We start from the raw sequence: 63,196 nt of genomic DNA, 5'->3' as shown, positions 1-63,196 counted from the left end.
TTCCCTTGTGATTGGAAGAGAAGTGAAGTGAAAGTTGCTCAGTCGTGTCCAACTCTTGGCAACCCTATGGAGTATATAGTCCATGGACTTCTCCAGGCCACAATACTGGAGTGGGTAGCTGTTCCCTTCTCCAGGGGATCTTCCCATCCCAGGGATCGAACCCAGATCTCCTGCATTGTAGGCTGATTCTATACCAGCTGAGCCTCGAAGGAAATTCCTGCCCAGGCCTCAGGAGTTAAAGGATATTGATTAATGCTTGGAAGAAGTTTACCAGGATCAATTTGAATTTGAATTGGGGGAGCTGGATGAATCCACGCAATGTCAGTTGTGGATTTTGCCCAGCATTTCTCAGGGACTTCTTTGAGGAGTTTTAACTTTCGGTTCTTTCAAGCTTGTCCTAATGGCAAAAACTGCTAATAATAGAACTGAGGAGCTGGAATGCCATGAGTTGTCCAGGGAGCTGAATCAATCTCGAGAATAATTTCCCATTTTGAGAAAAAGAGATGAGAGCGTGATACTGTTGCAGTAAAAAGAAAAAAGAGGAATGAGGCTTTTTTCTTTCCCTTTCCTGAGAACAAAGAAGATAAAGAGAACAGTGAGCAGGCCTGAACACTCCTAGTTTTTTGTTTCTTTTTTTACTTTAACTGCTCCTAACTGCATGTCTGTAACTAAGTTTGCTTTGCCCTCTAACTCGGCAGGATCTACACTTGGCACCTATTTCCCTTTGATTCTAGGCTAAATACATCTTGTATCTGGTGTTTACCCTTACAACACCCTTAGCCTTGCAGTTACATATCAAAAAGAAGGCCGCAGAACTACTGAACTGCCAGACTCACAGGATTACTTATGCCAGTCTATGACTGTCTTGTAAAGGGCAGGAGGAAGAAATCAAGATCCAAACACTTTTGTTCCTCATCACCGACTCCTGACTGCGAGCCCTCGTCTTATATAAGCCCCCAGACTCCTTGTGGAGGCGGGAGAGGGGGACGAACAGTCCTTGCGGCACGAGCCTACTGTGCTTCCCCTCTCCACCAGCTGGGAAATAAAGCCACCTTTCTATTCCCTCCAGACGCTGCTTCTGCACTTTTTATTCGGCTTCAGTGAGCAGAAAAAGCCAAGATGTTGGCCAGCAACAATATTTCTCTAAAACGGTCTCTTTCTGGGAAGTTGACAGGAGCAGAACTGACCAGAGGTAAGGAATGATTGTCCTGGAGGGAGCCCAGCTGGAAAGGGAAGGGAGCGGACTTGTAAAACTATGGAGGGTTTTCAGGATATTCTCACCATTTGAATTCTCGGAGGAAAGGGTTGTTTGAAATTGGTGGGGTTGAGCACAGAAAGTGTGTCTCCAGTGTCAGGGAACACAAGAAGGAGCTCACTTCCAATCATAAGTGAATTGTTACCCAGTTTGTTCTTGGAGCAAGCACAGTCCATAAGAAGAACTAAAGGCTTAACTTGAGACAATTGTTTAAAGTGTTTTAGTTTAAGGTAATCCTTTTTCCAATGGCCAGTCTTCTTATTCAAATGGCTGACATTTTTAGAGTTTGAAGGCTTTTGATTTAGTTTGTTGAAGCCTCTGGGAAGAGTCTGATAGCTGTTGAACCAGTAAATTAATGATTTTAGTGGTCTTTAGTTTATTTGAATTGTGAATGAAAAGAGTGAAAACGTTAGTTGCTTAGTCGTGTCCAACGCTTTGCGACCCCATGGAGCCCGCCAGGCTCCTCGGTCTATGGAATTCTCCAGGCAAGAATACTGGAATGTGTAGCCATTTCCTTCTCCAAGGCATCTTCCTGACCCAAGAATAGAATCTTAGTCTCCCACATTGCAGGCAGAGTCCAATAGGTTTGCCAAATTAACCAAATCAGGAGTTGCCATGATTTGTCAGTTAAGTCAGGCTCACTCTGCCCAAACTGAGATCTTCACCTGGGCCATGTATGAACAGGGAGTTAAAGACTCTATTATCTAAACAGAGTCCAGCGTTTTCCTTAGAAACAGTTTCAAGTCTGTTGTAATATCATGCACAGGTTTGCTAGTCCCTGAGTGGATGCTTTGATTTTATTCCAATCAACAGGTGTTAGGAGGGCCTGAGAAATGGCTTCATATAAAATTTTGCTATTTCTTGGGCTTTAGGGCTATCAGCTGTCAGTATACATTGCAGATCCTTTAAAGGAGGATTCCAGCCAGCTTCAGCCATCCAGTGTTGGGCCTGACCCCTCAACAAAACTGATAAAAGATCAGGAAACAAAGGCTCATAGGTTTGAATGACAATGTTAAATTCCTTTGTAAAATGTTGAGGGTCTGCAGTTACCCGGGAAAGTTCTTTGACTATAGCTAGCAACTCTTAGTCCAAAGTATATAACGTACATTTTAAAAGGTGCCCTCATCACTAGGTTTTGATTTAAATGTATGGGTTTTCTATTTATTTTTCAGCTGTACTACACAGCTTGCGGGATCTTAGTTCTCTGCCCAGGGATGCAACCTGTGCCCCCTGCAATGGAAGCGGAAATTCCCTAAACGTTGAGTTTGAATTGGTTGAATGAAAGAGATTGGGGGTGAAGCTGAAGAAGGGGGCCTCAAGGTTTGGGGGGTAAAGTGGGAGATCAGCAAGGGAAGAAGAAAAGGAGGGAGATGGGGGTAGATGCAGAGGACAGACTCGAGGAGGAAGGGTGACAGAATTATGTCTTTTGTAATTGAGAAATCTTTTCAGAAAGTTTAGAATTTGTATCTTGGAAGGAAGTTGTTTTGCTGTATCTCACTGTTCATTGAACCCAGGGTAGGCAAGGCACGAGCCGGGAAGCAGGAAAAAAACTCAAGGAGCTGTAGACCCTTATTCTCTTCTGACTGCTAGAGCAGCCATTGCCGCAGAACGTTGTCTCTCCTCTCGTGGTTGACCCAGCAGACGCAGCCATAATGCACCCTCAAGGGCGTTTCAGGTGGAGCTTATATAAGTACGCAGAACAAAAGCGCCCCGTGGCCAAGCGGGTTCATTGTGATACGCATGCGCAGTGCTACCAATGATCTCAGCCATTACATAATCATTATTTACCAAACGTGGGGCCAGAGCGAGAGGCTGTGGGGTGAGAGTCTGACCACCACCATCTTGGCTATCTTAGTCTTTCCCTACGGATTGGGATTTCCCTGATAGCTCAGTTGGTAAAGAATCTGCCTGCAATGCAGGAGACCCCTTTTCGATTCCTGGGTTGGGAAGACCTCCTGGAGAAAAGATAGGCTACCCACTCCAGTATTCTGGCCTGGAGAACTCCATGGACTGTATAGTCCACGGGCCACGAAGAGTCAGACACGACTGAGGGACCCGAGGGACTCTCACTTCACAGAATTGATTGGGGATCAAAGAATTGCAATTAAGGTCACATAGATTCTGGTAGCAACCCAGTGTCCTGCTAGGAAGTGAAAGTCAGGAGCTTTTAAAGGCAGAGAAAGGAGGTTCATATTACAAAGAATTTTAAGTGGAATTGGAGGTAGAAGCTAGGCTAAACAGGTTTGGGTGCAGAGGCTAACACTAGAGGGAGGGGAAAGCTTAGCTCATGATTGTGATAGGTTTCAGGTGTTCTTGCAGAGTCCTGTGAATATTTGTGGTTTGGCCCAGTTCAAAAGGTCAGAGTTCCATCTCTGTGTAAGATTCACCTTGTTAATGGCCTCCAGGCTCCATTTTAAAACACCTTGCTATCAGTGAATTCATTTTCTTTCACATGAGAAATGGAATATTTCCTGCCATATCAGTAAACAAGGATGTCACAGTCATCAGCAATTGCAGTCCTCCACGGTGAGCTAGTCATCCCGGAAGAAACTCAGGAAGGAGAGTAATACCTGCCATCCAGCAGCCATTAGCGGAGAAGGCAATGGCACCCCACTCCAGTACTCTTGCCTGGAAAATCCCATGGACAGAGGAGCCTGGTAGGCTGCAGTCCATGGGGTCGCTAAGAGTTGGACACGACTGAGGGACTTCCCTTTCACTTTTCACTTTCATGCATTGGAGAAGGAAATGGCAACCCACTCCAGTGTTCTTGCCTGGAGAATCCCAGGGACGGGGGAGCCTGGTGGGCTGCCGTCCATGGGGTCGCACAGAGTTGGACACGACTGAAGCGACTTAGCAGCAGCAGCAGCAGCCATTAGACTGCAGCCATTCCCTACAGTGGGCCCTGAGGAACTCAGGATGTGAAAAACACTAGATAGTGGTCCCAAATAGCTGAGGTGCATGTCAAAAGAATGGTTTCAATGAGCCCAGACTCTTGCATTCCCATACACAGAAATGCACTAAATTCCTCAACCTGGGTTATCTGGTTTTTTTTAATTTACAAAAAAATCTGCCCTTTGTTGCAAAACATCTATATAACCTGGCTCTACCCCAACACACACACACCTCCCTCCCCCCTCTCCTCCCCTTACCCCCCCCCAACTCTCAGAGTCACTCTCTCAGGATCACTGAAGATGCTACCTCTAAAAATTTCCACCAAATAAAACATAACTGTCAGGTTGCAGTATTTTTTCAGTTGATACACATTTCACAAAACCTTACTAAGGTCATTCCCACTCTAAGGTTATAGGATACAGTACTAGGCATGTGGCCAACTATGTAAAATTAAACTGTTTTAGTTACATTTCAGAAGGGGGAGAGGACATGATTTATCATGTAATACAGATTAAATTTTGAAATCGAAGTTCACATGACCCCCTCCTTGGTTTTGATTAACTTGCTGGAGCAGCTCGTGGTACTCAGACACACAGTCTACTTACTATTTACTGGTTTCCTACAAAAGAATGAGATTAAGGATACGGATGAACATCAGGATGGAATGGATGCACAGGGCAGGGTATGTGGGGAAGGATGTGGATTTTCCATGCTTTCTCAGGAGCACCACTCTTCCACACCTTCAGGTGTTTGCCTGGTGTTAAAGAAACTCTCCTAATCCAGTACTTTTGGGATTTTGTACAAGGGCTCCAAAATCACTGCAGATAGTGACTGCAGCCATGAAATTAAAAGACGCTTACTCCTTGGAAGGAAAGTTATGATCAACCTAGACAGCATATTCAAACGCAGAGACATTACTTTGCCAACAAAGGTCCATCTAGTCAAGGCTATGGTTTTTCCAGTGGTCGTGTATGGATGTGAGAGTTGGACTATAAAGAAGGCTGAGCACCAAAGAATTGATGCTTTTGAACTGTGGTGTTGGAGAAGACTCTTGAGAATCCCTTGGACTGCAAGGAGATCCAACCAGCCCATTCTAAAGGAGATCAGTCCTGGGTGTTCATCAGAAGGACTGATGTTGAAGCTGAAACTCTAATACTTTGGCCACCTGATGCAAAGAGCTGACCCTGATGCTGGGAAAAATTGAGGGCAGGAGGAGAAGGAGACGACAGAGGATAAGATGATTGGATGGCATCACTGACTCAATGGACATGGGTTCGGGTGGACTCGGGAGTTGGTGATGGACAGGGAGGCCTGGTGTGCTGCAGTTCATGGAGTCACAAAGAGTCGAACACGACTGAATGACTGAACTGAACTGAACTGATGGAGGCTTTCTCATATAGGCATGATTGATCATTCATTTCATTTCTAGCCCCTCTCTTCTATCTGGAGAATAGGAGGTGAGGCTGAAAAGTCCATGCTTCTAATCATGGCTTGGTCTTTCTGGTGATCAGCCCTGTGAGGGGCCCACCAAGGGTTGCCTCATTAGAACCAACTATCGACACTGCTGTTACCCAGGAAATTCCAAGGGATTTATCAACTCTGTGTTAGGAACCAGGGTCAAGAACTGAATATTAAAACAAAAATGCTCCTAGTGCTCTTACCACTTAGGAAATTATAAGAATTTTAGGACATCTGTGTCAAGAACAGTGTGTGGGGCAGGGTGGTGAAAGAGAATGATATGTATTTTATGATCCCACAGCTATAAAAAAGTTTCTTTGTAAGCAGTATTTTACTGTTTAAGGAAATTTGTTTTAACCAAAAGTTTCGGACTTACTAAGTTTGTAAGTAGTGTTTAAAATGCTTTGAATGATCTGTCTTGTTAGACTTTTAGCATTGGTGCATGGGTAGATGCAGCATTTGCCACTTTCATTGTGTGGATACTCCCATTATGGTCAATTTCAAGCTACCTACATATGTCACTGAAGCTGAAGTAGAAATCTGATATTAGCAACTTTAACAAATTATGTATTGATTTAAACACAAGTAACCACGTTTTGTTTTCCTGAGCACAAAATCCTCCCTTACCATTAAAAAACAAACAAAATAAATTCAAATGAACACAGCTGGAGTAGAGGAGCAGTCAGTCAGAGATAAATGTGTGAATGGAGACCTTTAAAGTTGTTTTTCTGAATCTCACCATCTTTAAAACCAACATGCCAACCAGAAATCTGATAAATCCATTCAGGTAAAGGAAATAGGAACAAGATGTAACATGGACAATTTACTGTGATTTGACATTGATTATATTTAAATCACTCAATGGGCAAGCTTTAAGCAAGATAGGAAATGCAGGACCAAATTTAGCAAATCTGTGGGAGGTTTTAGGGCAGGATGTTCTTCCCACTGCAGCACTGAATTCCTAGCACACCTACACAAAAAGGTACACATAGTTTCCACCATCCTTCTATGCCTCTACAATGGTATGCATGAATTACTTGGCTGATGCTCTCAAGAGCATCAACAATGTCACAAAGAGACCCAAATGCCAAATTCTTAGGCATTGCTTCAAAGTCATTGCCTGGTTTCTAACTGATGCTGAAGTATGGTTACATTGGTCAATTTGAAGTCATTGATGATCACAAAAGCTGGGAAAACTGTGAACCTTATGGGTGGTTAAACAAATGTGGAGTGATCAGTCCTAGATTTGGTGTGCAACTCAAAGATCTAGAAATATGGCAGAATAATGTGCTCTATCTTGTCTGTTTGGTTTCATTGTACACTAAGTCCCCTACATACAAACAAGTTCCATTTTGAGAGCACGTTCATAAGTCTAATTTGTTTATAAGTCAAACAAATCAGCCTAAGTACCCAGTTAACACAGTCAGCTATATAGTACTGTACTGTAACAGATTTATAATTCTTTTCATACCAATAATGCATAAAAACAAACACAAAAAATGAAGAAAACATTTTTAATCTTATGGTACTGTACCTTGAAAAATACAGTAGTACAGTTAGCATTCAGGGGCTGGCACTGAGCAAGAAGAGTTACTGATTGGAGGAGGGAGTGGAGATGGGAGAAGGTAAAATTGAGGGATTATCAGCAATAGGAGGTGGAGAGCAAGCTGCAATTTCATTCATGCCTGATGCTGATGGAACATCCGCTTGCCTCTTTGAAAGTTCACAGCTTGATGTTTCGTATGTAGGGGACCTACAGTACTGATGGATTCAACTAGCATTGTGGATGAAGAAGAAGAAAGATGAAAACACACAGAAGGGAAATCCTAGGATTCTTTTTCTAGGAATGTAGTATATACATACAGATAAATCACTTCAGTGGCGGGGAGGCAGCGGGGAAGGGATACATTTCAATGGGGAAAAGTACATCTAGGAGGATTCTAATTTCCAGCTTTCTCCACTTCTCTATTCCCAACTTAACCTTTCCACAGAGTAGAACAGCATTGCCTTGGCTGCTCAGGGAAATAGACATGGTAATACTGGTGCCAACTGAAAACAATGCTGCTAAAATCTACCCCCGCTCCATGACATGTGGATTTGTTCTGGTTTGTAACATACTCTCTTAGTCTTCAGGAAACCTTTGCTCAGGAACAGCCACATCACTCTTGATAGTATCTTGGACCTTGGCTCCTGAGTATCATTCAGATCTCACATGGCTGAACTATTACGTATTCAGATCTGTCTCAGACTTGCCATTCCACACCCATAAAGTGGCTCAGTCTCCTCTTGACTCCCAACAAAGTGATGGTCTCAGTACTGTCCTCTCTGGCAGAGATAAAGTTTCGTGTTATGTTATATATCCAAACATGTGATATTGTATAAAGTATGAGTCATACCTAAACTGGTTAATAAGTACCTACCAATGAAGCCTCGAGATAGGGGGCAGGGGTTAAGACATTAGAATGATAATACAGAGAGACACTACTGAGTTTTCTCCTTTCTGTACTTCATTCATTACTTTCTGGAACTTTGTTGAAAGAGCATATGAATTTTGTCAAATCCTTTCATAGGAAATACCTTACTTTTCATAAATCAAAGAAATTTAAAGTCAGAAGAAATCTTAAATCTCACACAGCTCACTTTTCCTTGGAGTTTGGGCATTCTATCCACGACATACCTAGTCCAACACCCATTGCCTCTTGCTCTTGTCTAGACATGTCACATGTTGTCTAGACAGGTCAACTCTTGTCTAGATGTGGCAACTGCTGGCTCCCTCTTATGGTAAGTGTAAGTAGTATATGCCACTGCGTGCTACCCTTTAGGGACATCCTCAGATCATCTTCCAGGGAGGAGGTCTACCACCATAAATTCGGTCTAAAGATCCTGTTATACAGAGTGAAGTAAGTCAGAAAGAGAAAACAAATATTGTATATTAACGCATATAGACGGAATCTAGAAAAATGGTATTGATGAACCAGTACCAATGATACTGATGAATATTTGCAGGGCAGACACAGAGAACGGACTTGTAGACACAGCAGGGGAAGGTGAGAGTGGGATGAATTGCAAGAGGAGCATTGAAACATATGTATTACCATACAAAAAACAGCTAGCTAGTGGGAAGTTGCTGTATAACATAAGGAGCTCAAAACACTTCTCTGTAACAACCTAGAGGGGTAAGATGGCATGGTGGGGGGTGGGAGGTTCAACAGGGAGGGCACGTATGTATACTTTTGGCTGATTCACGTTGTGTGGCAGAAACCAATATAACATTCTAAAGCAATTATCCTCCAAGTATAAAAACAATAATAATTTTTTAAAAAGACTTCACCTTCTAATACAAGGGGTATGGGTTTGACCCCTGATTGGGGCGCTAATATCCCACATGCCTCACCACCAAAAAACAAAACGTAAAGCAGAAGTAATACTGTAACTAATTCAATAAAGACTTTTAAAATGGTCCACCTTAAAAAAAAAAAACCAAGATGGGATGAAATCTAAGAATACATGAACATGAGATATGACTTTGAGGAGATACGAGTTGATAATAATGGCTCTGGACAACATTTTACTGAGTATTACTATATATCAGGGGTCAAGACACACTGAAGTTCTTTATATTTATTAGGCATTTATTTCTCACAACAATCTTATGAAGAATATTGTCCCCCCCCCCCTTTCCCTGTGGAAACTGAGGCGCAGAGTAACTAATCCAGTCATGCAACTAGTAAGTCAAACAGCTAGGGTTTGAGTCAAGCTCATTTGGCTCTGGAGCCTGGGCCCTTAAGTGTGTGCCCATGTTAAGTTGCTTCAGTCATGTCCGATTCTTTGCAACCCTATGGACTGTAGCCCTCCAGGCTCCTCTGTCCATGGGGTTCTCCAAGCAAGAATATCAGAGTAGGTTGCCATGCCTTCCTCCAGGGGATCCTCCTGACCCAGGGATCGAACCCACGTCTCTCACGTCTCCTGCATTGGCAGGCAGGTTCTTTACCCCTAGCACCACCTGGGAAACCTATACTAGACTGTCTCAATAACTAAGAATACCTAAATCATGTGCCAGGTGTTCTTTACTCACTTAATCCTCATGTTAACGGTCTTATAAGGCATGTGCTATTACAGATCAGCTCAGTAACTTGTCCAAGATCACACAGTTACTGCTAAGTCTACTGCTAAGTCGCTTCAGTCATCTCCGACTCTGTGCGACCCCAAAGACGGCAGCCCACCAGGCTCCCCTGTCCCTGGGATTTCCAGGCAAGAACACTGGAGTGGGTTGCCATTTCCTTCTCCAGTGCATGAAAGTGAAAAGTGAAAGTGAAGCCGCTCAGTCGTGTCCAACTCTTTGCGACCCCATGGACTGCAGCCTACCAGGCTCCTCTGTCCATGGGATTTTCCAGGCAAGAGTACTGGAGTGGGGTGCCATTGGCTTCTCCAAGTGAGTACTAAAGTTGGAATTCAACTCCAGGTAGCCAGGCTCGAGGTCGGATACTCTTCTCGACTATTCTAAATCCTCTTGATGCTATGCTCCATGATGATTACAGGGTCAGATACAGAACTTCATTAAGTGCAGGGAAGGCAAAAGATAAAGTGGGCAAGAATAAGACAGGCTTGAGCTGGTGATAATGTGCAGGGCAATTTTTTATTTTGTTGGCAAGGTTGCATGGCATGTAGAATCTTAGTTCCCCAGCCAGGGATCAAACCTGTGCTCCCTGCAGTGGAACCGTGGTGTCTTAACCACTGGATTGCCAGGGAATTCCACCATGGAAGGAAATTAGATACCATGCTAACTGGTGTCCAGGACACTCAGAGGACTCCCAATCCCATTTCTTCTTGCTAAGGACCACAGAAAAGACAAGTTATTTTTAAACAGATGGAGCCTCAACAATCAGAGAGAAGGGCCTCCCTGCAGGGCATTCAGGAAGCTCTTCTGTGCTGAAAGAAAGAAAGAAAGTGAAGTCGCTCAGTCATGTCCAACTCTTTGCAACCCCATAGACACCAGGCTCCTCTGTCCATGGGATTTTCTAGGCAAGAGTACTGGAGTGGGTTGCCATTTCCTTCTCCAGGGAACTTCCCAACCCAGGGCTCGAACCCCGGTCGAGCTTTGTAGACAGAAGCTTTACCGTCTGAGCTACCAAGGAAAGGAGAAGTTATCTTTCCAATCTGGCAGAAGACAATCTCCAACCTTCACTGAATAATGGGGAAATGGGGCCTTCATTGGATAATGGGGAAATGGGGCCCTAATGTACTTTGCTACTTTTTGGTTTCAGGAAGGGGATGCCTGAATGTTTACTGTAAACATGTGGATTGGAGGTACTACTGGGGGAAGTAAAGAAAGGTCCATTTAAAATTCTACCCATTCCTGGTGATCATTTTGAAATGTATAGAAATACAGAAACACTATATTGTGCACCTGGAATTAACATGTTGTAGGTCATTATACTTAAAAAAAAAAGAGGGGATCAAAAATTAAATTCTATGCACAGATTCACTTTCTGAACAGTTGGTTTTTTGTTTTTTTTGGTGAACTATGTAGAAGGTTTCCTAGTATATGAAGGTATTTTAAAAGCCTCAGAATAATGAATAGTAAGTTGTGCTGAATATCATGCAATGCAATTAGTTCATTTCTCAGAAATCCATACAGACTTCTTAACAGAATGAAGTCCTTTGGATTTAGTTATTTGTTTGTTCACTCGGGGACATTACTAAGTTATCACTAAATCAATGTTTATAAAATCATGTTTGTAGAAGAAATTTGCAAGTTTTTTTAAAAAAAGAAATAGATTCACTTACAAAGTAAGCAATTATTTAAAATATACAAAGCTTGTTAGTTGCAATCATTCAGTAAATATTTATTGAAAACCTACTGCTAGGTACTGTTTCAAGTTCTCAGTATACAGCAACAGCAGCAATGCAACAAAACTTTCATCCCTGCCTTCAAGGAACTTACATTTTAGTGGGGAAGGAGGAAATAACCAAAAAAAGAAAAGAAAAGTAAAATATAGGACATTTTAGAGTGTGCTAAGCATTAAGGAGAAAAATAAAGCAGGGGAAGTGGTTAGGGTGACATGTGCAATTTACATAGGATGACTAAGGAAGACATTAAAATTCCTTAAGGTTTAGGATTATGTAGTTTTCACCTTCACTGAGAAGTATCTGACAATAGGTTTATACGCCACCAAAATAATGATATTCTGTTCAGTTCAGTCGCTCAGTTGTGTCCGACTCTTTACGACCCCATGAATCGCAGCACACCAGGCCTCCCTGTCCATCACCAACTCCCAGAGTTCACTCAAACTCATGTCCATCGAGTCGGTGATGCCATCCAGCCATCTCATCCTCTGTCGTCCCCTTCTCCTCCTGCCCACAATCCCTCCCAGCATCAGGGTCTTTTCCAATGAGTCAACTCTTTGCATGAGGTGGCCAAAGTATTGGAGTTTCGGCTTCAGCATCAGACCTTCCAATGAACACCCAAGACTGATCTCCTTCAGGTTCAATAGTGTATCGGCTTTTAGCATTCTAGGTAGCAACACTGTTTAATATTAAGTCCATTGTGAAATACCCCTAGTTTCAATTTCACTTTAGTAATGAATACGTGTCTAGAAAAATGGTCCATAGATAGCCAGGGGGAAGCTGCTGTATGGCACAGGGAGCTCAGCTTGGCGCTCTGTGATGACCTAGAGGGGTGAGATGGGGAGCTGCCGGGTAGGCTCAAAACAAAGGGGATATACACATATATATAGCTGCTACATATATACACATATATATTGCTGCTATATATATTCGTCCATGGGGTTGAAAAGGGCCAGACACAACTGAGTGAATGAACAACAACAAATATACATTGTTGTATAGCAGAAACAAACACATTGTAAAGCAATCCTACTCCAATTAAAATACATAAATAAACAATGTGAAAGTGAAAGTCATTCAGTCCACTTCGACTCTTTCTGATCCCATGGATTGTAGCCCGCCAAGCTCCTCTGTCCAGGGAATTCTCTGGGCAAGAATACTGGAGTTGATAAGCCATTCCCTTCCTCAGGGACTCTTCCTGACCCCAGGTCTCCCTCATCCCAGGGAGATTTTTTACCAGGGAAGCCACTTGGAGTCTTTTCTTTTTTTCTTCAAATTTAGTTTCCCAAGAAGTAGCAGGGCTGAGATTTTCTGTTGTCCAAAAAGACTTACAAGGCCACGTGCACTCTTGAGAGCAGGGAATATGTCTGCCTTTTACTTTTTTATTCCCCAGGGTCCATGACGGTGTGAGGCACATTCCTTTCAAAGTAAGTCTGGTGCCTGGAAGCCAAAGAATGAGTTCAGTTGACTACTAACTTCAAGCGTGGGTGCACGGGAGACGGTTAAGCAACTGGGCCTGCTCAGACACAACACATACCCAGGAAATCCCTATTTCACAAGGGCAGATTTCTGAAGAAATCTCTTTACTTGGAACAGAATGCTTTCTTGCGTTTTTCCAATGTCGAGATAGCACGAATTCATGAAACCTGGTCCAGTCTGCTCTACAGGCAGGGTCTGATATCGACAGACAGCTGCACTGGGCCAGGAGGCCAAGTTCGTCCTCTGCCAGTATCAGACTTGGCTCTAGGGGAGCCCCTGTAAGCGGAAAGACTGATGACCGCTTCTTCGTCTCTGGTCTGTTTCTCCTATCCCCTCGCTCCCCTCCCAAGCTACTCGATCCAAGGGTCACCTCTCGCCCGCCTGTCCGCCCATCCCCGAGTCTGAGGACTTCTGCCCACGGCATCCTTCCAAAGGGCGATCACCCAGCCGCGCGACCTGCAGCGTGGCCTTCCTCCTCCGCCACCCGGCAAAACGTGCCTCGCCCCGCCCCTCCGGACGCGCCCTGATTGGCTCTCGCAGGCGAGGGCGCCCGCTGATTGGCTCGCGGGCCACCGTGAGGTGACGCTGCGTTCACCTTCCCGGCCTGGTACCCGTGGGGACGCCTGCCAGGGCCGCGCGTGGGGACCAGGACCTCGCCTGCTGACTGAGGCGGCGCGGCTTTGCGGCTCTCGGTTCACACCCAGGCTCCCCCAGCTGGGGAGACCGTCGCAGGAGCGCCGGGCCGAGGGGTAGGGGTTTTTGGGGGGTGGCGCCGGGAGGGCCTTGGGGCGCAAGCTGGGGGAGGGGTGTAGGGCTGGGAGGAGAGCGGGGGCGCCCGGCGCCTCCGGGTAGCCCGGGGACATGGCGCGGCCGGACGATGAGGAGGGGACCGCGGTGGCGAACGGACACCCGCCCGCGAATGGATACCTGCCGGTGCCGGGGGAGGCGCCGGCCGGAAAGGTGAGCGCGGAGACGCAGAACGGGCCCACGGCCGGCTGTCTGGCCTTGAACGGGGTTTCTCGGGACAGCCCCAAGGCCACCGCCTCGGGAACCCCGGATGGGCCGAAGACTCCGCTGGCCCCGGAGGAGGAGACTCAGGCCCGGCTGCTGCCCAAGGACCCGGGCGAGGAGACCCCGGGGGGCGAGGGCATGCTGGTGCCCCGGATCGCGCTCTCGCCGAGGCGCTTTGTGGTGCTGCTGACTTTCAGCGCCTACTCCCTGGTGAACGCCTTCCAGTGGATCCAGTACAGCATCATCACCAACGTCTTCGAGGGCTTCTACAGCGTCTCCTCGCTGCACATAGACTGGCTGTCCATGGTGTACATGCTGGCCTACGTGCCCCTCATCTTCCCGGCCACCTGGCTGCTGGATACCAGAGGCCTGCGGCTCACCGCCCTGCTGGGCTCCGGCCTCAACTGCCTGGGCGCCTGGATCAAGTGCGGCAGCGTGCAGCAGCATCTCTTCTGGGTCACCATGCTGGGCCAGTGTCTGTGCTCCGTGGCCCAGGTGTTCATCCTCGGCTTGCCCTCCCACATCGCTTCAGTGTGGTTTGGGCCCAAGGAGGTGTCCACAGCTTGCGCCACCGCTGTGCTAGGGAATCAGGTAAGGACTGGGTGATAGGTGAAAATCGAATCCTGAAGGACCAGATAAAACGGTTTAGGCCGCGGGGTCTAGGAATATGGATGAACCCTTGGGAGGCATCCTATAAAGGAAGGAGAGATGAGTAGTCACAAAATAGGAAGCAGTCTTGGATGAAAGAGGAGTTTTGGTTTATTTGTGGAAACAGAACTTTCAAACCCAGTTTTAAATGACTACCTTGTCATCTCTGAGAATTACCTATAAAGTAATTAATGGTATATGCCCATAAATGCATAACACTTGTGAGTGTAGCAGTGAATGAGACTAAGGTAGGTATTATTTTTGTCACCAGTGTATTCTTTGCAAAAGGAAGGTATTGGATTCAAAGAAGTTTGTTCTTAGTTTGAGTGATCAATGTGAACAACTTCTGTTTAATTTTATGTATTAGGAGTCAGTGGAGTGCCTGGTACATAGCAGACGTTTATAAACAGTTGCCAAATGTTCTAGTGATAAGGACCTCACAGCATTACTGTGTCCAGTTTCCAACTTTTAATGGTGAGAAAATGCAAGACAAATCGCAGATCATGAAATCCATTGTAAAAAGGTGGCTTATTTTGCCCAGTCTCCATTAAGGTGTTTCCTAGACTTTACCAACACCATAGTTTCAAATTCCATTAGCATTCCAGTTCCATTATTAGGTAAAATGTGTGTGTGTGTGTGTGTGTGTGCACGCGCGCGCGCACATGTGTGTGTGTGTTATTTGCAAAATGGTCCTTTTAATATAATTTAAATTTTGCATATGGAGTTCTGTGATAGTTTATGTAAATTACATTGAGTGTTCAGCTTGAGAAGAATCAAGTTAAAAAAGTATAACAAAAACATCACCTCTCTCTATTCATATATCACTTCATGTAGCTCTGTAACCCACTGCAGTACTCTTGCCTGGAGAATCCCACGGACAGAGGAGCCTGGCAGGCTACAGTCTGTAGGGTTGCACGGAGTTGGGCACGACTGAAGTGACTAAGCAGCAGTAGCAGCTATGCAGCCAAAGAATGTTACTCTCTTCTGATCTGACACTTGCTTCAAGATCAGAGTAAAATCTATTTAAAATCCATGTAAAGAGAAACTCTACATGTGGGCCTACTGCTTTTATTTATTTCCTTTAAAAGTAGAAAAGAAAGGATAGTTTGAAATATAGTTGTCTATTCAAAATAATTTGTGACATATTTTAGTTGGTTGCTTCTGCATGTTTGGATAGGAACTGTTCTTTAAAATATTTTTCATTTACAAAATCATGTTCAAGATTAATACTTCATTGAGCATGATAGAAATATCAACTCCTTACCTATGGATTATCTATTTCATGAATAGTAAATAGAAATGTTTTCTTATAGATAGATTTCCCTCTGACACTTAGCATCGCTCTGGGCCTTCCTCCTACATTCTCCCTAAGTGTTCTCATCCTTTCTTGTCTCTAGTAGCGGTGCACTTGCTCACGACCCCCAGCTATGCGTCTTTAGCCTGTTTTATAGAGTGATCATTCATAATAATATTCAACATTATTGAACATTCACAAAGCCTGGTACCATGCGAAGTACATTACACACACTGTATCATTTAATTTAATTTAATAAGATAGGAACTATTAGTCTTCTCCTTTTATGTATACAGAAGCAGAGACTTCAAGGGATAAAATTATTTTCCAGAAGCCACATACCTCATTAGCGGCAGCATTCACACTCAGGTCTGTCTGATTCCTGAATCCTGTTTTTTTCTATCCATCTACGGTACCAAGTCTCTAACCTGAGAGAAACCTGTTTTAAGAAAAAAATTTTTTTTTAATTTTTAATGTTTCAGCCAAATTGCACAGCTCATGGGATCATAGTTCCCCAACCAGAGATTGCCCCAGCAGTGAAAGCATGGAGACATAACACTGGGCCATCAGGGAATTCCCAAGAGAACCTTATTTATTTATTTATTTGGCTAGTCTTAGCTCTGACATTTGGGATCTAGTTCCCTGACCAGGGATGGAACCTGCACCCTCTGTGTTGGAAGCTTGGAATCAACCACTGAACCACCAGGGACTTTGTAAAACATAGATCGGATCATGTCATAACTGTGCTTTGAATTCTCCAGTGATTTTCCATAGTAATTAAAATCTAAATTCTTTACTCTGACAGTACTTTACTGATATGTTTTTGGTTGCTTAAACAACACTAAGCTTGCATTTTGCATAAGGGCCTTTGCAAAAACATTCTTTCTGCCTGGACGGTTCTTCCTCATAGGATCACATTGTTACAACCTTATTATCACTCTGCTCTCAGTTTAAATTCATTTTAAATATCATTCAGTGGCATTTCTGGAGGATCCCATTTAAAGTTGCCCAGTCAATCTATTATTAAACCATTGTTCTTTAATCCTGTGTAGTGCTTATCAGTGTCTGATATGTTTATGAAAGTGTTAGTCGCTCGGTCACGTCCAACTCTTTGTGACTCTATGGACTGTAGCGCGCCAGGCTCCTCTGTCCATGGAATTCTCCAGGTGAGAATACTGAAGTGGGTTGCCATTTCCTTCTCCATGGTATCTTCCTGACCCAGGGATCAAACCCAGATCTCCCACACTGCAGGCAGATTCTTTACCATCTGGGCCATAGTAATTGTTAATTATTGCTCATCTCCCATCCCCACCATTAGAAGCTCGGTTTCATTAAGTAGGCACATAGTCTGAATGTACAGCATTTACTATAGTGCCTGGCACATTGTAGTTTCCCCATAAGAATTTATTCAGTAAATTAATGAGCTTCAGACTCATGTAGATACTGGTCAGCCAGATATTTCCACTTGACTCTCCCACATGACCCCACCAATCAAAATTTGCTTTGTCTTCTAGCTCATTGCTTTCCATTTCTATGGCCTCAGCTTAGCCTTGGCCACCTGCAGCTCTTGCCTAGAGCTTTGCTAACGGATTTTCCTATCTGCGCTCTTGCTTTCTTCCCTCTAATTCTCCACATGCATCCAGTGTGGTCTTTCTTATGTGCAAATCTGTCCTGGGCACTCGCTCCCCCCCCCCCCCCCCCCCCCCGCCTTCATTGTCTTGCATTGCCCTTAGGGGAAGAAAGTCAAACTCTCTTAAGGACAAAGTGAGACTTTCTGTTCTGCCTTCTGCCAGTTGCCCAGCATCACCTGTCTGCAGCCCCTGTTTCTCACATCCACCTGCTTCCTTTGCTCTGAGGGAAGCTGTGCACTGCGTACAGTTTCTCAGGCTTCCCTGGGGGCTGAGACAGCAAAGAATGTGCTTGCAGTGCAGGAGACCTGGGTTCGATCAGTTTCTCACAAGGCCATGCTCTCTGTTTCCTGTGTACATGATGTCCTTGACTGGGAACATTTCTTGTTCAATTGGCAAGCTCTAACTTCTTATCTGGATCTTTGCCCCTTCAGAAATTTTTGTGGAACCCCAAGTCTATATAAGATGTTCCTCCAAAGTACTCTCTTAACTAAGGTGACCATATGTTCCAACTGGCCTAGAATCGTTCAGATGTACACCTGTTGTCCAGCGCAACTGCTCGTGGAGTCCCCTTCACTCCAACTAGTATTCTTGCTTGGATGATCAATTACATGATCCTCAGTCTTGACAGCCTCTCCTCATCACACTACTGTACTTAAGACACTCGTAATTACCCATTAAATTGTCTCTATCCAGCTTTTTATAGGGAGAAGTGAACTATTTGGTAAATGTTACTATCCCTGCCTCAGGCTCCTTTTTGAAACCTATCTTGGGCCCTTCCTTATCACGTCCAAAGAATCAGGTCTCTCGCTCCATTGAAGCTCCTTTAATATCTCGGTTTTATTTCTCTTGTTGTGAGTTTCATCAGTTCGGTTCAGTTCAGTTCAGTTGCTAAGTCGTGTCCGACTCTTTGCGACCCCATGAATCGCAGCACGCCAGGCCTCCCTGTCCATCACCAACTCCCAGAGTTCACTCAGACTCACTTCCATCGAATCAGTGATGCCATCCAGCCATCTCATCCTCTGTCGTCCCCTTCTCCTCTTCCCCCCAATCTCTCCCAGCATCAGAGTCTTTTCCAATGAGTCAACTCTTCGCATGAGGTGGCCAAAGTACTGGAGTTTCAGCTTTAGCATCATTCCTTCCAAAGAAATCCCAGGGCTGATCTCCTTCAGAATGGACTGGTTGGATCTCCTTGCAATCCAAGGGACTCTCAAGAGTCTTCTCCAACACCACAGTTCAAAAGCATCAATTCTTCAGTGCTCAGCCTTCTTCACAGTCTAACTCTCACATCCATACATAACCACTGGAAAAACCATAGCCTTGACTAGACGGACCTTTGTTGGCAAAGTAATGTCTCTGGTTTTGAATATGCTATCTAGGTTGGTCATAACTTTTCTTCCAAGGAGTAAGCGTCTTTTAATTTCATGGCTGCAGTCACCGTCTGCAGTGATTTTGGAGCCCAAAAAATAAAGTCTTGACACTGTTTCCACTGTTTCCCCATCTATTTCCCATGAAGTGATGGGACCAGATGCCATGATCTTCGTTTTCTGAATGTTGAGCTTTAAGCCAACTGTTTCACTCTCCTCTTTCACTTTCATCAAGAGGCTTTTTAGTTCCTCTTCACTTTCTGCTGTAAGGGTGGTGTCATCTACATATCTGAGGTTATTGATATTTCTCCCGGCAATCTTGATTCCAGCTTATATAGTCAGCCCAACTTTATTTTACTGAGGTGAAATTCACATAAAATTAATCACTTTAAGTGTACATGTCTGTGGCATTTAGTCCATTCACAGTGTTGTACAACCATCGCCTCTAGTTCCCAAACATTTTCATCTGCCCTCAAAGAAGACCCAGTTCCACTAAGCAATCACTCCTCATTTCCCCCCTCTCTCTAGCCCCTGGCAACCACTAATCTGCTTTTTCCCTATGGATTTCCCTAGTCTGGTATTTCATATAAATAAAAGCATGCAGTATGTGACCTTTTGTGTCTGGCTTCTTTTAGCATGTTTCCAAAGTTCATCCATGCCACAGCGTCTGTTGGTATTTCATTCTCTAAATAATATTTCATTGAATGATATACCACATTTTGTTTATTCGTTCATTGATGGACAGTTTGGTTGTTTCCACCTTTTGGCTATTGCAAATAGGACTGCTTTGGATATTCATGTGCAATATTCAACACCTGTTTTCAGTTTGGGGGGTATATACCTAAGAGAGGAATTACTAGGTTATATAGTAATTCTATGTTTAACTTTTTAAGGAACAGCCAAATTATTTTCCTTGGTAACTACGCTGTTTACAATCTTACTAACATTGTACAAGAGTTCCAGTTTCTTCACATCATAACGTTTATTTATTTTTTTTAAATTATAGCCATTCTAGTGGGTATAGTTTTGATTTGTGTTTCCCCAATAACTAATAATATTGAGCATTTTTTCATGTGCTTGTTGGGCACTTGTATATCTTCTTTGGAGAAAAGTCTGTTCAGGTCCTTTGCCCATTTTTGAATTGGGATGTTTGTCTTTTCTGTTGTTGGGTTGTAAGAGTTCTCTATATGTTCTGCATAGTAGAGCCTTATCAAATATATGCTTTACAAATATTTTTCCCATTCTGTAGGTTGTCTTTTCTCAGCATTTTGTGTGTACGTGCATGTGTATTTTTATTCTCTTTTCTGATTTAAGTAGCCAAAAGGTAAGGAGTTTATCTTACACAGCTTTATAGCAGCATCATTTGAGTGATTGGAGCTTAGTAAATGTTTATTGAATAGGGAAGACGTTTGTCAGTGATTTTCCTTCAATAGTAGAATGGTAAAAACACATTAGAACATGGTTCTTTAGAGCTTACAAAAGCACCTTACACATAGTAGTGTTTTTTTTAATATACTAATTACTTTTTTCTCTTATAATAGGAAGAATTAACAGAACTGTTTATTTTACAGCTTGGAACTGCAGTTGGCTTTTTGCTGCCACCAGTTTTAGTGCCCAACACACAGAATAACACACAACTGCTGGCTCGTAATATCAGCACCATGTTTTATGGAACATCAGCTGTCGCCACACTTTTATTTATTTTAACAGTAATTGGTAAGTGAGTTACTTTCCCTAAAGCTTAACTAGATAAGTGCATGACAAACATAGGAAAATAAAAATAACCGACCCTGAAAACTTGTACTGATGATACTCAAGTGCCGTTTGCCTATTGCATTCTTGCTGTTCACTTTCTTGATTAGATCATGAATGCTGCAACCCTAGGGATATGCTGTGGTCCATTACATCTGTCTTAATATTGTTCAGGGTTGGAAGACTAATTTCATCTCATTTATCTTCTTACTAATTTTTCTTTCCTGATAACTGTTGGTTTCACGCATATTACCTGCCTTCTCTTTGCATATCCATCTATACGTTCTGCATCTTAGACACTAACCTCTCCAGGATCAAGTTCTTGTCATGCTTTGCAATGATGCGAATAGGCCGTCACCTTCCTTTGAATGATAAATCCTTCCAGGGATCCCCAATGTAACAATTAACTGGATCTGACAATGTTGGCCAGAGAATGATCCTGGGCAGCAGCCAGCTGTTCAGCAGAATTTCAAACTGTGGCAACTGTCTGCTTGTTAGGCCACTCCAGCAGAGCTCTGTTGCCACCACTCGTCCCCGAGTCCTCACGTCCGGGCCTGTCTCTTGAAGCAGTCAGTCAGGATCAGCTGCAAGCAGCCATCATCAGTTTGGAAGACGGTTTGGGAAGGTCTGCTTTTTAAAGTTTGTTTTTCATGGGAAACAGTTTTGATTTCAGGGAAAACAGTAGGTGAGGCTTACTTAGAGTAATACAGCTGCTAGCATGGCTTTTGGGCACTCAGTATATCTTAAATGGATTTGAAGAAGAAAGGAACCGTAAAGTTGAAAGGCTGTCTTTTAATCATTAAAACTTATAGTTAAATTTCATTACAGCTGGAGTTTTAAATTTTATATATTGATTTTTACCATGGTTATAATAGTAATGAAAAATACAAGTTTTATGATCACCAGATTAAAAAATCCTCAGTTTTCAGAGGAAATTTGTGTTTCAATAGAGATCGCCTTTAGAGATGAACTGCTGGACCCAGGGAGAGGAAACTCAGCCCACACATTTAATTTCCCTTAAAATAATGAACGAAATATTCTCTTGGTAGCATTTAAAGTATTCTGACATGTCTAGGCTACTATGGTTGGTTTTTATGTTCCAGTTAGGAAGTGGCATGTTTGCTCTGTGCTGACGACCGAAAAAGGACAAATTATGCCCTGTAGTCTTTTGGCAGTCTAACAAAATTTTAAAAGAAATCTATATTTTTTAAAAAACAAATACCTCTATCTACTTTTCTGGTATCCATATTTGGTTTGCTAGATGAAATATGAAATATAGTTTATATACATTTTGCATAAATGGATCTTCCATTAGCAATAGGAATTATTAAAATATAAAATCCTTTTTGCTTGCTATGTATCTTTGCATAAATTCTGGTTTTCCTTTTTTATTGTCTTCAATTAATTATCTCTTTGGAAGAAGTGAGAGTAATAGATGGTATATAAGATATCTCTAGATATAAAATCATATATATTACACACATGTATTTAAACATAAATATATGAGATGCTACAAACGCAAGATTTTTATTTGTCAAAGGAATGGGACAAAAAATAATAATAGGTGTGACAATTGGCGTATCACCCTGTGTTACTTAAGAAATTAAAAGAGAGCTATTCATGTGTATAATTACTTATTTATATACTTACGGCTTATGAATAGACAGTGGAAGTGGAAATGGGAAGGAAGAATGGAAAAAAAAATGGAATGGAAATGTAATAGGAAAAAAAAGCTCATTGTCAAGTTTTGTTTGGTGACCTGTAATCTTATGATACTAAACATAGTATATAAAAGCAAGATAATATACAGTTGTGTTATGCAAGTGTAGTTTAAAATTGTGACATTTAAATTTAAAATGTAACTGTTTTCCTTATTAGTAAATAATTCCTGTTGAGGAAAATCTGGATTACTTTAAAAACCTCAGTTCAGTTCAGTCGCTTAGTCGTGTCCGACTCTTTGCGACCCCATGAATCACAGCACGCCAGGCCTCCCTGTCCATCACCAACTCCCGGAGTTCACTCAGACTCAACGTCCATCGAGTCCGTGATGCCATCCAGCCATCTCATCCTCTGTCGTCCCCTTCTCCTCCTGCCCCCAATCCCTCCCAGCATCAGAGTCTTTTTCAATGAGTCAACTCTTCGCATGAGGTGGCCAAAGTACTGGAGTTTCAGCTTCAGTATCAATCCTTCCAAAGAACACCCAGGACTGATCTCCTTTAGAATGGACTGGTTGGATCTCCTTGCAGTCCAAGGGACTCTCAAGAGTCTTCTCCAACACCACAGTTTAAAAACCTACTTTCTTAAAATTCCTCAGTTATTGAGGCAATCCTATTTCCTTCTAAATTCTACCCATAAATACTTTGGAAACCAACCAAATCTTATAAAATAATTTAGTTTTGCTGATGCTTTTCAGTAATGTGATATATACCAAATTGGTATTGAGCATTCTTCCAAAAATACTAACTTGAGGATTCATGCCATGTAATCCTATTACCCTTTGCAAGTGTAATTCATCTAGCATTTCTAAGAATTGATCCCAACCTTCCACTGAATTTCATACTAATACCCCATTTTTATTGGGAGAACACTATTATAGTCTCTAACATTTGATTTATATGCCCTAAATATGTTTAAAAACATACTACACGGTATATTTCATTTAATCTTCAGAGCCCTATAAGGGCAGCACTATATTATCATTTCTATTTTATAGATGAGGAAACTGGGGCACAGAATTTAAGTAAATTTAACTTACCCATGGTCACAGTTAGTAAATGCTAAAGACAAAAATTTGAGCCTAGGCAGTCTAATTCCATTAATAAAATGTTACTTATGCAAACATGTCATTTTAATTTTTACTTAGTCCAGTTTTCAATTCAGATTCCTTTTGTGTAAGTGATAATGCTGTTCTATTTGAAAGTTGTTCTTATGCAGATCAGTAAACTGTATCACCTAAGTATTTCAGTTAAAATCCTTATCATCCTGATTCACTGAAATGAATAGATGACAGAAATCAAAAGTTAACGGCAGTCAAAATATTTACTATTAAAGTTTTAAAAAATATAAAACATATATGCCTAATTTTACTTTTTATTCTTATATTCAAGATATTTGTATATTGGTTGCTATTATAAACTTCTAATAGATATATATTTTATATAGTCTATCAGAATTTCAAGTCCTGAGAAAAGTCTCTGATTTTATTTTATTTTTAAAAATTATTTATTTATTTATTTATGGCCACACTGCATGGCATGTGGTATCTTAGTTCCCTGACCATTGCCCCCTGCAGTGGACGTGCCAAGTCCTAACCACTGGACTGCCAGGGAGTTCCCTGAAAATTCTGATTTTTAAAAATAAATATTCCTCAAAAGGACAGTGCTCAATAATTACAAAATTATTTTACATATTTTATATCATGTAATCCTCATACCAGCTTGTTGTTATTATCTCCATTTTATGGATGAGAAATCTATCTTAGCTGAGAAGCAGGAATTGATTTCTTCAGAGTCATATTGTAAGTTGAGGCAGAGCCAGGATTAAAACCTGTGTTTGTCTTATAATAAGTTAATATGTGTAATGTCTGCTTGAATCACACAGGAAAAAATAATGAAATCAAAAGATAATATTATAATCTGATTTCAAAAAATAGAGGTGGTCCTAAATACAGGAGATCTGTTACTCACTCATCATAGGAGAAGTTTGAATGTGTTGCCGGAAAACCCTTTGGCTGCTTTCCATGCCTATTGCCAAGGGTGGAGAATAACAGTTTTATTAGTTAATTATTTTATTTGTACAACTTTTTGGTGGGGAGAAAGTAGAAGTCTGTTTTTCAAAGGAGAAAGAAAAAAGAGCAATGCAGTGTAAAAAGGGTGACAGATCAGTGGTTTTTTGATTCTTCTTTTTCTTCATAGACTGACGCCTGACTTTACTATATTGCGTTGCTAGTAGATAAAGGCTTGATTTTGTCTAGGAGAGCAGCTAACTTCCTGAAACTAAGAGATAGCCCTTGTGTTGAGAAAACAAGTCTGATGGAATTATAGACTACCAGAACTTGTTTTCATTTTGCATTTGAGTTCAAATCTGAGCCATTTAGGCTTATTCTACCACAGTAAATAAAAAATCTTAGAGACTTAAGACTCACTGAACACCCATGACTACATCATAAGCATAGCTTTTACATTCTGAAATGTTCAACTGTGTGAGTTCTGTTTTACCACTATTAATAAAAAGAGATATCTCCTGTCTTAACTAGGATGCAAAGAGTCTTTCAGGAAAGGACAACAGACGTCCTCAACAGTGCAAGGAGCAGATAGGATGAAAGGAAGAGGAGGGATTGCAACCACTTAAATGCTTTATGTCTACTGGTCCTCCAATGTAAAGATATTAAAAAGTAAATATTTATGAGTTATGTCAACTCTTGAATCAGTTGTAAGACCTATAATAATAGAAGTCTTTTAGCTTGATGTTTTCTTTGTATCATAATTAATCCATGGTTTGATGAGCAAAGAACTGTAATTTTTAAATTTTTTAGCAGCAGATAGAGAATTAAAATATTGTATACAAGTTTAAAAACAGTTTCTTTCTCTTGCAGTAATTTTCAAACTTGGCTGGTTGTTGAGTTTTGTGGTTAGTACAGATTCTAAGGTTCTGTTTTAGACGTCCTGATTCATTGAGCCTTAGGTAGACTCTCAGAATCTGTATTTTTAAAAATTTCCACGTGATTACAATCGACAGCCAGGTCCATCAGATCTAGCCCACTGTCAAACTGCAAAGCAGGCCTTCTTTGTTGGAAGAAAGAGATAGCCACTATTTAAAGAGAAAGAGGAAGTTCTAATATTTTAGAAAATATTACTTTGTTCTCAATCCATCAGTGGCATCTAAGATGAAAAAGTTCTAGAGCTCTTCTGTATAACATTATACCTGTAGTTAACAATACTTATTATACACTTAAAAGTTTGCTAAGAGGGAAGATTTCAAGTTCAATATTCTGTATCAGTAAAAAAAAATACCAGAGGCAAGTAACATTGGTGGAAATTGAGACATGATTATGTGAAAACTATATAACTATGTTGATGCCTGCCAACATCATTGAGTGCCAACATCAGACCATTTTAGATTCAGTGAAATACAGCATTTCCCATCTATTTTAATTTAAAATTTTGAGTCAATACCCAAACTAGATTTTAATTTCTGCTGTACCATTCTTAGCAGATCAGCTCTTCTAGCAAAAAGTCTTGATTCCCAGCTAGCGAAACCCTACAGAAATCTCTCCTTTGCCATCTGTTGCAGGAAGTTGGTAGATCCTCCGTTGCTCAGCAAAAGAGCAGTCTCTAAATGTCTGGCTGAGAAGGTTGTGTGATATTAACTCCATAGAAATGAGCAGTACTAGAACTTAAGATCTCAGAAACCATGTATCATACTTTTATGTCTCTCAGCTCTACCCCTGGATTTTCCATATGCAGCCGAGGTGGGTCAGCAAGCAGGACCTAGCTCTGCTCTGAATCCTCTTGGACCCTTTCAGTTCTAGAAATGATAAACTTTGTATCAGGTTTCAGGAGAAAAGAGGTACTAACTCAAGCCAGTCCTCTAAAAGTTCAATAAGGTATTGGCTTACTCATATCTAACCTTATCTCTAATTACAAATTGAATCAAATTTAGAAATAGAATACTTAACATAGTAAAAATTAATCTTGCTTAACTAAAACTGGAATAATCCCTGGGCAAAGTTTAACGTAGTATTATTGATGAATTTGTAGTTCAGTTATGTGAATTGGCCAAATCTCTAAGTTTTAGTCAGTCTCAGAGGGTTGAGATGATAATACCAAACTATTCTTCACTTAGAAATTAGTGAAAATGAAAAGCCTTACCACAAAAGACTTTTACTACCTCTTTAAACTTAAACTAAATTTAGTCTGCTTACTAAGGAAGACACATATATTGAATTTCCTTTTCATGTATGTTGCCAGCATTCAAAGAAAAACCTCAGTATCCACCAAGCCAAGCTCAAGCAGTTCTCCGAGACAGTCCACCTGGAGAGTACTCCTATGTGAAATCAATAAGGAACCTATTTAAAAACATTCCTTTTGTCCTTTTGTTGATCAGTTATGGTAAGTGGTTTTCTTTTATTTTTGTTGATGTCTGTGTAAACCTTTGAGCATTGCAGATTCTTTTCCTTTAGTGGTTTGAGTTTTAATTAATGAGATAATGAAATAGGTGTATTAACTCTATAATAATAGCATAGTCATAAACTTAAATTTTGAACTGAAAGCAAAAACTTCAGAATGAGCTTTTTAACATGTTTTTAAAACAACAAAAACAAGCTATAGCTATTAAAGACAGAAGCACTTTCTTCTTTCATGATTTCTTCCAGGCTATTTTTAGGTCCTTAATGAATTACAGTTCTGACTGCCAGAAGGAAAATGTCGTCAATAATTCCTATCTTTGACCTTATGCAAGCTGTCATCTAACTGGAGTATTCTATCAGAATCTCATCCTTCTGGATCTTTCAGCATAGCAGACAGATATTCCTCCTAACACTAGCTTTGACTGTAGGCACCAACACATTTGTTCTGTTTATTCTTTATTTCTTATATTAAGACTGTTCGTTAGCCAGTACCCCCTATTTCTCTCTTACTTGCCTTCAGATGTCACCGTGATTGTCTTTATATTTTCAGGTGTGGGGGGTGCACTAGAGGACAGTTCACCCAGAAGCCGAGGAGGAAGCATTTGACAGAGTACAGTACCCATAGGTTAAAGACTCTTAGCCATCTGTGAGAAAAATAAAACTTTCTGAACCTGACCAAGTTTATCTACAAAAACCCTGTAGCAAACATCTTTCCAAAGACAGAAGCTCAGAAGCATTACCCTTGAGAATCAATAAGAAGTATCCCTTAGAACAAGGATGCTTATTGTCACCACTTCTGCTCAGCATCCAACTGAAAGTCCTGGCAGGTCCAATAATGCTGGAAAAATTAAAAGTACATGAATTGGAAAGAAAAAAGATGCTTTATTCACAGATAACATGGCTATGTATATCAGAGGTCAGCAGACTGTCTTATGAGCCAAATCTGGCCATTGCCTATTTTTATAAATAACATTTTATTTACTTTCATTTTTCTACTGTGGCTGCTTTTGAACTGTGAGAGCAGCACCAAGTAGCCACATCAGAGACTGTACAGCCTGCAAAGCTAAAAGCATTTACTATCTGTCCTGTTACAGAAAATGTTTGCTAACCCATGGTCTACAAACGAATGCAAGAGAACATACATTCTCTGTTAGAATTAACAATGTTAAATACCTAACAATGTGAAAATATCAACTGCATTCCTATAAAAAGATGACTTTTTATAACAGTGGCCAGAAGTATAAGATGCCTGGGAATAAATCTACTCAAAAGAACTTCATGGAAATCAACTACACTAGCGCTCACACTCAGTCACTCAGTCGTGTCCGACTCTGCGACCCCATGGACTGTAGTCCGCCAGGCTCCTCCGTCCATAGGCAAGAATCCTGGAGTGGGTTGCCATGCTCTCCTCCAGAGGATCTTCCCAACCCAGGGATCGAACCTGAGTTTCCTGCGTCTCCTGCATTGGCAGGTGGGTTCTTTACCAGTGAGCCACCTGGGAAGCCCCCAAATCAGCTATACTTAAAAGAAGAACTTTATAAATTATAAAACACTGAAAGATGTTAAGTGAAGGACTAAATTAAGTGGAGGGATATACCATGTTTATGGAGGACTCAACATTGTAATAATGCCAGTTAGCCTTACAGGACCACTGTGTTAACAAATGCCAGTTGTAGATTTGGGTTGATGGAAAGGTCAGACACATACAGAGCCTCTGGAAACTGAACAGAGTTTACTTGTTGAAGGAGTTAGCAAGAATGAGTTGGGAAACACTGTAGAGAGTTCAGATATTCCTGAGAACAGTTGGAGAAGCTTGTTGACTTGATGTTCATCGCCAAAGGGGTCATGATGTCCAAATGAGTAAGGGTCATATCCCACCTCTTAGAAGTGTACTTGTCTGCTCCACCCATGCCTAGTATTATGTAGAAAAGATGGGGGCAGACTTGCACAGGGGATAGTTTGGCTAGGCACCATACTCCTAGGACAGGCTTTCAGCGGCCAAAACTCAAGAAACCAAAAAGACTGAGAAACTTTTTTTTTTGGTGTTAGTGCTCTTTGGAGAAACTTACCATCACTTATATCCCAACTGTAGCTACTTGCTGTCTGAAACTCAGACAAATGTCTCACTCTAGATTCAGGTAGCAATACTCGTTGCTATTGTAATTCTTTATCCAGACTCTGGCTGTCCTCGCTGAGTCTGGAGGAGGAGTGAGACCACCACAGGGTACAGTGCGGTAGAGTACACTCAAGCCTCCGCACAGGGCTCTTTTGCTTTCCTTGGCCTCCTTAGCCTAACCTGACTGGGTCTCTGTGTATTCCTGAACTCAATGGGAAGTGAGTAACAAAGGCTTGCTACCCAGGGGTTTCTGATAAGATCTCTGGACATAGCCTCATCTAGCAATCTCCAGCTTAAAACAGGGTTTGTAATGGAACTTGGCTAATTGTAAGGTTCTGGTGAAAGAAGTAAGGGCCAAGAGCAACAAAGATAGTTTTGATAAAGATTAAGGTGAGGAACTAATTCTCAAATATCAAGGTTTTAGAACTGTGGTAATGAGATGCCATGTATTAGTAAGGGATAGACTGTTAGTTAGACAGTCAGTCGCAAAGAGTTGGACACGACTGAGTGACTGAATTGAACTGAGACAGATCACCGGAACACAATAGAGAACCCAGGGGCCTACCCCTGTGTATCAGTTGGCATAGGCTAGGTTAGCAATGAAACCCCACCAAAAAAAATCTTAATGGCCAACCACATCAAATGGCACAGCCTGCCGATGCCGCATGTCCACTGTGAACAGACAGCAAATGACTCGGAGATCCAGGCTGATCTCAAAACATGCTTCCATGATTACTAAGAAAAGGAGAACCAGCACCTTTGTTCGCTTGTATAGTCGTATGTCCATGCCACTAAGTGTCCATGCCTGCGAGAGGAAAAACTAGAATATTTGCAAACGACAGAAGATCCCCTGGAGAAGGAAACAGGAGTCTACTCCAGTATTCTTGCCTGGGAAATCCCATGGACAGTGGAGCCTGGCAGGCTATAGTCTGTGGGCTGTAGGCTATAGTCATGGGGTCACAAAAGAGTCAGACACAACTTAGCAACTGAACAACAACAGCATGATGAGTAGAACATTATGCATATATGAAAACTTGATATTTGTAGAAGAGAAACTACATAGTAAATTGTCCCGGGACAATCGATTATCCATAGAGGAGACATAATGTGAAGTTAGAACATGAATTGTGGATTAAAGACCAAAGGGTAAAAATCAGAACTTTAATTTTTGGTTTTTATATCTTTTGGCTGTGAGGGCTGGCAGGTGGGATCTTAGTTCCCTAAACCAGTTTCCAAACCCACTCCTGCAGTCAAAGTGCAGAGTCTTAAACCCAGGGAAGTCGCCAGAACTTTCATGTTTTAGAGGCAAATATAGCAAACCATCTTTATTATTCTTAAAAGAATTTTCTGATGCAAAAAAAAAAAGCCCTAAATTAAAAGACTGATAAATATGATTAAATTAAACTAACAATATTTTGTAGAAAGATATGACATAAACCATGAGAAAATGTCTGCAATGCATGTAACCAACAAAGGCTTTGCACCTACAATATAAAATTGACTCCTGCTAATTACTAAGAAAAGAGCAAACTATCCAGGAAAATCAGAGGCATTTATATATTTGTGTGTGTATGTTGCTCATATATGATGCTCAGCCTTACTAGGAATCAAGGAAATGCAAATCAAAACCAGAGTGAGATACAATATCACACACATTTAAATTGGCAAAAAAAATTTTTTTTTTAATCTGATGACAAATTTATCGAGAACGTAGAGTAAAGGAACTCTGTTGGTAGTATAAACTGGTACAACCATTTTGAAGAGCAATTGGGCTATATCCAGAAAGTAGAAGTTTTACTAGATTTTTGCTTAGAGAAACTCTTATATACATAAGAACAAAAGCAATGTTTATTGCAATATTGTTTTAAATAGTGAAAAACTGGAAAAAGCCTTAAAGTATCTATTGACTTAGGACAAGAGATAGTTAAAGTGAAGTATATTGGCATGGTGGACTGTTAGAAACCAGAGAAAACTGATGAGGGAGAACTAAAATATCCATGGATAAACCTCAAAACCATGATACTGAGTGATAAGAGCAGATTGCAGATGGACAATGCCATATTATTCATATAAAATTTAGATACAGGCAGAATAAATTCTGTTGTTTATTGATGCACATATGTTGTAATATCTGCAGTGATAAATATGAAGGTCAGGGTAGGGATTACCTCTGAGGAAGAATAGGATTAAGGAAGATCTGAAAAAATGAATCTGAAGCAAAGATAGCAAAATGTTAACATTTATAAGAGAGTGATGAGTAAGGGTATTTGTTACAGTCTCTGTACTATTTTGTGTGCTTGAACTATTTAATAATAGAAAAATAAGAAGCTTAAATTTCAGCTAGGTTAAGAGACTTAGACTTAAAGTGATACAACATATATGAAGAAACTCCATTATTCAAACCTAGTCATATGCTTCCTGATAACCATCTGTTTTTAACTTTCCCTTCTAAAGTATTCTTTAATTGACATTGTCTTCCTAATTTCCTTGTGCGTCTTTGACGCAGGGGCCAGATGGCTGCAACAGGGGTTCTGTCTTAATGCTTTAGCATTCATGAACTTGCCTAAGTGCTCAGGAAGCAATCAGTTGCTTGATTGCTGTTACACAGTGTTATGCATGGGACTGTGATTTCTGGCCCGTATGTCTGAATCTAAATAATGGTAAATGATGTAATGACAGAATTCTACAATCGTCATCTCTCCTAAGTTTAGGTGTTAACATTGATCAGTCTACATCTTGAAAGGGAATAGCTAGAGGTCTCAATTTTTTCTGTCAACTAAGAAGACATTGTATTTTCACAATTGTCACAGAGTGCCCCATATCACTTTATAAACTAGTACATGGCACATTGATAGTTTTCTCTTTATTATTGTAGGTATCATGACTGGAGCATTTTATTCAGTCTCAACATTATTAAATCAAATGATACTGACACATTATGAGGTAAGCTTCTGCCAGTACTGTGTTCCATGACTGGCCGAGAACTTTTCTTCAGCAATATAATTCCTGTGAACATGATCATAAGACTAAAGATTTATGACATTGTTGCTATAAAAGATTTTATACTTGTTTCAATTATGTTTAATTCAATTTATAAAACAAGTTAGAAAGCAGAAGTCATTATTGTTTTGACAATACCTCTGTCTTTTTCTTTATTCTTTTTTAAAGGGATAGTGTGACTGGTTATATGAGACAAGACCAAAAAAATGTAAAAGAAACCAACACAAATATAAAGAAGTAAATATCCAGCCCTGATCTCTCTTTCCTTTTGAAAAGAGAAAGCAGTTATATGTAAAAGCTATCAGATTAACTTTCTTTTCAGACACCTATGAATTACTTAAGAATTCTAACAAAAATCATTGTTTTTCTAACCATGGAGGATCAAGAAAAATTTCCTTTTTGATTTCTCCCATATGTCAGGTTTTGTTGTTTTTTTTTTTTGCTTTAATGTAGAATGTCCATTCACCCTAATACACGTACTGAATTCTTCATGTTATATTGTATGCTTAATTGTATCTGCTTATTTCCATTGACATGAGAAGGCATGGGAATGTGAAGGATCTTTTTGAATTTGAGGTGTCTGATCAACTTCTTTTGAAAAAAATTTTAAGGGAGAAGAAGTGAATGCTGGAAGAATTGGGCTAACACTAGTATTAGCTGGAATGGTGGGATCTATTCTTTGTGGCTTATGGCTGGATTATACCAAAACATACAAGTAAGTGAAGCAGGCAAATGTATGGTGTACAACCTAAGGTATTTTGGTTTCAAAGGAACCTTTACTTTTCATTCTAAGAAACTTAAAAAGTGTTATTTTTACTTAAAGACTTGCATTCTAGACACTCTTAGGTTCCCTTCCCTTCTGAATGCTTCATTGCTCTCTCTCTTATCTTATTGGTCATGTTTATTCCAACTTGAGAACGTGGATACCTTAAGAACTCTCCTCTCCTCGAATAGTACTTGATGTATACCACTCCAGAATAGATCAGTTCTAGTCTAAAAGGAGCCCTTCCTGAGAAACATTTGACTTTTGATAGAGACTTTTATATTGCTATTTTCTCATGTTGTGAACTTAGAAACAAATAAAAAGTTTTTTCCTATCAAAAAATTATTGGTGAGCATAAGGCATTTTAATAGAAAGTTTTTGGCTAAAATACCCTAAAACTGTAATAACGCTTGACTATAATACTGTAATAGATAATATGAAGATTCTATATTAATTGTGTATCTATATGGAACCAGAAAAACGCTAATACAAAAGAAAAAGTGAGTAATACCAACTGGGAGACTGAGAAAGGGGCTTTCCGAGGCAGCATCTTTTGCACTGGGCCTTCAAAGAACAGCTACATCTAAAAAAAAAGTAGAAGAATAGCTGCATTTCTAAATAGACAGAAATTTCTCATGTGTTTGGGAAAAATGAATGAATGGAACTGTGAATGAATGAAGTAATGGAACTGTGTCCTCTACACCTTTCAAGGCCTAAGATATATTTGATATATCTGATATGTTTGATATTTGATAACATTATCTAAGCCCTTTCAAAGTACCTCTGATCTTAAAATGCTCCAAATAATTCTCACATGATTTAAAACAGCACTTATTGGGGCTTCATTGTAATGTAATGGTAGCTTAGAATGAAACCCATTAAATTTGTAGATGAAGAGAGTATGTGTAAAGGATTTATATTTATCAATAGCCTTTGGTCCGTTTTATAATTAGGAAATGGATTGGCATACAGATGTTCTTTGTTGCCCTGGCTTTCTTCTCAGGGTAACTGCTGTTCATTCCCCAAGCTCTTGTCATTTGCATCACTCTTAGCTAAGAATCATGGGAAGCAATATTTGATCCCTGTCCTTAGGACCTTTGCAGTCTAATTGGGAAAAATTAAGGTGTTCATGCATGTAAAGTTCAATAATCATATAACAGACTAAAGTAGATGTCAAGTGTCAATCATGTACATAGAAAATGATCAGGGAGTTTGAAAAAAAAAAGGAGAATCTTGTAAGCTGCAGTGGTTAGGAAAAGTATTATGGAAGAGGCAGAATTTGATCTGAATCTTAAAATACAGATAGGGAACCGTCCGTATCCCATTTGGTGCCATAAAAATGATTTTTATCCTTATGGGTATTCCTTTGTCTGAGCATTGGACTTTTGTTGTCAGCTGCAAACTGAAACTTTTGAAATTTCAATTTAGTCTTTCAAGTCCATGCCTGGTGGAACCATTTTCCATAGATAAGAAAGGGTAAGTCTTGAAATCTGAAGAATTTATTACCGTATGGACAGAGCAGAATTAGCCGCATGACTTTTATGTGCCTAAGAAAATCTGACAGAACACTAACAATTCTGTTGTTTTTGTTTTAGACATACTACTCTGACTGTTTACATTCTGTCTTTTGTTGGAATGGTTATCTTTACTTTCACACTGAACCTTGGACACATTATCGTCGTGTTCATCACTGGAGGGTTGCTTGGGTAAGCATCACACGTGTTAAAAGGAATGATAGTGTGCTGTTAGAATTCTGAAATATTACTGCTGTGGCTTTCATATTTTAGATTTCCTCCAAAAGTCCTTTAATATTTTAAACTTTAAAAAAGATCCCTCTTGTGCACACAAATGTATAATTCAAAATTATTTTTTGCGATGCTGTAGGTGAAAAATGGATGAGCCTTACTTAACCTGAAGTCTCTTTACTTGGCTGGAAAGACAGCTGACTTAGAAAACTAGGAGTATATTTTTCTCTGGAAAGAAGTTAGAAATTGTTTTGCTTCCTAGTTCATGGTTTTGCTTCGCAGTTCCCCTGTCCTCGGGTTAATTGGTGAATCATAATAGTGCCTTCCTTTCACACACCAACCTCAAAGCTTTCGCTTATTTGATAATTATAGCAAGTCTGAGAAGTAAAGCAGTTGCATCGACAGGTAATATCGTCCTTCCAATGACTTCTTCTGTGATTTTGAATTTATTTCCTGTAGTTTCTTCATGACTGGTTACCTCCCATTGGGCTTCGAATTTGCTGTTGAAATCACTTACCCTGAGTCTGAAGGGACGTCGTCCGGTCTTCTTAATGCCGCCGCACAGGTGAACCTCTGATTTCTCTTAAATCTGAGACCGTTAGTTTACCAAATATTCTAATGAATAATGAATTTGACTGTAGCTTTTGTTTTTAAAAATTCCACCTTTCAATGCATGTTTCTAGAAGCCAAATCATATGAATAAAATAGTTAAGTTCTGGGGGAAATACTATAATTGTTTTTAAAAGCAATCTTAATAAAATATTTCTCTTATTTTATTTTAGATATTTGGAATCTTATTCACATTGGCTCAAGGAAAGCTTACATTAGCATATGGTCCTAGAACAGGGAACATTTTCCTCTGTGTCTGGATGTTTGTAGGCGTCATTTTAACAGGTAAAGTAGGGTGTATGCCTGCCGGAAGTACTAGTGCCACACTGTCTTTGTATATTTAATTTCCATTTCTGTTGCTGCTCAAGGCTTGGCAGAACTCAAGAAAAAAATAAAAGGCAGGATATTGTTTGCCTTCAGGAATATGAATCTGTGGATTCATTTTTGAGGTTTCAAATTCAATACAGTTACCATGCTTGGAAAACAAAATCGTTGTAACAAGTGTTAGTAAAGACTTGGAATGGACAGAACTGGCCTCAGGTTCAGATTCTGCTGCTCGTTAGCTGTGTGACTTTAGGCAAGTTACTCAACCTCTCTCATTCTCCTTTTCTCATGTATATTAACAGGATATTAAAAGCCTGCTTTTAGGGCTTGCTATGAGGACTAACTGAGATGGTTGATGAGAAGCTCCTGGCAGGGCCTGGCACCTACGGCCTGTCTAATCACGCAGGCTGCTATCTCAGCCCAGTCTCCCTGGGCTCAGCCCCACCTCCCCACACGTGCTCCCCCTGGGGTCCACCCCTGGTTGGGGAACTAAGATTTGACAAGCCAAGGGGCGTGGCCCAAAGAAACAGAAGCGAGATTAATATCCAGTAGTGCTTCCAGGCCCGTGTTGGCCTCTACTGTTATTTTACGTTGTTAGTTTCTTTCTGCATTCCTTGTCTACATGAGAGACAGAAGCCATGGAGACTCAGAGAGGGTTTTGTTTTTTTTTTTTTTTGATCTGCTATAACTTTTGGGGGCTTCCCTGGTGGCTCAGAGGTTAAAGCCTCTGCCTGCAATGCGGGAGACCTGGGTTCGATCCCTGGGTTGGGAAGATCCCCTGGAGAAGGAAATGGCAACCCACTCTAGTATTCTTGCCTGGAGAATCCCATGGACAGAGGAGCCTGGTGGGCTACAGTCCACGGGCTCGAAGAGTCGGACACGACTGAGCGACTTCACTCACTCACTCTGCTATAACTTAATTCAAGGATAGAATCTCACAGAAAGATGTGAATCAAGGCTTCTTTTTATATTTGTTGAACACCTGGTCATCCTTTTTGAAACGCCCAGAATGAGCTCTTAGCAGTGATAAGCACTTACTTTGGGAATATACAGCCACTTAAGGTCACTGTCATTTATTCATTACACTCAGAGGGACCGAGTGCGCTGTTTCCTCAAAGGAAAAATCCTGCCAAGGAAGCGTTTCCCCCCATTCTCTTCAGTTAGTGAAATGAAACACATAAAACTGAATGTTTTGTGACTGAACGTATGTAATGTAGTACATAAACTGCCTTAACTACTGATCTGTCATAAGTAATTCCATATTGCTTCTCAGTTTCCAGGAGAGTAACACGTAGGCATCAAATAGAGTGTTACTGTTGCACCAAAAAAGGGAACAGTTCTGTGTTCTCTGTTCTCTTTATCTTATAGTAAGATTCATAAATGTTAATTCAAACAGGTCAAGTACAGAAAGTTAAGAAGTGTTAAAAAAAAGATCTTTAAAATCAGTTTTACATTGACAGTTTTATCATTTAAAAACGCTAATTAATGTTTCTTATGTGTTGAGTGTTTTACTAGAGGGAGTATGATGGATTTGTATCCAGTAGTCATTTGTACAGACAGAGGAAAGAGGGCTGAGAGATTGCTGAGGTGTGCTGAAGGTGATACCTTTTCTTTTTTACATTTTTTTCCTGAGATTTGTTGGCAGGTCTTATTTTAACAGAGGAATTTCCATTTAAATGCAGTGCATTCTGCTTTTCTAGGGTTGATTGTTCTCTGTGAAGCAGTGTGCATACATATCCACTCCTTAGCCCATTTATGCACATTGAAATAAAATGTTTCTAAACACGTCATAGTGTTTCTCAATCCTTTGGTTAATATTAATAGTAGAGAGTTTACCCCTGTAAATATTAATGGTAGAGAGTTTACCCCTGTAAAAAAATAAAATGAGTAGCATCTTTGATATAGTGGACTTGTAGAACAGTGTCAGGCGGACCAATTGATGTCAGTCACTGGTGCACTTTAGAGAGTGATTTATTTATTTATTTTTGGCTGCACCAAATCTTCATTGCTGTGCACAGGCTTTCTCTAGTTGTAGCAAACTGGGGGCAACTCTGTGTTGTGGTGTGCGAGCTTCTCGTTGTGGTGGCTTCTCGTTGCAGAGCATGGGCTCTAGGGTACGCGGGCTTCAGTGGTTGCGGCGCGTAGCTCAGTAGTTGCGGTGCCTAGCTCGGCAGTGGCGGTGCCTAACTCAGCAGTTGCATCTGATGGGCTCTGGAGCACAGGCTTGGTAGTCGTGGTGCATGGGCTTAGTTGCTCTGCAGCATGTAAGATCCTCCCAAATCAGGGATGGAATCCATGTCTCCTGCATTGACAGGCGGATTCTTACCCACTGGACCACCAGGGAAGCCCAAGAGGAGGTTTTAATATCAAGCTGCTTGTAATTGGGAGCTCGTTACCTCACCAGTTTCTTTAAAATCATTTAAATGCAGTCAGAAAGGCCATTTTACATATATCCAAGTATGTTTGTGTAAATAATCTGAATTTCCAAAATGTTGCTATCAGTAACAGAATCCTAAGGGGTAGTGTGAGTTTCTAAAGAAGCAGTAGTCTAACTTTTAAGACTGATTTTACTTTTACCTTTCATTTCGACTTTGCTTTATGACCAGTTAGATTATTTAACTACCCACCAATTTGTCCCTTTTCTTATTTTACACTCTTTGTGTAGTCTATGGCTTTAACTGCCACATTAACACTAGTAACTTTCAAAACTGTACCTCCAGACCCTGATCTCTTTTACATTTCAGACCAATATGTCTAATCATATATTTATCCTTGGACCTGAATGTCCCATGGAATGTTATACTTGACCTTACCATCTGGTAAGAATAGAACTTACCATCTTCCCACCACACCTGTCCTTTTTGTATTTTCAGTTTCAATAAGTAGGACCAGAGAAAGTGAAAGTGTTAGTCACTGTCATGTCTGATTCTTTGTGACCCCATGGACTGTAGCCTATACCAGGCTTCTCTGTTCATGGGATTCTCCAGGCAGGAATACTGGAGCGGGTTGCTATTCCCTTCTCCAGGGGATCTTTCCCACCCAAGAATCGAACCTGGGTCTCCAGCCTTGGCAGACAGATTCTTCACAGTCTGAGCTACCAGGAAAGCCACCGTTCATTCAGTTGCCCAAGCAAGTCGCCTGCTTCCCCCTTCCCAACCCCCATGTTTCGTATCCTTTCAAACCGCTGAGGCTTACCGGTTCGATTCTAAACTATCTCTGAATTCTGTCCCTGTGTCACCATTTCTCACATGTTCAGGCCTTACCAGCTCCAGCAGGATGAAAGCCTCTTGACCGGCTTTGCTGCCTCTAGCCTTGTTGCCGATCACACCCCAACACACACACACACAGCTGCCAGACTGAGCTCCTCCCCAGTCACTCACGGTGTCCCCCGTCTCCCTCTTGGACCTGATGCTCCACCCATCACAGACCACCACGGGTGCCGAGAGTAGACTCCACTCTTCCTGTCCTGATCTCTTGGCGTGTACTGGCTTCCGCATGCCTGGAATGCCTTCCGCTCTCCTCTTATCTGCTTGACAAGTTCCCACTTATTTTTTCAAGCTTCAGTTCAAACGTGTCTCCTCTGATAAGCCTTTCCTTATTTCCTTCGGCTGCCACAGACATTTTCTCCATGCTTCCACTGTATCCTGTCCCTGCCTGCGTTACTGGGGTTGTTACACAATGTTAAAATTGTTTGCTGTCAGTGTTTCCCATAGATTGTTGTTGTTTAGTCACTCAGTTGTATCTGACTTGTTTCAACCCCATGGACTGTAGCCCACCAGGGTCTGCTGTCATGGGATTTCCCAGGCAAGAATACCCGAATGGGTGCCATCCCCTTCTCCAGGGGATCTTTCCGACCCAGTGATCAAACCCATGTCTCCTGATTGCAGGCAGATTCTTTACCATCTGAGCCACCAGAGAAGCCCTTCCCTAGACTAGAGGGTCCTTTAGGGAAAGAACTGCACTTTTCATCTTTGTGTCTTAGTTCTTAGCATCCTGTATTTATTCACTAATAAATGACTTGCTAATTAAGTTAATGACTTAGGTAGTGTTCTTTTTTCAGGCTACAAGAATGTTATGGGATATTATGGTACTATAGTGTGTTACATTTGACAATATCAAAAAAAATTTTACACTGCTTAGAAAAAAGTATATTTATACATACTCTGTGGTAACTTCATTGATCCTTCTCTGTTTGCAGCATTAATCAAGTCCGATCTGAAAAGACACAATATAAATAAAGGAATTACAAATGGCGATATTAAAGCTGTAAGTAGTGAATATTTTTATGATTATACGATTGAGAAATGTGCATAGAGTAAGTGTAAATCCATCTATGTAATCAGCTTGTTTTTTAATTCCTGAGTCAACTGTGGATCTGTCATGATGACATACGCCAGATATGTAATGTAAATTTTTTATCTTCTTATTCTTTCTACAGATACCAGTTGATAGCCCCACAGATCAAGAGTCAAAAACTATCCTGATGTCCAAACAGTCAGAGTCAGCAATTTGATGTGAAAGGAAAAGTAACATCATGTATAATTGAGTAGTAAAGCCTGGTTTATAGGTTATGGAGAATGGACACTTACTTGAAAATTATTATGTGACTCCTAAATGCAGTTACTGTCTTTATTTAATTGTTAATTTAAAGTAATTTTGCTGACATTTTAACATAGAAAGTAGAAGCTTAGGAGGCTTTCTAAAATGGTAATATGGAGTTCCATGCCCTTCAAACTGCATAGGAGTACATGCAATTTGTTTATTTAAATATGCTATCCAGTGGAACCAAGTGAACAGTATATTCCTAATTATCTCCCTTTCCATCCCTGATAGCTCAGTTGGTAAAGAATCTGCCTGCAATGTAGGAGACCCCAGTTTGATTCCTGATCAGGAAGATCCGCTGGAGAAGGGACAGGCTACCCACTCCAGTATCCTTGGGCTTCCCTTGTGGCTCAGCTGGTAAAGACTCTACCTGCAATGCGGGAGACCTGGGTTTGATCCCTGGGTCTGGAAGATCCCCTGGAGAAGGGAAAGCCTACCCACTCCAGTGCTCTGGCCTGGAGAATCCCATGGACTGTCCATGGAGTCACAAAGAGTCAGACACGACTGAGTGACTTTCACTTCACTTCACTTGGCGTTGTTCACACCAACTATCTAAGCCCCTCAGCATGAAAACAGTATACCAGTACGATACTTTCAACCCACCAGATGACACTATTGGATGAGACTTTGAGATGACCTCTATGATTTTTCCCATTTCTTACCATTCTCATTAGAAACTGCTTTGTAACAGGTACTGTCTGTGGCCATAAAAACCCTTCAGTGTGTAGGCAGATCTCATACCTTTGGTCTTAGGCTTATATTCTTGTTAAGCGAAGAAGCCCAGACACAGACTCGTCACCCTGAGTTCGTCTCTGTGCTGCCTTCCTGGTCATTGTAAGCAAGCTAACACTATATTTACTATATTTTTTCACTCCAACTTGAAATTGAGTAGTTTTGTATCCATTGCCTTTTTTACTTTTTTTTCCCCCCTTTAGTATATAGCTTTCTACTAAGAACATTTCACCCTGTGTTTCCTGGGCTTTTTCACGGTGTCTTGTATCACACCTTATACTTTGGCCTTGACGATTCCTGAGATAAGGAAATCTCTAATAACTTCAGGGAGACCTGGTGTTCCCCATTAGGGGAGGCCTCTTGAAATGCTGTCTGTTCTGATTCTACAACATGGTTTCTTCAGACCATTCTCCTCCGAGGAGTCCTGTGCCCACGTCTGTGCCCCCTCAGTGCGCTGAGCACGTGGACTCCTTTCTTCACCACGAAATGTGCACAGGCTCTGACCTGCTGGAACAGCCTGCTGTTTTCTGTGCTCAGGGTAAGGAAAATAGGACCAAATGCGTTTCCACAGTGCCTACCACTGCGTTTTGTTTACAGTGAGAATCTCAATGTTGTTCACGTCCTGGCTCTCCAAGCTGATAGGGAACATCTTTAGGGTAATGACATTGAAACAGCCATGATATTATGTCCACATAAACACAAAAAGCCAATCAGGTGTTCCCTTGAATACCCTTGAAGCGAATTAGCAATTCTGATTTGGGTGCGCTATGTGCATTGCTTAATATTAAAATTATAGCAATCTCCATAACCAAACAACAGTAAATGATGTGGAATCTTACCCTGGAGAACTTGTTACCAGAAGAACTTAGCTGGGAATCAGGAACTTCAGGTCTGTGTCCTGGTGGATCTGTTTCTAGCTTCCCTGTAAATCTCCAGGCAGCATTTTCCTCATCTCTATATAATGAATGTAAAATCTGATCTCAAAGATCATTTTTTGAATCTTAAATGCACTCATCAGGGGATAGACCAAATCATTGTAGCAGAGGAACTTAAATCTAGCTGGAGGAAAATTCCCTGGACAATTGAATAAACAACTGTGGTTGTTACCTTGTAGATACAGGGAATTTAAAGTCTGTTTTCAGCCTTTTTGTTCAGTTGGTGATAGCTCAGGCAGACAATGCTGTATCACTAACTTCCTTAGATAATCACATCACAGATTTTATGGCCAAAAATGTATTTTAAGGTCCCTCCTTTAAATGATTGTTTTTATTTTTAAACTCTCAATGTTGTTTCAAATAATCATGTCCTTGTCAAGTTCCTGAGGTTTTGAACAAATTACAGGTAAAAGTTGGAATATTTTGTTCCTGAAAAGTGTATATACATATATGTCATGTGTATTTGTCCTGGTTGATTAGAAAAAGAATGAAATACTATGGGGCAGATCACAAAATGAATTGATAAGTTTTTTGTATTTTTAGTTAAATTTGTAATATGTCAAATAAGAATATCATATGATTCTATGTTGTATCTTTGAAAAATGGACTTGGGTAACTCATGTACATTTTAATTTGAGTGATTTGAGAAAGAAACTGGATGCTTTCAGAAGTATTTTGAAATGTTGCAAATATAGCTTCTGCCTTTTGTGAATGTTGGAGAAATATCTTTTAAAATGTGTTTTAAAAATATGTGTAAACTAATAGAGTATTGCCAGAAGAATGCCTGTCTGTCTTAAGTCATTTTTTGTGTTCTAATTTCTGCTCTTTGTACTATTTAGCTATATGCTTGTTCTTCAATATTTCAGACCTCAGATAAATTTATTTTTTTAATGTTAATTTTGTATGGCACTTTTTAAAAAATTCTGATACTTCAATACACTTGGGGAATAGGAAAAGAGTTGTAAGATTTCAGAATGAGCCAAGAGAGAAGTGGTTTGTGGATTAGCAGGTAACAGATCTCACCAGGGCCAGGGCCAGGGCCAGGGCCGGAACCACAGCGGAGCCAGGGCTCAGTCTCCCCGCCTTGCTTTGGTGTCTGCCTCTCCATGGCCAGTCTGGCGGCCCCACTGTGAGCCATCGTGCACACTCCACCTAAGCTCCAGACTGTTCTCTGCCTTTTTTATCCTGCTAGCATGTGCCTGTGTGAGACCTTATGCCTAGAATATGTGTCATTGTTCCTAAAGGCCTTGTTGCTTAATAAAAACAATTTACAGGTTTCTTCACTGAAAATACATGTTCATGGTTCGTAACATTAAGTGAGATAATACATGAAGTGAAAGTGAAGTCGCTCAGTCGTGCCCGACTCTTTGCGATCCCATGGACTGTAGCCTACCAGGCTCCTCTGTCCATGGGATTTTCCAGGCAATAGTACTGGAGTGGGGTGCCATTACCTTCTCCAGGGGATCTTCCCAGCCCAGGGATTGAACCCAGGTCTCCCGCATTGTAGACAGATGCTTTACCGTCTGAGCCACCAGCATTTAGAATTAAGGTTGATACAGTCAACACTCAAAAAGTTGGGTATTATTTTAATGCATTAATGACTGGTAACTAGCAGCAATCACTACTTACGTGTGTTTAGATTTGAAGAGAGGCATTCAGGTGACTTAAATCAAAAGAATACCAGTGAGGGAACTCTGAGGTCCTGTGGAGGGTCAACAGAGAAGATAATTGGGGAGCAGGGCAGTGGAGCCTGTTCTATTGAAATCAGACCGGGCACAGGGCTGCCCACTCCAAATCCTCCCAAAACTAGTCTTATGTTCTAATAAATAGGTTACTATCTGTTAAGGAAATTGTAATGAAGACTAGAAGCCAGATAAAAGGTTAATCTACAGCAGAGACTCCCAAAGTTTTTATTTTTTAATTTTTTAATTGTTTGGCTGTGATGGGTCTTAGACGCGGCATGTGGGATCCTGTTCCCGGACCAGGGCTTGAACCTGAGTTCCCTGCATTGGGAGTGTAGCGACTTAGCCACTGGACCACCGGGGAAGTCCCTCCCTAAGGTTTTGATCTCAGAATTCTTACACAGTTAAAAATCCTTGAGGATCCCAAAGAACTTCTGTTTTGTGAGTTATATGTCAACGTGAATCATATTAAAAACAAAACCAAAACTGTTCATTTAAAAATAACTGTATCGACATAAATTTCATTATTATGAAAATAACCTTTCTAAAACAAAGGGAGTGAGACAAGTGACTCTAAAGAATACAGAACTCTCTAATGTCTAGTGTTATAGAAGATAGCTGGATTCTTAGATTCTTCATTCAAACTGTAAAGATTCCCTATTTTGACATTTGAAGAAAAGCCTAGCACGTATATGGACTTGGAAAGGGAAAAGTATTTCACTAGTCTTTTCAGATAATTGTGGGTATTCCTTAATACTATACCAAAATCTGAATTGGTAGTGTCTTAAAGGTTCCTGCTGCTGCTAAGTTGCTTCAGTCGTGTCCAACTCTGTGCGACTCCAGAGACGGCAGCCCACCAGGCTCCCCCGTCCCTGGGATTCTCCAGGCAAGAAGACTGGAGTGGGTTGCCATTTCCTTCTCCAGTGCATGAAAGTGAAAAGTGAAAGTGAAGTCGCTCAGTCGTGTCCAACTTTTTGCAACCCCATGGACTGCAGCCTACCAGGCTCCTCTGTCCATGGGATTTTCCAGGCAAGAGTGCTGGAGTGGGCTGCCATTGCCTTCTCCGATCTTAAAGGTTAGTTGCTGTGAAATCTGAAACCAGAGTTCCTACTTTGTTACATTAAAACCTAACGCGCTCTCTCTTGTTCTGTAAAAATATTTCATAACATTATGCATTTGGAAAATAGGATTTCACTGAAGTGTGCAGTTTTCCAAATATTGATTTATTTCATCATATGATGCCAGACAAGTCACCTCTGATCTCATTAAAAAGCCTTTCAAGTATTGGGAAGCAGTCAAGCCCATATATGAATTCTAAATCTTGTTTTGGCAGATGCGGGATTTCCAAAATGCTAATTTTATTTTGAAAACTTGGTTCTTACCACTGTATAAAAAATTCTGCCAGTTGTTTCTTGAAGTGACTCACTTCGTGGTTTCTTAAGAAAATACCTGCCAGATGCCCAAGTCTGGGTAACTGTAATTTATGTCAGTCATTATTTCAAGTGAAAATGCTTGTCTATGAAATTCAGGCCGTAGTTCAGCCTGTGACTCAAATAATTGTACGTAGGCTTTCCCTCTAAACAACCCTCATACTTTGGTGTGTGGCAGTGTGTTATGCATACTTCCAATGTCATCACAGAATATTAAAAAATCACATACCCAAGGACTGGGATACAATAGCTTGTTCCTTCATTGAGGACATTCTTAGGTAAAACTGACTTTTTTAAAAACTGCAAAGGCATGGTAGTGAAAAATCCAGTGGCCACCAGTAGTATGGTTTGATGTCACAGCCCTTTTTGGGCTAAGATGCTGGCAGTTATATACATCACCACATTTGCAAATGTCACCCAGTAAAAAAATGTAAATAACTTCTTTGTATTATTATAAGAGTTTTGACATGGATTCCCTGTAAAGGTCTTGGGGACTCTCAAGTTCCCGCCAGTCACACTTTGAGAATCACTGTTCTAGAGAAGAGACTGTCTTTCAATCAACGATTGACAGTGTGAGAAAAAAAGAAGAGTGGATATGTGTGGGATGAGCTGGGAGGTGGGAATCGACATACATACACCACCATGTGTAAAACAGATAGTGGGAAGCTGCTGCGTAACACCGGGAGCTCATGTTGGTGCTCTGTGATGACCTGGAAGGGTGGGATGACGGGGAGGGGAGCAGGTCCCAGAGGGAGGGGATATATGTATACATACTGCTGATTCTCTTTGTTTTACAGCAGAAACTAACACAACATTGTAAAGCAGTTATTTGTTGTTTAATTGCTAAGTTGTATCCAACTCGTTTGAGACCCCGTGAACTGTAGCCCACCAGGCTCCTCTGTCCATGGGATTCTCCAGGCAAGACTACTAGAGTGGGTTGCCATTTCCTTCTGCAGGGGATCTTCCTGACCCAGGGATCGAACCCACATCTCCTGCATTGGCAGCTGGATTCTTTACCACTGAGTGACCAGGGAAGCCCAAAGCGATTATACTTCCCAATTTTTTTTTAAAAAAAAAGGGCAGAAAGTAAGAGGGGGGTCAAGGATCAAAGGTCTCTAATGACCAGGCAGAAGAAAGGAGACTCGTTGGGGACAGAAAAACCCATAAGAAAGAAAGGCAGAACTGGGTGTTTTTATCAGTTGACCTATAGTAAGCAGGGACTTCAGCATCTAAGCCCTTTTCTTAGTGATTTATTTGGCTTCATCGAGCCTCAGTTTTGGCATGCTGGGTCTTTCGCTGCAACACCCGGCCTCTCTAGCTGTGACGTGCGGGCTTAGTTTCCCCACAGCATGTGGGATCTTAGTTCCCCAACCAGGGATCAAACCCGTGTCTCCTGCATTGCCCAGCAGATGCTTGACCATCGGGGAAATTGTTAAGCCCTTTTTTAGATCCTATTGAGAAACACCAAAATTACATTTAGATTTTCAGTAAAACGAAAGACTTCCATTCAGAAAAAAGTACCATTCTCATATTCCACTGCAGGCAAAGGTACACAGATACGGGGCACATTTCTGAAATCAGCTCTTCTGTAACCTGCCTGCCTAACCTCAGCTGCTGGGACCAAGATGCCTGTCCCCACCCACTCTTGGCAGGTGGAACCAGTCATTCATTCTTGTAGGTGACCACCGTCCTGAGCATGGAAAATGCTTCTATGACTTCTCACAGGAGATAAAATACCTTTGGGTCCGTAAAGAGAGAAGGTTCAAGGTGCACTGACCTCGGCTTAAATCTGTACTGAGATCTATGGATGTCCTGTGAACAGGTTTGAATCAGGAGGAGGAGGACATGGGCCTGGAGGCCCTAAAGCCTTGAGAAACCAAGGGAATTCAGGAGAGAGGGGGAAATGACTCACAAGGTAAAGTCTATGAACTTCACGCCCCACTGAGACAAATGACAGGTCAAGCCTCTGTCTAGTCCTGTCTCATGAATTCATTTGCACTTCATTGCTATTGTTTTAAGTCCCTGATGAAATGTTGACTGGAAAGAGAACTGTCCACAGTGGGGAGACACTTGATTTCCGGTTGCAGCCTCCAGGTTTTGTCTGACACATGCCACTTAAGCAGACATCTCTTCCTCAGGAAAACATCTGCTTCCTCCAGGGACTGAAGTGGCCCCAACCCCCTGAGATTAATGGACAGAGTACATTTTCATAAAGCTTCATAATGCGTAAAACTGACAGAGTGACAGTGACCTCTTTTTCAGTCAAAAGCCCAATCCTTCAAAACATTAGTTCAGTCGCTCAGTTGTGTCCAACTCTGCGACCCCATGGGCTGCAGCATGCCAGGCTTCCCTGTCCATCACCAAACATATTTGACCCTTCAAACATATTTTCACCAAAAACCAAGAGGTGAATTCCAGATCGTCAGCTGGGGTGGGATTTTGGATGGACAAAGCATCCCCATTACACAGTCAGCAGCTCAGTATTAGAGGAGTCCCTGAGGACACTACCCTGGGCATAGACTCATCACATCCAAACCTACGCAGTGCTTGCTACTATTATGCATGACACTTTTTTGGTACAGTTAGACCATATTTAAATTTTTTTTTTAATTTTTGGCTGCAATTGGTCTTCATTGCTGCACGAGCTTTCTCTGGTTGCATAGAATAGGGGCTACTCTTTGTTTCAATGCGCAGGCTTCTCACTGAGGTGACTTCTCTTGTTGCAGAATACAGGCTCCAGGTTCCTGGGCTTGAGTAGTTGTAGCACACAGACTTAGTTGCTCCGAGGCCTGTGGGATCTCCCCAGACAGGGATTGAACCTGTGTCCCCTGCACTGGCAGGTAGATTCTTAACCACTGGACTGCCCGGGATGCCTAGACTGTATTACTGATGTGCACTATGTTATTGCCTCTGCAGTACTGTGAGCCCTTTGAAAGCACCCATCATGGTATGTTGGGTTAAAACAAGAGCAGCTGTTGGGAGCCTAAAGTCTTAGGTATGATGAAACCCAACTGCCGATAGTCTTGCAGCAGTAATACAAACCCTCTGAATTTCTGTTTCTTCCTTTACAAGATGGGATAACATTTCCTTGCTTGTAGGTTTGTGGTGAGGATTAAATTTATGTAGAAGGTCACTTCTGAACAAACGAGACGCATTATTATTCTCATTGACAGTATAAATAGGGACTTATTATAGATAACACTTGAGAAGCAGTTGACTGGGGGAACTGAAGTTTAAGTGTTTGAATTTCATGTTATTCATAGCAGTTGCCAGTAAAATTATTAATATCCAAAGGATTTCTTCTGTGTCCAAGTGGGTGCAGCCCTGGACATTGTGACCAGCACGTGAAACTAATGAATTCTGGAGAGATATAGATCTGAGCAAACACGACAGGAGTCAACATACTTTGGCACCAAAGAGCAAAACTGAGACGTTCTTGTGGGCAGGAAAAAAAATGGTTTTTATGTGTATTGCACAACCCACAACAAAGGAGATTAAGTCACAAACTAGGAAGGAAGCTACTGACAAGTCCACTGCCCATCCACAACGCTTCATTTCTCCTTGTTCCCTTTCAATTCACATCATGAGTAATTGTCCACAGACATAAAGCAATTGGTATACTCAGTATCATTTTACAACATGGCCTTTGTAACCATTTTATTTTTTTTCCAGTTTTATTGAGATATTATTGACACATAACATTGTATTTAAGGTGAACAACTTAATGATTTGATTTCTATATTGTTAAATCATTGTGTAATATTCCAATAAGGCTGATACACTATAACTGACCTAATGGTTCCTTACTCGTGGCCATTCATTTGTTCACTTAGCATTTACAGAGCATTTACAATTGTGTCAGAGTTTACACCAGGAACTGGAAATATGAAGCAGTGTCCTGCCCTCAAAATGCTCAAAGGCAGGAAAACCATCAGAGTCCACAGCACTTGATCCAGACTGTCCATATGCAATTGACCACAGACCCCCAAGGAGGCGGCACCCCTCCGTGGTTCTCTCAGCTCTTACTGTGGGAAGCACACAAGGGTTTTCCCTTCTTTGGAATGGAGGAGGGTTGTGATACTTGCCTTTGAGACCCCAATTTCATTGTTTTATGCCCCTGTGCCTCTGCGCCCAGCCCAGCACGCCCTCACCCTCTCCTTCTGGTTTGTCCAAACCCTGTCAACTCCCTCCATCGCAATGAGACAGGAAGCCCTGAAGTGTAATCCTGGGTTATATTTGCATTTTAAATGGATAAGCCTCAAACAATCTCCGTTGTCTGGAGGCGAAGCTTTGCTCCCTGTGTCCCTGAAGTCACTTTGCTTTAGGCTCGTGTCTCTTTTACCTCCGAGTAAATCTATCTTTTCCTTAACGCTGAGAGCCTGGCTGCCAGACCCGCACCGGGCACAGGGCAGGGAGGGCCGGTTCTGCCCCAAACTGGGGAGAGCACGCCCTCTACTGGTCATCTCATAAAGTGCTTAAATTCAGTTCCGCTCTGTCGCTCAGAATCCGACTCTTGCAACCCCATGAACTGCAGCATGCCAGGCCTCCCTGTCCATCACCAGCTCCCAGAGTTTACTCAAACTCATGTCCATTGAGTCGGTGATGCTATCCAACCATGTCGTCCCCTTCTCCTCCCGCCTTCAATCTTTCCCAGGATCAGGGTCTTTTCAAATGAGTCAGTTTTTTGCATCAGGTGGCCAAAGTATTGGAGTTTCAGCTTCAATATCAGTCCTTCCAATGAACACCCAGGACTGATCTTTAGGATGGACTGATTGGATCTCCTTGCAGTCCAAGGGACTCTCAGGAGTCTCCTCCAACAGCACAGTTCAAAAGCATCAATTCTTTGGTGCTCAGCTTTCTTTTATAGTTCAGCTCTCACATCCCTACATGACTACTGGAAAAACCATAGCTTTGACTAGATGGACCTTTGTTGGCAAAGTAATATCTTCACTTTTTAATATGCTGTCTAGGTTGTACTGTTTCAGACTCACTGCCAAAATTTCACTGGGGATGGCGGTGTGCGTTTGTGGGGTGGGGCATAGGATGTGCTGGTTTATTTCAGCCATATCCAAGCCAGCAAGAGCTACTTTAACCCAAACACACACACACGTGCACGCGTGCACACACATGAGTGTGTGTCCCGCCACTCCCAGCTCTGGGCAGCACCTAACAGGGCAACAGCAATCTCTCACCTTCTAGTGATGCTTCTAAGCCCAATAATGGGATGGGTGGTGAATGTCCTGACTCCTCCCAACTGCCCTGGACAATCTCTGTAAAATGGAGCCCAGCTCAGTGATTCTTCTCTGGAGGCTGCTCCCGTCCCCCTCTGGGTCCCTTGAGCCACACTGTTCTAGACTCAGCCCGATGTCCCAATAGTAGGCATCCTTCCATTGACCCCTCACAGCTCGGCAGTGGACTCTCACCCTTCTCCACTCCCGCCGACCAAATATCAAGAAGTAGTGGCCTGTGCGGAACGAAACTCTTTTTTTGTGTTGGGCAAAAGGATGTGCACGCAGTGTTAGTCTCGAAACCGGGTTTACCAGAGGACTCATGGAAACACACTCTCCAAGGTGGGCTAAACGCTTGTCTGCACCTGGAAGATGAGCCTCCTTCAACAGGGGACTTAGCATTTCTCCCGGTCACCTGTTTCTCAGGCAGGCTCCCACACCCTTTCCACGTGCCGGCACTCCTAGAAAAGGATCCTCTTTGTACAACACCCTGGGGCAGATGGGCCGAGCTCCTCTGAAGTCCCCAGGCCCCAGGCCCCGCCTCCCACACCAGGGCTCACTCTCCCAGCAGGCCTGATCCGGACGCTCAGCAACTCGGGCCTACCTCCGAATCCCCTGGGGAGGGTCCTTGGTAAACCCCAGCGTGCTGTGCCCCACCCCCAGAGGTTCTGATTCTGCAGGTGTGAGGTGGGGCCCGAGGACTGGTGTCCCTCACAAGCTCCCAGGTGATGCATCGCAGCAGGTCTGGGGCCCACACTTTGAGAGCTCCCACCCTACAGAAGCTCCCTCTGATCTCGCTTCCCTGGGTGGGCTGAGCACACAGTGCCTCTTTAGGGGGGGTCTCCCCCAGCTTAGCCTCTCCCCCTGAACCCCGTACCTGCTCCCCTAGGTTGCCCCAGAAACCCTTCCTCCAGCCTCACTGGAAACAGGACCTGGCTGCTTCTTTCATGATCCAGAGGGGAGGCTTCTGTCTTTTCCCTGTGAAGAGGAACAGGGTAGAGATGGGGTTTCTTACCCGTCTGGATGGCTCTGAGCCCGGCAGGTGCACTTGTGTCCATGGAGGAGAGGCATGCAGATGGCACCGCTGGCCCGTCTCCAGCCTGCACAGGACACACGGCATCGGGCACCTGTGCAGAAACGACCCGAGCTCCCATGGGAGACACAGGGTGGGGCGGGCCAGGCCGGTCCCTGGAGAGAGCCAGCTGTCGCTCTTCCCTATCAAGTGTTTATCTTCCTCCCTTCTGCTTGCTTTTGGACCACTTCAGAGAACAGGGTGGATCTGACATGGGGGCAGCAGACTTTGCTTCTAGGAAAGGAGGGTTGGAAAAACCAGCCTCTAGGAAAGCAGCTTTCTCCCTGGTGAAGACGGCATCAACGTACATCTGGTTCCCGCAGCATCCTGATCACCGTGAATCGAGGATGGCAAGCAAGCAACACACTTACTTGTTTTGGAGAAAAGGTACCAAAGGAGAGAAGAGACTCTGTCCCAGAGTTTGGGCACAAAATCCAGCACTTTCAAGAGGCCAAACTCCTGGGCTTGATGCTAAGGCCTCCTGAGCAAGTAAAGGAGGGGAAAAGGGACTTCCCTGGCGGTCCAGCGGTTAAGACTCCATGCTTCCATTGCAGGCAAGCACGATGCGACTAGAAATTTAAAAATAAATAAATAAATGAAAGGAGAGAAAGAGATGTTTGTGGGCTTACTTTTTACCTTCTAGGAGTTACCTAGTGATCCCGGCATAGCCACGCTGGGTCAGACTCATACAAGACAACCACTTCCCAGAATTACGTATTCACTTCTAGAACTATCAACATGGGTTCGCCCAACCCTTCCTCTGCCTGTTTATGTTTTCTCTGTATTATTCATAAGGACAATGAATTGTATGATTAGGACTTCCATTTTTTAATTCTTCTTTAAATTACCTCTTAAAATTCAAGATCTTCTCTGGGTTTCTGTCTCACAGGTTAATTATGGGGTTTATTCGTTTATTCATTCAACAAACATTAAACAGTAATTTCGGGCCAGGGTAGAAGAGCCAAGCAAGCCCTGCTGCCGGGTCTGGCAGTCTGGTGGGGACAGACATACGGAGAATTTAAATGGTGAGAAAGTGCTGAGGAGGGGATCTGAGCCCAGTGCTGAGGCACATTAGCGAGGATGAACTCTGGGTGGGGCTGGGGAAGGCTCTGAGCCGAGCTGCTGTTGGAGCTGCGTCTGGCAGGAGCATCTCCAGGCCCCTGTGGGACCTTTCCCGAGTTTTCTGTCTTCTCCAAGCAAGAGCTTAGCAAAAGCTGCCCTGGGAAAAAGCTCTGCCCTTAGCAAATGCATTTGAAACCCTACCTCCCCAGTGCTGTTTTTATTCTCGAGTTCCCTTCCACACTGGCTCAGCTGACTTTCCCAAAAGGAATATGTGGTTGGTATATTTGGTGTGTTCCTGTCACTTCATCGCCTCCTAGGAATAAGTGAGCACTTTAAAATTGGGAAAGATTCTCCTGAACTTGAAGGGTTTACAGGAACTCTAGCTGGGCAGGGGACCAGATCCCATGAAACACCCTTTCCAAAACTCAAATTCGGTTTGTACAACAATAATCAGGGATGCTTGCGATGAAAAACAAAACCGAATGAAAAATACCTCACCGGTTGTTCCAGCTCACTCCCAGAAATTGATTCTTTAGACCCAGGATGCTGCCATGGAATTTTTCACAAGCAACTGGCCATCTTTGCCTCTGCAGGTTCTTATCACTTATTTGGAGGACTACTTGGGCTGCTGCTACGTGAAGAAATTCCTCCAGTAAACAAGGTTCGGGGGGTGGGGAGGGGGGCTTGGAGGATCCATCCAAGCCTCTGGCTTAAGAAGGAGCCAGAGAACCACTTGGGGCATCATCCACAGCTGGGAAAAAGCTCACTGAAGGCCTCACTGCAGAAGGGTCCACAGGAGCATCACTGATCCATTAGCAAGCAATGCTGGTCAGGCTCCCGACTGAAGGGCTAAGGTCCTTCCAGAGGAGGACGCAGTAACATACTCCATCTCCTGAGAGCATTACAGTTCCCAAAGGGCTTCACGGCATGATCTCATCTGACCATCACGGTCACCACATGGGAGAGGCCGGTTTTGATTCCTGTAACCCTGGGAGCACCAAGAGATGCTGTGTGAGACTTCAGCATCACCCTGGCCGGCTCCCCATTCCCCAACCCACCCCCAACAAGCCTATCATCTAAGCAAAACAGTGTACATGTGCTTGCTGACAGTATCTCAGCCTCTCCTTTCTTAGGGCCCCAAGCGACTCCTATAATAAACTCTGAAGCCTCACTGATCACAGCCATTTTGCAGAGGGGTAAACTCAGGCTCAGCCTTGCCAAAAGTTGCGTAGCTATAAAAAAATGGAGCTGGGACTAGGACAGATTCGCAAGGCAGGCCTCTCCCTTGCCTCATATGAGCTGCCTCCTTGGGGAAAGGAAGGTCAGAAAACCCAAGCGGGGAGAGGCAGGCACAACCTCAGCCTCAGACTCTGACCTGAGGGATGACCCAGAAGGAAGCACATCCCTAAGGCTTTGGCGTGGATGGTCAGCCTGGCGGGCATCATGGGCTGGCTTTCTTAGCCCCCACACCAACCTGCTGCTGGCACTCCTGCCTTTAGCACCCACGGGACAGTTGCCTGGACTGCTCTCGGACATCAGGCCCCCTGTAAACTCACTAGTGCACTCAAAGCAGCCCTCTTTCTATGTACGCTCCATCCTCTGAGACTTGCAGCGAGGATCTGGGTCAGTGACGAAAGTCAGATAGAGAGGTGGACACTCTGGGCTGCTAATTATGACAATGATCATAAGCCACACTTCTTGTTCTGTTCAGTCGCACAATTGTGTCTGACTCTTTGCAACACCATGGCCTGTGGCATGTCAAGTTCCTCTGTCCTTCACCATCTCCCAGAGCTTGCTCAAACTCATGTCCATTGAGTCGGTGATGCTGTCTAACCATCTCATCCTCTGCCACCCTCTTCTCCTTTTGCCTTTGGTCTTTCTCAGCATCAGGGTCTTTTCCATTAGGTCAACTCTGCATCAGGAGGCCAAAGTATTGGAGCTTCAGCTTCAGCAACAGTCCTTCCAATGATTAGTCAGGGTTGACTTCCTCAAGGAGAAAATCAGTCACATTAGTGATTCCCAAACCTGGGGATCTGGGGATCTTTTGCCATAAAGTTGAACAAGCCACACCTACTTGCTCCTGAGTCAGATACCCGGAGGGAGCTGGAGGTTCATATACGTTAGGCTCTTTGATAACGCCTGTATGTTGAATAAATTTTGAATTTTAAACCCACCCACGCTTCTCCTGTGTTTATCTTAGTGATGGTTATGTAGTTTAGAGTCTGCAGCGAAAATGTATCTCAAAAAGCTACCTTGGTTCTTTCTCACCTGGTACCAGGCGCTTCAGGATCTGCAGGCCCCGATGCAAACGTGGCCAAGTCCAAGAACCACACCAAGCACAACCAGTCCTGAAAATGGCACAGAAATCCTGATCACAAGAATATGAGTCTCTTAGGTGGTGGACCCCAAGTTCCTGAGGATCATGTACTTTGCCAAGAAACACAACAAGAAGGGCCTGAAGAAGACCCCACCGATGCCAAGGCCACGAGTGCAGGTGCTGAGGCTGTCAAGGACCTCGTGAAGCCCAAGAAAATCAAGCCCAAGATCCCAATGGGCGGTAGCCGCAAGCTCAGCCAACTTGCCTACACCGCTCACCCCAAGCTCAGGAAACGTGCCTGTGGCTGCATCATCAAGGGTCTCAGGCTCTGCCAGCCAAAGTCCCAGGCCAAGTCTTCAGCCAAGGCCGAGGTACCTGCGGCTGCAGCTCTGGCTCCCAAGGGTGCCCAGGCACCAAAGCTCTGGAGTAGAGACCTTCATCTGCCAGTGTGAGGACAGAAGGGCTGATGTGACCCCTGGGCTGCTGTCTGTATAGCGCCGGTGCCCTCCTTTGGGATCTGAACAAATAAATTTGGGACAAGATCTGTCAAAAACAAAACAAAAAGCTACCTTGGTTTCCAGTGACCTGTAGTGTGAGGTGTCTGTGGCCTACCCGATGGACCCAGGAGACAGCGGGGCATCTGGACACGACATCAACCATCCCAGGCTCGGCTCGGGTCCACTTGGCTGGCCACCTGCACGTGGGGCTCGAGGTGGCCACGCTGCTCCGGGCGGCACGAGGGGCCCCGTCCGTCCTGGGATGGAGAGGCTCTCCCTCTGAGCTGGGAACACAGGCCCGTGTCCCTGGTTTCTGAGTTGGCTGGAGCATCCTCCGTTGTCAGCACTGCTGTTGAGCCATCAAAGAGGACCCTGAGAGCTGAGGGCAGGGCAGCTAGGCAAGGACGCTCTCTTGCTGTGGGATCCCATGGGTTTCTGGGTTTGAGAACTGTCTGGCATGATAGCCAGCACAGAAGGGTGCTGCAGTGGGGAAGTGGGCAGCTGGGAGAGATGGACAGAGCACAGAGAGGCTTGGTTTTAGATCTCACCAGCTGACTACCTGGAGGCAGGTCATGCTGCGAATTCAGAGTCAGTGGGTTAAATGAGGTGGAGATGGCGGGTTCCCCACACAGCACAGGACGCCCTACCGATGCTGGTTCCCGCGTCCTTCCCCTTCTCTTAGAGTCTGTGTCTCCAGGGCACAGTCAGGGCAAGCCAGATGTCACGACCAAAAGCACAGCCTTCCCAGCAAGCTGGCCACCTCCCCAGGACCCCCACAGCTGCCAGCTCCTTCCTTAAAAAGACACTAAATCAGAGCCAATGCCCTGGAGCACTGTCAGGGGCAAGGGAACATTAGCTCCTGGTTGAGCTCAGGCGGCAGCCCCATCTCTGCAGTGCTGGTCACACAGGCTGCAGGGGGCTGAGCCCTGAGGGGTCATCTCCTCTCTGCTCTCCTGGCTCCCCAAGCTCCTGGCAGAGACTCAGGGAGGGCCAAAGTGGGTGAAGCGCCTTGCTCAGAGGGTCTGGATAAAGCTGTGTGCTCGCCCAGGGACGAGGCGGCTCTGCTTCTCCTGGAACCCCCTGAGCATGACAGCAGCTTTTGGCCCCTGCCCCCTGATGGGGTCACCCTCTGAACACCGAGGCCTCTTCCAGCCCACTCTGCCAGGTCCCCATGAAATGTAAACACAGGTGGGCTTGCCCTTCTGGAAACAAACTGGGTTTGGCTCTGGGCTGGACTCTAAGTCTTTAAAACTGTCCACGAGGCAGCCTTGGGTGACCAGCCTGTGCGGCCCGTGGATTCCCGTGTTTTGTATTACTGTTTCCTCGGTGATGGATTGTATGAGCAGTGCTTCCTCCTCAGTCCAGTCTGTCCCCCTTGCTGTTCACTCTGCGGTCACTGGGTGGCAGAGTGAGGCACCGTGTCCTATTGGCGCCCTCCAGCTGGGGCTCCATCCCTTCGTGGCAAATAGATGGGGAAACAATGGAAACAGTGAGAAACTTTATTTCCTTGGGCTCCAAAATCACTGCAGACGGTGACTGCAGTCGGGAAATGAAAAGACACTTGCTCCTTGGAAGAAAAGCTATGACCAACCCAGACAGCATAGTAAAAAGCAGAGACGTTACTTTACCAACAAAGGTCGGTATAGTCGAAGCTATCATTTTTCCAGTAGTCATGTATGGATGTGAGAGTTGGACCATAAAGAAAGCTGAGTGCTGAAGAATTGATAACTTCTGAACTGTGGTGCTGGAGAAGACTGTCGAGTATCCCTTGGAATGCAAGGAGATCAAACCAGTCAATCCTAATGGAAATCAGTCCTGAATATTCATTGGAAGGACTGAGGCTGAAGCTCAAGCTCAAGCTCCAATACTTTGGCCACCTGATGTGAAGAACTGACTCACTGGAACAGACCCTGATGCTGGGGAAGATTGAAGGCGGGAGGAGAAGGGGACAACAGAGGATGAGATGGTTGGATGGCATCGCCTACTCAATGGACATGCATTTGAGCAAACTCCTGGAGTTGGTGATGGACAGGGAGGCCTGGCATGCTGCAGTCCCTGGGGTCACAAAGAGTCAGACATGACTGAGAGACTGAACTGAACTGATCAGGGGCTCCACTGATACAGCCCAGATTCCCAGGCTTGAAGAATCATCCAAGGACTTGTTCAACTGCTTTTGTCCTGCCTCTTACTAGCTGTGTGAATCTGGCAGGTGACTAACCTCTCTGAACCGATTTTCTGATTCAGCAGTCCGAGGTGGGGCTAAGAATTTGTATTTCTATCAAGTTCCCAGGTGATATGACAGCTACTGTTCAGGGGAAAGTGTCAGGGGCTAAAAGTCCCTCCCTGGCTCCTGGGAGTCCAGTGGCCTGGGATCAAACGCTCTGATCTCATAAAAAGTGGGTAGAGGTGACCACGCACAGACCTCCTTCAGGAAGGCTCCGGTACTGGCATTTCCCACCCCCTCCCCCTCCCAACATCCTTTATCACCATCCCTAGAGCGTGTCTCCACTGAAGCACTCAGTGGCCAGCCAACCTGTCTGCAACCACAGAAGCCCAGCACCGGGTAGACGCCATTGAAGAGAGAACAGAGATCGGAGGAAAGTAACAGGAGAAGCGGACAGAGGACAGGAGCAGAGCCGTGCACACGCGCACTGGTCCCAGTGCGACCCCAGATGGGATAACGCCCGCCTGTACTGGGGTTTGAGACGGGAGACAATCCAAGAGGCCCCCTCCTGCCCTTCTTCACTGCACCTTTCCCAGGCTCCTTGTGGCATGTGACTGGGTTCTGGCTCAAGGCACCCCAGGGCTTTGACAAAGCCACAGCACACAAGCTGAGCAAGGCAGAGAGAAGTGTACAGAGAAACATAGAACAAGGGAAAGAGAATATAACTCGGGAGCTTTTTGTATCAGGGTGGGAATGGCATCGCTTCCACTGACATTCCACCGGTAAGAACCCAGTCGCATGCCACAAGGAGCCTGCGAAAGGTGCTGTGAACAAGGGCAGAAAGCGGCTCTAGGATTTTCTCCCGTCTCAAAAGTGCAAGTGTTAGTCGCTCAGTCATGTCCCATGGACTCTTTGAGACCCCCCATGGACTGTACCCCATCAGGCTGCCCTGTCCGTGGAATTCTCCAGGCAAGAATATTGGAGTGAGCTGCCATTTCCTTCTCCAGGGGAACTTCCTGATCCAGGGATTTAACCCAGGTCTCCTGCATTGCAGGCAAATTCTTTACCGTCTGAGCCACCAAGCAAGCCCCAGTCCTTCGCGGCTGCATGGAGCAGAGCACCCCCTTCCCCACACCCATTAGGACTTTCTGAGAGAACAATGAACTCCCACTGAATCGCTTTGCTGAAATCTCGGACTCGATCTATCTACCTGCAGCTGAATGTAGCATTCCCCAACCAATGTATCAGACACAAATGGAAAGGGAGGAAGACAGCAGATGCCCCCACAACGTACAACCTTGCCGGTCACGCCATTAGTTTGATCAGAACGAGCTCATTTAACATCTCGGGCTCTAGGACGGTAACAATTACCACCTGTGGAGCGTGCTCAGGGGCACACTGCTTTCCCTTCAGGAATTCATTTTATTCCTTGTAAGAATGTGAGAGGTGGTAAGACTGTAATCCCTGTTTTGAAGATGCAGACCTGAGGTGAGTGGCCGGCGTGCCGTTAAGTACTGTACCCAAAGTCATGCAGTGATCACCTCTGGGAAAAAGCAGCGGCAAGATCTGACTCCAGGCTGCCTGTCTGCAGCCCACATGCTCTAAACTACACCAAACCCTCCCTAAAGACTCAAGGCTGTGGGGAGCTTAAACTGAGTTGGGAAGACATCATGGTGTATATTTGAGAGTATGGATTTTGGGTGGAGGAAAAGAATTTGTCTAACCCTAAGATGGCTTGCTAAATGCAAATGTGATGACCCCACAGTTGAAGGAGGAGGTTGGGAGTAAGGGGAGATGGGATTAAGGCAACAGGAACAGATCCCTGGCAACCTTAGGCGTTTGATGAAACAGTGTGTCAGTCTGGAGAACTCTGTGTGAATCTCAGATTCCCCAACTTCCCTTCCCTCCTGCTCCCCACACCGTCCTGCTTTCTCCTCTTCAGCTTCCCGATTTCAGGTCTTCCCCAAGAGCTGAACTGTTGTATCCTTCACTGTTCTATCCCCAGCCCCTAGAACGGGGCTAGGCCTATAGTATGTGCTCAGTATTTGTGGGATGAATTGATGGGGAGAAATATAGCTGGTGGGGGCTTGGCAGCAAGAGTTTGTTCACTTGGAGCCTCGAATCTGTGAACGTTATGGGCCGTGGAATCTCAAGAGGCCATCTGGTCCATGCCTTGCTTCCGCTGGTGACTGCCTGCCAATCATCCAGTCTCGTCTTTTCTTAAAGACCTAATATATGACAGCAGGGCTGACAGAGGCTTTTAGAGACCACATAGTCCGGGTGATCTCCAACTTGGATCCGTACAGTACTCCAGTTTATGGGATTTCAATGCCTGGACTTGCTCTTGGAAAGATTCTGATCTGATTGGTCTGGGCTATTGCCCAGGTATCAGAATTTTTAGTGGCTCCGTAGGTGTTCTTCTTGTGCTGCTGAGGCTTAGAACTAGAGGTCTAATCCAATCCCTTTGTTTTATAGACCAAGCCTCAGAGAATGGAAGGGGGATGCCCAGGATTATTCAGCCAGTTCTTGAAGGGATGAGCCCCAAGTCCAGTGAGCACATTTCTCTACTCCAAAGGCCTCTCCATCATCTCTTCTGAAAATGCATTTTTTGGTCTCCTGGTTTTGGGGGCTGAAAGTGATTCCTAAGGTTAGAACCTTTAAACCTTTCCTTGATCTGCCCAGAGTGGATTCAGCTTTAACCCAGAGTTTCAATCCAGTCCCAAAGCAGTTTCACCCAGGTCCTCCTTCTTGCTCTGTATGGTCCTCCCTTTACGACTGCATGCCAGTTCTTCAGCTTCTTGGGGAGGTCTCCCCACATGCCTCGGGAGCTCCACAAGCCTTCCCCGCTCAGTTCCTTTCTGACTTTCCTTCACTCAGCTGCCTTTGATCCACTTATTCTTCTCCAGGCTAAAGTCCTCCCCGAGCACCCCTCACCCACTGAGCTGTCCCCAACAGGAAAAACCTGGCAGACAGTGGGTCTTGCCTCCTTTCGCATTTCTTCTCCTTGATGACTCCCCTCTGGCTCTGCAAAGGGAAAACTGGCCCCAGAAAACTGCCTCTGTCCTCCTCCCAGCTGGCACGCAGCTAACTTGAGTCATGCCCTTGAAACACACATAATCGGATCTCATTTGTTAAAAAAATAAAACAAACCAAACCCCAGCAGTGCAAAACATACACTGATAAAGGCTTTGGTGAAAGATGATACAAAGTAGATCGACTGTACCTTAATCAGGAGCTCAGTAAACACCCTCTTCCTGGGAGAGCCTCCCAGAGGGTATTTTGGGCAGCCCGGAGAGTTTTTAACCCTCATTAGCTCCAACTAAAAATGGACCCACTGGAATTTTTACAGGCAGCTATTAGGCAGGAGTAGAACTCACAGGGCATTATTATGAACATGGTTACTAATTATGCCTCCCAAGCCGGGGGTGGGTGGTGGTGGTGGTGGGGGTGCCGAGGCCGGGCAGCTGGGGTCAGAGGATGCTGTTGGGTTCCTGCCTTCCAGGGGGTGAAATCACTGCTCTCTCATCCTTGAAAATTTCTCCATCTCCCAGCCAGGCCTCTGGGCTGTCCAGGTCACCCTCTGGTGAACTTGGCCGATAGAGTCTCTTTCAAGAATGTTACAGCCAACCAAGCCATCCGCGCCCCAGAGGTAAGGAGCTCACACACCCATCATTGAGATGTCTGATGATGTTCAGCAAGTGCTGAGCCCAGCAGGGGCTCCACACAGAGCTAACTCCTCTGCTGGTTGCTTCCTCCTGCCTGGTCTTATTTAATCCTTCCACAACTCCTGCGAGGTGGCTGTCGTTGGATCAATTTTCAGAAGAGCAAATGGGTTCAGGTTGCATGGCTTAGCTGAGTCTGCACAGTATTCTTTGCACAGACTGTACCTGGAAACCCTCCTAGATCATGATATGGTGATAATTTTCCTGAAGGCAGCAGACTTAGAGATGCCACAGGAACATCTCAAAAGGCAGAGAACCATGGCCAAGGAGAGAGGAAGGAGGAGAAGAGAGGGTTTAAAAAAATCCTCTACTCCAGAGGGGACACTATATATCAGACATGGCCCGTAGACATGTTTTAATTGGCTACACACTCTTATATGATGGAATTTGTTGCTGATATTTGAAAAACCAGAGCATTTCCCCCAAAGAGCCAGACTTCCAAGTTTGTCTCTTTCACTTTTTTTGGCATGGCAGGTCTTAGTCGCAGCATGCTGGATCTAGTTTCCTGATCAGGGATCGAACCCAGGCTCCCTGCATGGGCAGGCGGATTCTTAACCACTGGACTATCAGGGAAGTCCTCCAAGCTTGTCCTGAAAAATTGTAATCACTTGGCCAACCATTGGTGGAGGCAGACTAGGGCTTCCCTCCTCTTTAGAGAGGACAGTACTCTCCAGCCTGCCACTGTACCCACTCGGCCAGCGTCACCTATTTCTGTTCCTTGCCTGACACGCTGACAATTGAGTTTATGGCCCCTGGTCTATTTCCACTGACCCCTTCCCTATAAGAAAAACAGGACCCAGTGAGGTGACAAGATCAAAGGCACAGGGGGGACCTAAGACAACCACTTAGCGTCCCTATGCAGCAGTTTCCTCACCTGTAAGATGGAAATATTGATAGTGCTTGTCTTAACTTGGGCTGCTGGAATGACATACCACAGTCTAGATGGCTGAAACAACAGACATTTATTTGCTCAGAGTGCTGGAGTGCGGAAAGTCCATGATCCAGGTAAATTTAGTTTCTGGTGAGAGCGCTCTTCCTGGCTTAAGGCGGTCACCTTCTTGCGATGTCCTCCCATGGCTGTTCCTCAGTACATACACTGCAGGGAAGGGCAAGCTATCTGGTGCCTCTTCTTGTGAGGATACTGACCCTATTGGGTCAGGGCCCCACCCTACGATCTCACTTAACCTTAATCCTTTCCGTAGGGACCCCATCTCCAAATATGGCCACATAGTTAGGGCTTCAGCATACAAATTTGAGGGGGGACACAAGTCAGTCCTCAACATCCAAAAAACTAAGATCATGGCTCAGTGACAGATTTATTTTCTCAGGCTCCAAAATCACTGCAGATGGTGATTGCAGCCGCAAAATTAAAAGACGCTTCCTCCTTGGAAGGAAAGCTATGATAAACCTAGACAGTAGATTAAAAAGCAGAGACATCATTTTGCTGATCAAAGTCCATTTAGTCGAAGCTATGGTTTTCCCTGTAGTCACGTACGGATGTGAGAGTTGGACCATAAAGAAGGCTGAATGCCAAAGAATTGATGCTTTTGAGTTGTGGTGCTGGAGAAGACTCTTGAGAGTCCCTTGGAGCAAGGAGATCAAATCAGTCAATCCTAAAATAGATCAACACTCAATATACATTGGAAGGACTGATGCTGAAGCTGAAGCTCCAATAATTTGGTCACCTGATTCAAAAAGCCAACTCATTGGAAAGCTTTACACTGATGCTTGGAAAGACTGAAGGCAAAAGGAGAAGGGGGCAACGGAGGATGAGATGCTTGGATGGCATCATGGACTCAGCGGACATGAATTTGAGCAAACTCTGGGAGAGAGTGAAGGACAGGGAGGCCTGGCGTTTTGCAGTCGATGGGGTCACAAAGAGTCGGACACAACTGAGTGACTGAACAACACCAAGAGTTCAGTCCATCAGTTCAGTTCAGTCGCTCAGTCGTGTCTGGCTCTCTGCGACCCCATGAACCGCAGCACGCCAGGCCTCCCTGTCCATCACCAACTTCAGGAGTTCACCCAAACTCATGTCCATTGAGTCCGGGATGCCATCCAACCAACTCATCCTCTGTCGTCCCCTTCTCCTCCTGCCCTCAATCTTTTCCAGCATCAGGGTCTTTTCCAATGAGTCAGCTCTTCACATCAGGTGGCCAAAGTATTGGAGTTTTAGCCTCAACATCAGTCCTTCCAATGAACACTCAGGACTGATCTCCTTTAGGATGGACTGGTTGGATCTCCTTGCAGTCCAAGGGACTCTCAAGAGTCTTCTCCAACACCACAGTTCAAAAGCATCAATTATTCGGCACTCAGCCCTCTTTATAGTCCAACTCTTGCATCCATACATGACCACTGGATAAACCATAGCCTTGACTAGATGGACCTTTGTTGACAAAGTAATGTCTCTGCTTTTGAATATGCTATCTAGGTTGGTC

The 63,196-nt window shown here is 43.4% G+C and overlaps 1 protein-coding gene and 1 pseudogene across 1 annotated transcript; both read left to right on the top strand.

The window, feature by feature from the left end:
- Positions 1 to 13,792: 13,792 nt before the first annotated feature.
- On the top strand, positions 13,793 to 39,828 carry FLVCR1 (FLVCR choline and heme transporter 1). The gene is made up of 10 exons (XM_068986458.1): positions 13,793 to 14,533; positions 20,451 to 20,595; positions 26,601 to 26,741; positions 31,750 to 31,817; positions 32,486 to 32,589; positions 34,233 to 34,343; positions 34,842 to 34,947; positions 35,165 to 35,276; positions 39,514 to 39,581; positions 39,754 to 39,828. Exons 1-10 carry the CDS (start codon positions 13,793 to 13,795, stop codon positions 39,826 to 39,828), a joined length of 1,671 nt encoding a protein of 556 aa, XP_068842559.1.
- A 1,211-nt stretch (positions 39,829 to 41,039) lies between these two features.
- Positions 41,040 to 54,827, top strand: LOC138090302 (large ribosomal subunit protein eL29 pseudogene; annotated as a pseudogene).
- The last annotated feature ends 8,369 nt before the right edge of the window (positions 54,828 to 63,196 follow it).

The sequence above is a fragment of the Capricornis sumatraensis genome, chromosome 14, assembly GCF_032405125.1.
Source record: "Capricornis sumatraensis isolate serow.1 chromosome 14, serow.2, whole genome shotgun sequence".
Taxonomy (NCBI): Eukaryota; Metazoa; Chordata; class Mammalia; order Artiodactyla; family Bovidae; genus Capricornis; species Capricornis sumatraensis.
Note: the sequence above shows the minus strand (reverse complement) of the source record. Positions and strands in the feature narration are given on the sequence as shown.

What these genes read in the sequence shown, in the direction of transcription:
- FLVCR1 (XM_068986458.1), top strand. Translation starts at nt 13,793, where the DNA reads ATGGCGCGGCCGGACGATGAGGAGGGGACCGCGGTGGCGAACGGACAC. An exon ending in CCTTTTGTTGATCAGTTATG is followed by an intron (nt 26,742 to 31,749) that starts GTAAGTGGTTTT and finishes TTATTATTGTAG; the next exon opens with GTATCATGACTGGAGCATTT. An exon ending in TGATACTGACACATTATGAG is followed by an intron (nt 31,818 to 32,485) that starts GTAAGCTTCTGC and finishes AAAAATTTTAAG; the next exon opens with GGAGAAGAAGTGAATGCTGG.